This window comes from Capra hircus, chromosome 15 (assembly GCF_001704415.2).
Source record: "Capra hircus breed San Clemente chromosome 15, ASM170441v1, whole genome shotgun sequence".
Taxonomy (NCBI): Eukaryota; Metazoa; Chordata; class Mammalia; order Artiodactyla; family Bovidae; genus Capra; species Capra hircus.
The window spans coordinates 27,279,528-27,344,153 of record NC_030822.1 but is presented as its reverse complement, the minus strand read 5'-3'; the positions used below and the strand labels follow the sequence as shown (position 1 = coordinate 27,344,153).

Sequence of the window (64,626 nt, the reverse complement as noted above, 5' to 3'; positions counted from 1 at the left end):
GGTCCAGCAGGAGCTGGGTGGGAGTCTGGGTGTCCGGAGCACAAACACAGCCCTTGGGTAGGGGGCTGGGGGCGTGCATGTACCACGGAACACCAGTGTACCACGCTCGTGACCACTGTGGGGTGGTGACCAGCCCTTGTCCCTTGACCCCTCAGCACCTCCCTGGGCCCTGGTGAGGGTGAGGAGGGAGCCGGCCCCTTCTCCCACACAACCTGCAGCAGGAGAGCACTTGGAGTGGGGGCGTTTCATGCTGTGTCCTGAGATACTCACTTACCCCCGGCTCTAGATCCTGAGCCTTGTGGTCCCAAAGAGGGAGCAGGAGAAGCTTCTGTGTTTCTGGCTCTTCTCAGCAAGTGCCTTTCCCTCTTCAAGGTAGGCAGAGGAGAGGAACCGTTGTACAGATGAGAACACGGGCCCAGGAGTTTGCAGAGACGGGCACTGGCTTGCTACATGACCTGGGCAAGTCACTGACTCTCTGTGGGCTATTTTCTCATCTCACCCAAAGGGGAGGGGAGCAGTTAGATAAGAACCCTCTGGGGCTTTCTCTTCCCAGACAGCCACACCCCACCTGGCCTCCTTCTTCCACTGCCAAAGCCTTGGCTTACTCAAGCCTCAAAGCCACTTGTAATGTCCATGAGATAGAAAGAGACTCAGAGAGGTTACGTGACTCATCTCAGGCTGCATAGTATTCTGGGGACACCAGTGTCACTCTCCCTGCCTGCTTGCTTGACAGGCATCCCTGGCCAGGGAGGAGGGGGGTTCTGGACCAAGGCACTAGCAGGCTGCCTCTGTACAAGCTCCAAGTACAGAGACTGGGCTAGTGGAGGGCCAGATGGCAGCACTGGGGGACTGGGGTTTGGATCTATGGCTACCTAATAGTTTAGGGGGTTCTCTGACTGGGTCTATGAGCTCCTGCCTTCCTCCCACAGAAAATCCTTCCTGGTTCTGAACTAGCAGAATCCCCTCCCGGAATGGCTGCCTTCATTTACTCAAAGAAAACAAGACTGCCAGGCTCTCCATCCCTGGGCAAGAGGAGGGGCAGGTAGGCCAGGGAGAACCACTTGGCCACTGACCACTCTGTGCTCAGCCCTGGCCTCTGGGGAATTTGGGTGCAGCCCTGGGCCCTAGGCAGGCAGCACCCTCTCACGCTAGTCACCAGTGTCTACCAGCGAGCACTTGGTTGGGAGGAGCTCCGGTGTGTTAGTTGCTCAGTCGTGTCCAACTCTTTGCGACCCCACGAACTGTAGTCCGCCAGGCTCCACTGTCCTTGGGATTCTCCAGGCAAGAATACTGGAGTGGATTGCCATTGGGACTGGTCCCTACTCTATTGCTGCCCTCTCTGAGCCTGGGAGTGTCCTCCCTGATGTGGACCTATAGAGGCAGCTGGAGCAGGCACACCTGGAGAGCTCTGGGGTAGGTTTACCTGGGTTTGAGTCTTGCCAGCGACAGGTTAAAACAGATTAGGCTCCAGGTGTCAAATACTGACTCAAATCTCAGTATTACCGTTTACAAGCTATGTGGCTGTGGGCAAATCGCTTCACCCCTCTGAGCCTTTGTTTCCTCATCTGTGCAAGAGGGAGTAATAAAAGGGACAGACTCACTGGAGTGTTCTGAGGATTAAATGAGTTAACACGAAACACCTAGCCAGACTAATGGCACAAGGAAAGTAAACAATCCATGTTGATCACTGTCACCGCTGTGACTAGTCATTGACCCGTTTGGGCCATGGACTGTCTTTATAGGACGGGGCTTCTGATTTAGGTCTCATGGAGTTGCTGTGGCCAGCCTCTGGACGAGGTCCCTCGTCCATAGGAGCACAGCTCATATGTGTCAGCTCTTCTTTCCCTTCATTTCCTATCTGTGAGATGGCTAGAATAGGACCCTGACTTTTCCACTGTCTGAAAGGCCACAAGATGGGATGTGAAAGTGATAGAAATAAAAAATAACAATAATAAAAGAAGTCATAAAAGGCCCAGAATCCGGGCATCACTTTTCAGTCAGGGTCCAGAAAGGGACAGTGAACTGCCCAAGGTCATGCAGCAATGAGGGCTGGTTCAGAGTTGCAAAGTCAGTTCTTCTGACTCCAGCTTTTCCTCTGATAAGTCCTCAAGGGCTGAGCAGAGAAAAGTGCCTAGAAATATTTCTTGGATGAGTGTTGTATTAATAGTCTCAGGTGGGACCACAGAGGTCTTGAAATCTGCATATGATCCAGCAGGCTGGAGGGTGCCCTGGGGGTTTTGAGCATTTTAAGGATGCCAACTATTGACCCTGTGAGAAGAGCTCAATGCTGGGAGATGGAGGTGAGAGGGGCCCAAGGATCTGTCTGTTGAGGGAGTAGCTGTGCTGGCTGGAAGCTCTGAGGCAACCTGGGAACCATGATGTCTGGCCCAAATCCAAGGCTTGCAGGGTCCTTCCTGTTGTGTCTATCAACAACCTCTCTTGATCCCTCGCTAGGGAATGAAAGGCAGGGTGTGGCTGCTGTCAGGTTCAGAGACCCCCCCAGAGATCTGATAGCACAAAGGCCAGGTCTAGGTTAGATCTTGTGGCAGCAGGGCTGGTTCTGTGGACAAAGTCAAGGAATGCCCTTCACTGGTGACCCCAGGCTTATGCCCAGCTCCCCTCCCCTTGGGTAGCCCAGAACTGCATACAACAGGTACTCAGGGGCCCATGACTTGCCTGATGCTGACTTCTTCTGACTGGGCTCGTGAAGGGCAGAGAGGTGGCAGAGACACCAGATGCCTGTCTGCCATCCATCTGCAGGTCTGAGATGGTGATGAGGCAGAACCAGGCTGCCGAGGCCCGTGGCCGAGGAGGGAGAGAGAGCCAGGGCAGTGCCTCTCCCTCCAACCACCCCTCGGGGCTTCTCTGAGTATTAATCTGTCAAACTAGGGAGATTACAAGGGAGTAAAAGTCACAGACTGGAAACGCAGGCACGCGCCTGTTATTTCAGGTGAAGGAGGGGAGGGGGCAGGGGGCGGGGAGGGGAGGGGCGGCTGGCCCCTTGGAAGCTAAGCTGTCCACCAGCAGCCTTAGCCACCAGCCCTCTGCGGGATGTTCCTCTTCTCTCCCCTCCGGTGCGGCTCTTGAGGAGCCAATCTTAGGCCTTGGGGTAGCCAGAGGTGCCAGTAGCCCGGACAGGTCGTGCAGACTTCCCGGAGGCCTGGAGGGCTCCCCCAGACAGGAGAGCACTCCAGGCAAAGTGTGCTTGAGGCCAGCGGGTCAGCCCTTGGGTGGCCCCAGCACCTACAGACGCTGAGACTGTTCCCGACACATCCTCAATAGTCTGCCGCCCCGCACAGCAGGAGTGCTCCCTGCTCCTCACACCTCACACTCTCTTCGTGTGGGGGTGGGATGCGAAAGTGATAGGAATGAAAACTGAAATCATAGGAGACCCAGAATCTGGACATCACTTTGTGGGGAGGCAGGGTTCTTGCTCATATTTTCAAGAATCTTTTCAGAGCCTCCCCACCTGGGCCAGGTGCTGAGATCCAGAGGAGTAGGTGACCTCACTCTCGCCTAAGAGGTGCCCCCAAATCTGTGTTCAGACAGAGCCAGGAATGATCCCACGTGGGACCTGTACCTGGTGGGATTCCTCTCAGGTCCCCAGAGCTGGACAAAGGGCTTGTTAAGGGAATGAATGAACAACTGAGGCTAGGTCCACAGAACACCCTTCAATGGTGTTAAGGACCCTCCAACTGCAAACTCGTCTCTTGGGGTTTCAACCATCTGAGGTGGGAGTTAGAGACAGGAGTTCTCTCCTCCCATCCCCTCCTCTGCAGGTTTGCAGGGAACAGGGACGGGGATGAGCAGGGAAGGGCCAGAGTGCTGTTTTTCCAGGCCAGGCTGACTGCTCACTGGAGAAGGGCCTCTGGGGGAGGAGGGGGAGCCATAAGTGGTCCAGGCGGTGAGAAGATGCTCAAAACACAGATTCACCCAGATCCCTTTCACAGGGTATCAAGAAAATGAATGGCCCAGTCTCCGGGGATACCTGCCCAAAAGCCGGGTTCTTAGATCCAAAGAGAGCACAGATAACCAGGGCCCTGGGGAAATAGAACTGCTAGGCAGAGCCAAAGTCCAGGAGGGTGAGGTGGTCAAAAGCATGCCCACCTTTCTTCCTTCCCCTATCTCCCCTCCACATCTTTCCCTTCCTCCCTCTTCATTTTTCTGCTCAGTTGGTGTATTTATTCATAAAATGTTGTTAGGAGCCCAGAGGTTCATCTAGGATCAGACTTTGGTTTAAACCAACTAGAACTTAGAATCAAACTGATAATTCAGAATCTGAGCTCAAAATTCCAACATGGAGCCCAGACTTGGAGATGTTTGGCTGGCGGTTAGTCACCAACACTCACGATGTTTCTGAGACTTCAAATTCGTGCTTCCTTTTGGTAAAAATGCAATCTCAGGCTGTCTTTTAATATTATTTGAAATTAAAACTGGATTTAATTCTGTGACTAAATGTGAATGAGGGCAATGAGACTTAGCTGTGCCCTCATTTGACAGGGCCCTCCTGACCTCCCCACCTAATCACTGCTGCAGGGTTGGCAAGGAGGTGGAGACCTCTGGCTTCCCTTGCACAAGGTTTCTGGTGGTCCTTCTCGTGGGGGAGGGGATCTGCAGAGGGCAGCCATCCAGGCCACACCATCCTTGACCAGGTCAGCCTGTTGGACTCCTTGGTCTGACCAGTGCCTCTTCAAATGCAAGCTCTCCTCTGTGGGGTAAAACCCACTCACATTATCAGCCACATTTTGATATTTTCTGTGACTTTTTCTTTTTCTTTTTTGGAGCAAGAAGAGTAACTTGGAAGCTCAGAGAACTCCAGGTTTATAATCCCAAAGTTTCTCCCTAAGTGTGGCTACCTTCTCAAGGTCAGGTCTATAGTTCAGTTCAGTCACTCAGTCATGTCCGACTCTTTGCGACCCCATGAACCGAAGTGCGCCAGGTCTCCCTGTCCATCACCAGCTCCCGGAGTTTATCCAAACTCATGTCCATTGAGTCAGTGATGCCATCCAACCATCTCATCCTCTGTCGTCCCTTCTCCTCCCGCCTTCAATCTTTCCCAGAATCAGGGTCTTTGCAAATGAGTCAGCACTCTGAATCAGGTGGCCAAAGTATTAGAGTTTCAGCCTCAACATCAGTCCTTCCAATGAACACCCAGGACTGATCTCCTTTAGGATGGACTGGTTGGATCTCCTTGCAGTCCAAGGGACTCTCAAGAGTCTTCTCCAACACTACAGTTTAAAAACATCAATTCTTTGGCGCTCAGCTTTCTTTATAGTCTAACTCTCACATCCATACATGACTACTGGAGAAACCATAGCTTTGACTAGACAGATCTTTGTTGGCAAAGTAATGTCTCTGCTTTTTAATATGCTGTCGAGGTTGGTCATAACTTTCCTTCCAAGGAGAAAGCGTCTTTTAATTTCATGGCTACAGTCACCATCTGCAGTGATTTTGGAGCCCAGAAAAATAAAGTCTGACACTGTTTCCACTGTTTGACCAACTATTTGCCATGAAGTGATGGGACCAGATGTCATGATCTTAGTTTTCTAAATGTTGAGCTTTAATCTAACTTTTTCACTCTCCTCTTTCACTTTCTTCAAGAGGCTCAAGTCTAAGTACCCAAACATGGTGGGGAGGGGGAATCACCTGAGACTTTTGTTGAAATGCAGATTTCCAGACCCCACCCCTCGAATCAGACAAGACCCCTGTATTTTAACCAGGTCTTGACACCAAGTAGCATGTGTGTGTGCACATGTGTGTGTGTGCGCACACATGTGTGCTTACTCTGCAAAGGTCTTTCAGCTCAGGCATCCCCTCCCCTACGCACAGCCCCTTGGGCTTCTTGGGCACCTCACACAAGGCTGTTGTACCCATAGTCACAGCAACAACCGGCAGAACCGGAAGAAGGAGACGCACAGTACGCAGCTTACACGGCGTCACTACGTGAAACCCAGTCTTGATATTTCTTCCCCAAAGCAGGAGGAACAACAAAGGAAATGGTGTTACTTCTCAGGACTCCAGGGAGGTTGGGGGCAGTTCTGAGGTGGGACCTCCCATCAAGTTCTTGGGAGCTCTGGGAAGGTTTATTGACTGTGTGAATGAACGGGAAAATGGGGCCACCTCCCCAACATGTGGCCGTGTGGGCTCCAACTGGCAAGTCTGACTACTCTGACTGCGTGAGGGCCGGGGCCTCCTGAGCTAGCTCCCACCCACCTCAGGCTGGTGTGGCAAGAACACGACTGGAGGCCCAGCTGGGGGTCTCCTTCCCACCCGGCCTCCCCTGGTCAGGTTCACAGTGAAGAGAGGAGGTGAGACGTCCAGTCTGCCCTGGGAACCCCACGGGAGCCCAATTATTTACTGGAAACAGTGAGGGATGCATTCTTGGCGGCTTCAGTTCGTGCGAATCAGAGACACGTCTGAGCTCAAATCTGGTTTTGATCAGTTCCAACCAAATAGACGGCTTATTAAATCCGAGCTGGAGAGACCTCCTTTCTGGAACCCCCTTTCTAAGCCCTCCCTGTCCTACCTCAGGGCTGGAAGGCCTTTTGGAGAGCAGGGAGTCCAACACACCCATTTGACAGATGGGGAGATAGAGGCCTGGAGAAACTTCTGCAAGGTGCTTGCTGTGGATCTGCAACAGCCAAGCCAGGCCAGGGAGGGCTGTGGTTCTGGAACTCTCTAGGCTGAACAGATAAGCTCCAGAGACATTACCCTGGGGTTCAAGGGTCCCCTTCCCTGCTCTTGGCTTTCCGATATATCTCCTGCTCAATCTGAACACTTCCACTAGGTTTCCCTGGATCATCTCTCCTTTGTGGTTGAAGATGGGGGACAGAAGAGACCTCTGGGCTTCAGCGTCCTCACCTGCTGACATGGGGTCCCAGTTCAGTGATAAGAGCAAAGTCCTGGTGCTCAGTGGGTCCTGTTGACTGAACCACGATCTGCCTCCCCACGACTTCATCTTCAGACACCTCTCAGGGTGAGGCTGGTGAGGCCACCAGCCGGGGTCAGCGAGGTCAGCGGGCCTGGCGCAGCTGTCAGCCTCACCCACAAGGCCCTTTGATCCACTGCCAGCTCCAATGGCTGGAGCCTGGGCTGGCAGGCCCTGGGCAGAGATGGATGTGCCTGCCAGTCAGTCCTGCTGGGAAATACATGCCCAGTCACGCAGGTCCTGGAGCCTTGGCCCAACATGCGAAGCCCACCACCTCGGCCCCCAGTGTCTCCCTTGCTCAACCCCAGCCCTTTATCTCCCCGACCATCTCCAACCTTCACTCTCACTCTCTGCCCCTCCTGCCAAGCCAGAATCAAGTTCACAGCTGCTGGTTGGGTTCACTGTGGCTTTCATGGGTGGTCCCTCACTATATTCCCAGCACAACCAGGACGTGTGAGGCAGTGCCTTTGCGATGGTCCCTATCTTACAGGAGCCACTAAGGTTTGGCAAGGCAAAGTCATCAGCTGTCCTTGATAAGCAGGGATTGGAGGCCCAGTCTGTCTGCTTATGCTATGGGGCTTGACCAAGAGGATTCTAGAGGCTCAGAGAGTCCTAAAATCAGGGGGCTGGAAGGAGCCTGGGGAGGGGTGTGCATTTAATCCAAACTTCAGAGGAATTCACAATTCAGGGGGTCGCTAGCCCTCAGAATCTTAGAACAGGGAAATGCCTTCCCTAGAAGGACTCTCTGTGGTCACTGAGCCCACCCCCACAATCTCCTAGCACCCTCCGACCCCTGCTTGAACAGCCCCAGGGACGGAGAGCTCCCTCTCCAACTTGCGACAGCCCCTGCCCTCGCGGGGCAGCTCTCACTGGAAGAATGTCTTCACTCACAGAGTGGAGTACCCCACACCTCCCTGCTGCCCGTTACAGTCTGGAAACAGCGGGCAAGGCCCCCTGGGGCCTCTTCCTTCCAGGCCGGGAGCACAGGACAGGGATGGGTGTGGGGCAGACATCTGGGGCTGGGTAGGGAGCACAGAGGACCAGCTCAGGCCACGGGGGCTAGACAGCAATTCCAACCCCACCTGCCACTGATATGTGGCTCCCACTAAGTCCTGCTCCTCTCGGAGCCCCATTTCTTCATCTGGAAATGGAAGAGGGCAGCTGACGGGCTGACAGGCTCCTGACTCCTTCCATGCGGCCACCATGAGGGGCTGTGGGAACCCGGGGTGACCTTTGGCTGCCCTCCTCTCTCTGGGGGTCGTTGCACCAGCGGCTCCTCCCAAGCACTGATTAACAGCTGGGGTGCACCTGGCGGGCAGATGTCGGCTCCTCGTCACCCCCTGGATCCTGCAAGTGTGTGCACACCAGTGTGCATCTGAGGCATGCGTGCAGACGCCTGTGCATGTGCAGGTGGGTCTGTGTGCGTAGACACACGCAAGGGTGCACTGGGAGTGGGGGAAGTGCCAAGTGGTGGTGAGGGACGGGGCTGCGCCCAGCCCCCGTGGCCCCGAGGAGTACAGTTTGGAACAGGACCTCATCAGGGGCTGTGGGCTCAGCCCGCAGAGAGCCAGTCCTCCACAGAGAGGCTGACTCGGGAGGCGCAAGGCTGTGTTGGAAGGATGCAGGAGCGAGGGCACTTGCTGAGAGCAAAGGAAGCCTGGTGTCAGGGTTGGGCATGGGGGCATGGAGGGGTGCAGCCCAAGACTGGCCCTCGGTCCACGTTCTGCCTCCCAGAGTCTGGTTCGAGGACAAGAATAGGGGACCCGACTCCTACAAGAGTCAGCACAGACTGTTTCAATGACCCTGGAGGTTGAGGTTGAAATTCTCATTCCACAGAGGAAGAAGCCAACACCCAGAGAACCCAGCCAAGGTCTCTCTAGTGGGGCTCATTCCTAAACCAACGCTTCCCCACCTGGGGCTGGGAGGCAGAGTCTGCCCAGGCCTGGGCGGCTAGGTGGGGGGTGGAGCCGGAGGGGTACAGGCAGGGCGTTGCTACCCTGCAAACCAGCACCCCACCTTGGGGCGGACGTTTCCTAATAGACTCAGGCTGGGGGGAGGTCAGACCACGGGAGGGGATCTGGGAACGATTTGATAATTAGGCAAGAGGCCTCGACAAGCAGCCTCTGTGGGGTCCATTAGGGGGCCCTGGGGAGCCTGCGGTGAGGCTGGCCACCTGCCAGCCCTCCAGTGGCCCCTCACTGCCCTCCTGCCCAGCCCCTGCCAGTCCCCACCAGGCCCCTGCTGGGCCCACCCCCATTTCCTCCCCAGCACACTAACAGCTCTGACTCGTGAAGTGGGGCTTCAGCCTCAGTCACCTTGGACTGACTGCACCATGGTTCTGTGAGGCTGGTCTTCCCACGACCAGAGAGGGCAGCACTTTGTCCAAGGCCACACAACTGAGGCTATGAAGAGCCAGAGCTGGGCTCAGGCAGCTCCCTCCAAGGCACTGTGGTGGGAGGTCAGGGCCCCCCAGACTCTGAGCAAGCTATCTCTCCTAGAGATGGCAAGGCCCTGGGGAGATGAGAGGAGGCCCTGAGGAACAAGCCAGAGTTGGGGATCAGCTTCTCATTTCCTTCGATTCTGGAAGGGAAGAGGAATCGGGTGGGGACAGACATCATTCCCACGTTCCGAGACCTCTATAATCTTGGAAGGGCCTACACTGGGCCAGCGACCTACCTTGGTCTCATCATCCTGAGGGTGGAAAAGAGAAGCATGGGCTAAGTGATCCCACCTCCCAGCCCCCAGGGAGGCCCCTGGCTCATGGTAACCCCAGTGGTGATGACTGACAGGAGCTTCAGCAGCAGGTGATCATCCGGGCTTACCATCTGAGCTAGAATTATTGAATCATTGGGCTTTCCAGGTGGTAAAGAGTCCACCTGCCAATGCAGGAGATGCAGGTTTGATCTCTGGGTTGGGAAGATCCCCTGGAGGAGGAAACGGCAACCCACCCCAGTATTTTTGCTTGTAGGCTGGTGGGTTCCAGTCCATGGGGTCACGAAGAGCCAGACATGACTAAGCATGCACACGTGCACATATTGAATTGTCAATGATCGAAAAGGTAGGCCAAGTCCTTTGCTGAACCTTCAGTAGCGTATATACATATAAACCCTGTATTCCGAACAAGATTCTGCAGGTCAGAATACTGGAGTGGGTAGCATCTCCAACCCAGGGATCGAACCCAGGTCTCCTGCAGTGCAGGCGGATTCTTTACCAGCTGAGCCACCAGAGAAGCCCTACACTTACTTATGTCCTGACAAGATTAGTAACAAGGGTCCTATCTATCAACTGAGGTTCAGACAGGTTTAGAGACTCGCCCCATTTAATAGGTGGCAGAGTCAGAGTCAACAGGCCCCTCCGACCCCTGGATCCCAGATTTCCCACCCTCTTGCTTCATACTGCCTTCCACATGTGGCCTGACCCATGCCCACGGACCCCTCCCTCTGGAAGTGAGGTGTAAGGTAGGCAGGTGGCATCTGAGTAGGTAGGGTGACTTCCAAGTCCAAGGCACATGTGGAGAACAGTGTGGGGGGGGGGGGCGAAGTCAGCCGGGCCCACTGCCTTGGCCTTGAATAGAGGCTGATAAGTGAGTTTTACTTGGACACCAGCTGCTCCTTGAGGGCCTGGTGCCTTGCAGCTCAGAGCCCCATACTGGACAGGTGGTCCTGGAATCCTCAGGGTGTGTCAGACAGAGGCCACTTCTCCAGGGGGCCCTCTGGGAAGCCACGAAGCTTTCTCCAAAAAGTCCACCAGCCCACTTCTGAGCAAAACAGCTCTGGCTGGTTCTTGTGCTGGCGACTCACCAGTGGAGGCGAATGGGTGGGGGGCAGTCAGGGTGGGGGGCGTCTTCTCTCCGTCTGCCTGCCTCTGCTCCCATGCCAGCTCCAAAACAATTCCAGACGGGCACAACCCGGAGCTTTCAGCATGTTGGGCAGGGAGGGGGCAATGTGGTAGAGGGAGAAGAGGGCCCTAGTGGTGAGGCTGCCCCGCCTCCCTCTCCCCCAGAGCTTCTGGCCCCACATGCCCTCCAAACCCTCCAGTGGATTGGCTCAGGTCTTCGGACAGCAGGACTCCAGCGTTTCCAACCCTTCATCTGGTAGCCAGATCCTCCGGCCCTGTGGGGTCCTTCCCTTTCTCCTGAACCCCCTTCCTGGCCCAGGGCAAACAGGACTCCCCTGGTGTTGTGTGCCCGACATTTGGAGCCCTGGGCTGGGCAGCCAGCGTCCAGAGCCAAGAACCACAAGAGCAGGGGCCTGGGAAGCGCTCACCCACAGCGGAGCTGTTGAATCTGTCCTGCCCCCCTCGTCGGGTGTCAGAGTGATTTATGGGAGATGCCGGGAGGACAGGCACGGGGAGAACATGTCTCAGGGCATGGTCCGCCCCTCTCCTCGGCAGCCGCCATCCCACCACAGATTCAGCAGAAAGGGAAAGGGCCTCAACTGCCTTGTGACCTCAGGCAGATCCTTTCTTTACTCTGGGCCTCTGCTGCCTTTGAAATGGGACTGAAGACCTGACTCAAATCAGCAAGTTGCCAGGAGGATCGAGTGAGAAGTTGGATGTCAGGCTCCCAGCTCAGAGCCTGGACAGTGTAGGTCGCAGTGAGCCCTTACTCCCAAGCCTGCAGTGGCTCCCAGGCTCCCTCAGCCTGACTTCCTCTCTGGCCACCTCCTCCTCGCTCGCTCCACTCGGGCCGCACTGGCCCTGGGGCCCCTACTGAAACACTCACTCCCGTGAGAAAGGCACCTTCTTCCCTAACCTCCACCCTCATCATAAGGTCTTCCTGGAAAACCTAAATCAAATAGAATCTTTCCTCGCCACCAGTATCCACTGGCCCCTCCTCTTCAGGCTGTTTTATTCTCTCTCCTTAATATTTACCAGCCTCTGAGATATTTTATTTATTTATTCTTGGTTGCACTAGACCTTCGCTGCTGCCAGTGGGCTTTCTCTAGTGGTACCAGTGGCTCATGGGCTCCAGAGTGGTTGGCTGGGTAATTGCGGCACACGGGCTCAACTGCCCCGCAGCGCGTGGAATCTCCCAGGAGCAGGGGTGGGAGCTGTGTCTCCCTGCACTGGCGGATTCTTAACCACTGAACCACCAGGGAAGTCCCACCATCTGATTTTTTAAAAAGATTTACTTGTTGATTGTCTTTCTTCCCCAACTAGAATATTAGCTCCACAAGGTCAGAGGTTTTGTCTCTGGCTTACTGAAGAATCCTTGGAACAGTGGCTGAACAAACATGGATGAGTTGGGAGGAGGGGAGAAGGGTGACTGGGCTCTGGGAGAGGGAAGATGCAGGTTGGTAGAGCCAGGGAATCACCCTAGGGGAGCTGGGCCTAGGATGAGGGCTTGGTGTTTGCCAGATGGCATGGGAAGGCACTCTGGCATGTCAGTCAGTCAGTCAGTCAGTTCAGTCGCTCAGTCATGTCTGACTCTTTAGAACCCCAGGGACTGCAGCGCGCCACCACCATCTTGACGGCATTGGTTGTCCATCAGCAACTCCCGGAGCTCACTCAAACTCATATCCATCGAGTCTGTGATGCCATCCAACTATCTCATCCTCTGTCGTCCCCTTCTCCTCCTGCCTTCAATCTTGCCTAGTATCAGGGTCTTTTCCAATGAGTCAGTTCTTCAAATCAGGTGGCCAAATTATTGGAGTTTCAGCTTCAACATCAGTCCTTCCAAGAATATTCAGGACTGATCTCCTTTAGGATGGACTGGTTGGACCTCCTTGCTGTCCAAGGGACTCTCAAGAGTCTTCTCCAACACCACAGTTCAAAAGCATCAATTCTTCACACTCAGCTTTCTTTATAGTCCAACTTTCGCATCAATTCATGACTACTGGAAAAACTATAACTTTGGATGGATCTTTGCTGGCAAAGTAATGTCTCTGCTTTTTAATATGCTGTCTAGGTTGGTCATAGCTTTTCTTCCAAGGAACAAGAGTCTTTTAATTTCATGGCTGCAAGTCACCGTCTACAGTGATTTTGGAGCCCCCCAAAATAAAATCTCTCACTGTTTCCATTGTTTCCCTATCTATTTGCCATGAAGTGATGAGACTGGATGCCATGATCTTAGTTTTCTGAATGTTGAGGTATATGGCAACTTTTTCACTCTCCGCTTTCACTTTCAACAAGAGGTGCTTTAGTTCTTCTTCTCTTTCTGCCATAAAGGTAGTGTTATCTGTGTATCTGAGGTTATTCATATTTCTCCCAGCAATCTTGATTTCAGCTTGTGCTTCATCCAGCCCTGCATTTCACATGATGTACTCTACATATAAGTTAAATAAGCAGGGTGACAATATACAGCCTTGACGTACTCCTTTCCCGATTTGGAACTAGTCTGTTTTTCCATGTCCAGTTCTAACTGTTGCTTCTTGACCTGCATGCAGATTTCTCAGGAGGCAGGTCAGGTGGTCTGGTATTCCCATCTCTTGAAAAATTTTCCACAGTTTATTGTGATCCACACAGTCAAAGGCTTTGGCGTAGTCAACAAAGTAGAAATAGATGTTTTCCTGGAACTCTCTTGCTTTTTCTATCATCCAACGGATGTTAGTAATTTGATCTCTGGTTCCTCTGCCTTTTCTAAATTCAGCTTGAACATCTGGAAATTCATGGTGCACGTACTATTGAAGCCTGGCTTGGAGAATTTTGAGCATTACCTTGCTAGCGTGTGAGATGAGTGCAATTGTGCAGTGGTTTGAGCATTCTTTGGCATTGTCTTTCTTTGGGATTGGAATGAAAACTGATTTTTCCAGTCCTGTGGCCACTGCTGAGTTTTCCAAATTTGCTGGCATATTGAATGCAGCATTTTCACAGCATCATCTTTTAGGATTTGAAATAGCTCAACTGGAATTCTATCACCTCCACTAGCTTTGTTCATAGTGATACTTCCTAAGGCCCACTTGACTCTGGCCTGGGGCACAACCAAAGTATGCCTGGGGACAGGCACGAACATGAACACTGGAAATCCAGGAGGCCAGCTGGAGAGGAGATGAGAGCAGGCCAGGAGGAGGTACAGGGCAGGTGAGCCCAACAATGGGGAGCTGTGTATAGCAGGATTGAAAAATAACAGTGTATTCCCCACATAATTTTTTAAAGATAAGAGATAATTTAAAAGAAAGGATGCAATAGACGGCTTAGCTAAAATCCCTTAGACAGAGAAGGAAGTAAACTTATCAACCCCATAGTAACTTATATAATGATTATGATTAAGATGAGGTTTCACTCTGAACTTCCTGTTAACCACAGCAATCAAGGAAATAATAATTAGTTAAATACTTCCCATCACCTCAACATAAAAACACAGCGGTTCAGGAGTCACCAAATTCTAGGAGTAATGTATCCTGTGGCTGAACTGTCAGAGGAAAGAAGTGGAGGAGTCAAAGGAGCCCAAGAAAGTCAGGTGTCCTCACTGGTCCTGTGTTACCACATTTCAGCAATATTTGGGAAAACCGGGACTCAGAGACAAGATGTCATTGGCTGAGGTCATCCAGCTAGTAAGAGGAGCTGCTATGATTCAAACAATGAACTATGGGACTTTGAAGGCTGAGGGGAGGGGAAACCAGGGCTGAGGATGAGGGTAGGGAGTGGGGGTGATGGATTGCAGTCTGGAGGCAGGAGAAGGGCATCTAGGTAGGAGGCTTCTAGGCAGAGGCCATTTTGTTCCAGGGCAACAACAGCTGCTCCTAGGGGCTTCTGGAGCCATAGTTCAGCTGGGGCTGGAGGACTCCTAGCTGCAGATACTGAGTCCCTATCTGGGGGAGGAGAGAAGGATGGAAAATGGGGAGCATGACAAACACTTTTCTGGAACCAAGACCTGGGGGAGCCTAGCTTCTTCCCTGGAGGAGCTGATGGTGGGTGCCCTGGAGGTGCCTGTTCTCTGCTGGCAAGGAGAGTGCATGTAATTACTTCCTAAAATTTGGACCACTCCCCTCCTCTGCTCCAAAGCCCCCAGGCCTCCCCCACTGCCCTCAGGATCCACCTAGTATTCAGACAGAACAGTACCATGAGGCTTCCTCAGACCTGAGTGCAAACCTGGCTCTCCGCCTCCGCTCTGTGCCAGGCTGAGTAACTTACTATAGCTCCTTGGGATTCTTCAGCTCCTTTATCTGAAAATCAGGGATACCAATAGTAACTGCTGGGAAGTTTAAATAAAATGGTGTGTGGAAAGGGTTTGGCATATGCCTGGCAGAGGGCGAGTGCACCAAAAGCATTAACAACAGTTACTTTAACTACACTACCTTCCTCCTCAACCCACCATGCCCATGCCCAGCAGGAACAGTTTCATGATTGGACACTTCTAACCTCTCAGGGCTTCCCTTCTTGCCCCTCTCCTGTCACCCTGGACCACTTATGTGTTGGAAACTGACCCACTCATTGTCCAGGACTGCCCTGAGAGCCTCTCTGGGGAAGTCTTGGCTTGAGTTTGGGGGACATAAATAACCCAGACCTCACCCAGCCTGTGCCTAACCCACTGAGACAGAAAAGCCCAGGGGATCAAGGAAGGCTTCTTGGAGGAGGTAAGACTTTGGATGACTCTTAAAGGATATCTAACCATCCATCATCCATGGATGTATCCATGTATCCATCTGTCCAACCATCCACCAACCATCCATCCATGGAAGCATTAATTTTTCCACGTACCAATTTGTTCAGCCACCCACCTCCCCATCCATTTGCTTATCCTTCCATGATCAATCTAATAGCTCAGTCATCCATACCTTAAGTGATTTGGAAAAACTAAATACAAATTCTCCAGCCCAGCAACTCATCTTTGAGACCAGAGAAGATGACAGAAGTCATGTTGTTCAGGTCTCTGCCTCAAGAAGTGACCATTGAGAACCCAGAGGAGATGAGCTCCTCCCCAAATCTATCCTCTCTCCCTAGCTTGGCCCCTCCTATCTGTAGGGTGTCTGGGTGATCACAGAGCAGGGGAGAGGTTGGAGGAGAGTCGGACTCCAGGAGATGCAATCAGAGAGTCAGGCCAAGCTGTGTTCACCAGAGCAGGGTCAGCTGGGAAGGGGAGGGGGAACCTGATTACAGGGAGAAAGGGTCTGAGGTGTAACCTGCCCTGGGGAGCCGTAATCCTCATGGGAAAGGCTTGAATGCAGAGGGAAGCAGCTGTGAGGACAGGACCCTAGGCTTGAGGCTTCCCTCCCATACCCCATGGGATCACTCCAGGGAGGCAGAACCTCTTTATACAGCAGAAGGACCTGCTGTAACTCCAGGAATACTGGGGTGAAGAAAGCGGCCCTGTGCTGGGAGGACATCCTCTGCCCCCAGCACAGAGCAGACAGAAGAGACGTGGGCTGGGGAAGCAGACTGGCATTTGCTGGGCACGCTGGGCCAGGCCAGGTGTGCTGGGTCACAGAGGGGAAAAGGAGAGGAAACAGAGAAGTGGGAAGGCTGTTGCGCTTGGTTGACGCCGAGGATTCCTGGCAGGTCTTCGTGGCCCCAGTGATCTTGGAGAGGCCCCTGGTGAGCTTGCTCATCAGCTGGGGGTAGGGGTGGGGAGTGAAGCTCACCTCCTCCCAACCAGCCCAGTCTGGGGTGACTTGAACCCTCAGCAGGTTCAGCTGGCTGCCAGCATTTGTTTCTCCAGCCTCAACTTCCCATTCTGTAAAATCGGCCACAGGGAGCTGGAAGGAGGGTGGGAGGGGTGGTTAGGAGGCACCCTGGCTGTCCAGGGACCAAGCTGTGGTCCTCTTTCTTGGGGCCAGGGGCAAGTGGTCAGTACTGGAGCTCTGGAGTGAGAGGCCCTGCCACCTTGACCCAGCAGTCACTGAACTCAGGGGCTGCCTCTGCCCCACTCCCCCACACATGGGGAAACAGAGGCTAACGGGCAGGGGTTGTTCAGGGCCCACAGTGACGCAGGCGTGGTGGGGAAGCCTAGGGCCCGGTCCTCAACGATGATCTAAGTCGGCTGGGCTCAGTTTAGAAGAGGCAGCTGTGGTCCCTGTGGCCAAATTCCTTGCTGTCTGTTCATCTCAGTGTTCACCGAGGCCTCCCCGAATATTGAAACAGACCAGTGTGGGGAGGCGGATGTTGACACCAGCAGGACCACACAGGGTGATTAGTGCCATCCCAGGGGGAGCAGAAGGGCTATGGGTGCAAAACTGGGGCCCTCTCTGCCCAGAGAGGCCAAGGGGCCACTTTCCAGAGACAGAGGGTGTGGCCGGATCAAAGGAGTTTCCAGGCTGCCAAGGGACAGACAGGGAGGATGGCGTGGGCACAGGTCTGGAGATGTGAAAGGAGATGGCACGTATAAGAAGCATGGAGCTCGGGAAGTGCTGGGGAAGGAGCAGAGGGGGTGTGAGTGTCGAGAGGAGCAGGCGGGGAGGAGGGGCCAGAGAGGAGTGTCCAAAGCCACATCAGATGGACCTCCACTGCAGGCTGAGGAGCTAGGACTTACCCTGCAGGCAAAGGGGAGCCGTGGAGGGTGTTACACAGGAGAGTGAAGAGGCAGGCATGCGCACTAGAGCAATAGTGCTTAGTCTCTGGCATTGGAACCACCTGGAGAATCTGCTGAAAACACGGATTGCTGACCCCTTCTCCCCAGCGAGCTGATTCTGTGGAGCTGGGGTGGGGCCTGACAATTTGCATTTCTAATGCATGGGGTGGGGAAAGATGGGATTTCATGTTTACAGAGATGGGAGACCAGAGGGACTCAGGACTGGGGGGTGATGGGAGGAGGGTAAGACAGGCTTCCAGAGGACCCATGGGAACCCTGATCTGGGCTTCACACAGCAGTCAGCCTGGGGCTAGGGGCAGGGGCAGGGGTCTGGCTGTAGAGAAGGGGAGGAGCCTGGGGATGCAGCTGGTCTCTGCCCCGACCTGGAGGAGGCCTCCCTCCTGGGCGAAGCTGTCTGCACCACTGTCTCCCCAAACATGGGACCAGGACTCTGCCATCAGACCCAAATCTGAGTCCAGCTGCTCTCCGTGACCCTGGGTCACAGCCCTTTGAGCCCACTTTCCCCATTTAAAATGGCCATAATATTCCCCACCTTACAAAGCTGTTATGAGGTGCTGCAGGATATGAAACCCTGTGTGAACTGTATGTTGTAGATGTGTGAGTTGCTGTTATTATTATTGTTAGTATTATTACTAATCCTTCAAGCTAGGTTTCAACATTACATGAACCGAGAACTTCCAGATGTTCAAGCTGGGTTTAGAAAAGGCAGAGGAACCAGAGATCAAATTGCCAACATCTGCTGGATCATAGAGAAAACAAGGGAATTTCAGAAAAACATTTACCTCTGTTTCATTGACTATGCTAAAACCTTGGACTATGTGGATCATAACAAACTGTGGAAAAGTTAAAGAGATGAGAGTACTGGACCATCTTACCTGTCTCCTGAGAAACCTGTATGCGAGTCAGGAAGCAACAGTTAGAACAACAACTTATTACTGCTACTATTTCAGGGAGCTTCGCAGGAGAACATGATGCCTTGACCCAGAGGAATAATGAATGATGGCTTCATTCATTATTTATGAATGAACGATAAATATGAAGTCACATGAAAATGGTGACCTCATTCAATAACTTCAGGTTTGTAGGAAAAAATTTTGCTTGGGGCCTTAGGACATGGTGGGGAGTGGGGGTTCGTGTCCCTGTGTGACATGGTTCCTGGCCTGGGGCCTGAGGAAGGGCCTCTGGGCCAGGATCCGAGCTCTGTTCCCTTCCGCAGAGACTAAATATTTGGGCTTGTCCTTTCTGGGCCTGGCGGGACCCAGGATCCCCTCTGGTGTGGCCACTCTGGCTTCTGGGGCAGTGTAGAGAGAAGGGGGAGACTGCCTCTGGGGCAAGGCAGGCAGGGGGGCTGAGATTGATCACAGCAGGCTCTGCCTAGCTCAGGCACATTCAAAGGCCAGAGCAAGGCTGGAGAAGCAGCCTCCGACACAGTGGGACCTGGTGCAGCCAGGCCCTTCTGGGCCTCAGTCTTCTCATCTGTAGAGTGGGGGTGGGGGCAGGAGGTTGGACAGGTTGCCTTTCAAGGCTCCTCTGTCTCTCTAGTGACCAAAGCCTCCCTGAACACCTGTCCCCACCCCCCCACCCCCCCACACACAGCACCTACTGCTAAGCAGACCTCGGTGAGCAGCTGTGAAGGGAACCAAGGCCATCTCTCTGAGCAGACATGGGAAGACCCAGTGACAACACAGATGGAGTTCCTTTGCCAAGGACAGAGGGCCTCAGAGGGACTCCATTTACCAGGGTGGCATTCTGGATGGGCTAACAAGAAACCCCCAAATGCCACTTGTCCCCGCCCCTAAATCATAAAACCAGCCATTTATAAACACCTGCTCTGCCCAGAACTGTGGCCAGTGCTGAGCAGGAGGCCAGGTCTACTGTTCTCCAGGGAGGGGTGGCCCATTATGGGCCAGCTTCCAGGGTGGAATCGAGTCTGAACAGCCAGGCCTCAAATTTCAGCACCATGATCTTCACGGCGCATGTTTACAGGGCCACAGGCTGCCTGAGCCCTTGATCCCACCGACTTCTCGCAGCTTCCCTGACAGAGCGGAACTGTGATTGTCCCCGTTTTACTGATGGAGACAGTGAAGCACACAGGTGGCGCAGGTTACCCAGGAATGAGTGGTGGGGCTGAGCCTTGGCCTCGCTCTGAGGTCTCCTCCAAGGAAGCTGTTTCTGTGGCAATGATGGCGTGATGACCCCCAGGGCTCCATGCAAGGCGAGGCTGTCCGGACACGTGGGTGATGCAGCGCCGGGGCACAGGAGGCGCTTGGTGGGCTCTTTCCCACTGTAGGGCTCAGTCTAGCTTTCCATGTTCTAAGGCATGTGAGTCTGTGATGTTATCTGTAATGTGCTAAGTTGCTTCGGTCATGTCCGACTCTTTGTGATCCTATGGACTGTAGCCTGCCAGACTGCCCTGTCCATGGGGATTCTCCAGTCAAGAATACTGGAGTGGGTTGCCAGGCCCTCCTCCAGGGGATTTTACCAATCCCGGGGATAAAACTCACGTCTCTGACATCTCCTGCATTGGCAGGTGGGTTCTTTACTACTAGCGCCACCTGGGAAGCCTGTGAGTCTGTGAATCTGATTCTACAACACCATGCCTTCAGGTGGCACCTTCTCTAAGACTCCCAGAAGCCAGGTCCTAGAGCCCAGAGTTTGGGCCTGTGAGCCCCTTGACTTCCATCTCAAACTCTCCATGAGTCTGGTTTCTCAGGGCACTCGGAAGGATGACACCCCAGGCACACTCACACTGGGGCAGCCCCAGCACACAGTAGGCGCTCAGGAGATGTGAGCGTGAGTGAGAGGAGAAGAGCCTCTGGGAGCCAGAGCCCTTCAGGAACAGCCTCCTTGTCTATAGAGTAGGGTTAACCTGGAGGAGGATGGTCTGGCTGCCTCTCTGGGTGCCCACCAACACCAGGGGGCAGCGTCCTACCCCTCTGATGTGGGTCCCCCAGCCCATCAAGTCGTGTGCCCCTGCTCTGTCTCTGGGTCAGGCATGGTTTAGGTTCTGGGGAGGCAGTGGGAATAAGATGGCATCCCTAGAAGCCCCAGGTCCCCCTGGAGTGGGGGTACCCTGTGGAGAGCTGGGCTAGGGGACTTGATGGTGGGAAAGGGCCCTCCCAGAGGCCCACAGCTTCCTTGGGGAGAGACAGGGGGTGCCTAAGTACTCAGAGGGCTGCAGGGCTAAGGGTTTCATCAAGGAGCTGGGCAGACCCTCCCGGTCCTCAGATTGTCCCAGGGTCAAAGGAACAGTGCATGAGGGTGGAGCTGGGATTCACGCCTGTGTGGCCCTCCCTGCACCCTCCTGTAGGACGCCGCTCCCAGAGCTGGGCTATGCTATAAACCTCAAGGCCTCCGAGAGTATCCTGAAGGAAGAGCCCCGTCCTCTCATTTGTGCGGTGCTGGTCCCCTGCCTGGGTGTCCTCCAGTCTTCATGGCCACGGCTCCTCATCCTTGTAAGATCCAGCTGCAGGGCCAAGAGGCCTCCTCTGGGAGGGCTACGCTGACTTCCTCCCTGTCCCCTGGTCCCAGGTTCCTGGCCCGGTTTGCCCCCTCTCCCAGCCCACTCGTCATGAGTGGGGACTCTAGGGGCTGGAGCCATGTTGACCTCAGCTCTGATTCCCCAGAGCCTGGCAGTGACTAGCTCAGTGCAGTTGCTCCCTGGACATTTGTTGACTTACTGAGTGACTGAAGTCTGATTTGATAACAATCTACCAATGAATGACTCTTGCTATCTACCAAGTACGTGATGTCCATTATCTAGTTGGAGCTTCAGGACAGTCCAGAGACATGGGTGTTGTTATTTGTGCTGCTTTATAGATGAACAGAGACTCGGAAAGGTTAAGTAGCTTATCCCAGGCCACACAGCCAGAGAGGGCAGAGCCAGGAGTCAGTCAGAGCCAGCCGAGAGCAAAGCATGCTAACCACTCCATGCAGCCACCCTCCGGCCTCTCCCATGGCAGAGTCTGCTCTCTGAGGGACTCCCTCACCCCTGGCAGGTGAGCCAGAACAGGCTTTCCTGTGTCCCCAGCACTCAGGAGAGCACAGGGCAAGCCCAGGGAAGCTTCGGGGAAGGAAAGGTGGAGAGCATAATAGGGACCACTGGCCAAGCTCTGGCCAGAGGGTCCAGCCACCATTGGCATGGTGCTCAATGCTTTACCCAGGTCAGGAGAGACATGGGTTCACCTCCATTTTTAAGTGAGGAAGTGGAGCCTTGGGGTCTGAAGCTTGTTCAGGATCATTCAGCTTATAAGGGGCAGTGGCAGAGAGAAAACCCTGGCTCTGATTCTAATGGGCCATGGCCCTACCTGCTACACAATGGGGCTTCCCCGCGGAGTTTGTGCATTTCACGTATGCTCTGCAGAGGGTGGTGGGGTGTCCCTGGTGTGTTGGGGTGGATGTGTGGAGGTAAGCTCTGTGTGTGTGCAGGAGGTAGTGGGTGTCTGTTTTCTTTTGCTTCAGAAATGGAGACCCAGCCTGGGCTTTGCTGGGAAAGAGTGTGGAGGGCAGTCATCCATGCTCCATTTCTGAAGATCTAGGTCCCATCCCTGGGTGGCAACCATGGGTCTGTTTGTGGGGATAGGAGCCATCAGGGACAGTAGGAGGAACAGCAACCCCCAGGAGGGCAATGGCCTCCAAACTTACACCTGAGAAGTAGGGGTCTGCTGGTGGATGTCACCTGAAGCACGGAGAATAAGCCCATCACAGACAAGTAGGAAAACCACCCAGACAAGGAATCTGTCCCAGAAGGTGGTCAAATGGTACCCAGGCTTCCTGTCCTTTCCCCCAGAAATGTCCATGGAGATGCTGAATAAAACCAGGGTCTGCTGCAAGCAGGATTCCTGTCCCCCCACCACCTCTGGGGTCAGAGGTGAGGACATCTCTTGGGGGAGGAGAAATGGGGTAAGGAGAGGAGGAATGATGTAACACTAGAAAAACTTCAGTGATGCTCCCATTTCAGATGGAGGAAAGCAAATCCCATCCAGTTTGGGGTTCTTCAGATTCTAGACATGCTAGACATTTGGTGTCCTCTAAACTCCCAGGACCATGGAATGTCCTGGATGGAAGCTGAGAATCCAAGAAAAGTGAAGCAGAATCTTGAGTCAGAGGCTCCTTCATGGGTAGCCTCACAGGCTGCTGTCCCAGCGCATCTCAGCCAGTTTCCCACCCCCAAGGGACAGCTCGCTGGTACAGTATGGATACAAAAACGGTGGAGACATAAAATAAATACTTGGGTTTAACTGCAGCCATGCCCTTGTCCAGGAACAGCAGGGGCGGGGCTCTCACAAGCCCCGTCTCCACTTCCAGTCTGGCTGGCGGTGTTTGGGTCAGTTGTGTGATCTGCTCCCTCTCCCCCTACTCCACCCCTGCCCCAGCCCTTCAGCACCCAAAGGAGCCCAGCAGGTGAAGCAATGCGCACCAAGGGTCCCATAAGGAGAGTCTTCAGCAGCCACAGGTCTGGGAGCCAAGCGGATATTGATTTGGTCTACAAGAGCAAAGGGACCCATTAAACGTACAGCTGTTAAGATGGCTCTGCCTGAAGCCAGCCATCTCTGAGGGGGGGCGGGAATCTGGCAGGCAGGTGGTGGACAAACCAGCTGGCAGCTAGCGCCCTGGCGGGGTGGTCTTAGATACCTGATTTCGACGTTCCGACCTGAGGCCTGTGCTGCCCTGGTGCCCATGGGTCCCTGAGCTCCATCCACATCCCCTTTCTGGCCTCCTCTGAGTAAACACTGCAGGCTCTCCCCTTCACTTCCTTCTCCATCTGCTAAAATTCTATTCACCTTCCAGACTTTGTGCAAACGGTACCTCCTCCAAGAAGTCTTCCAGACTTCCCACTCCTTACTCTGTCACCCTCTTAGGAGCGGGCTTAACCTTCCCACCATACCCATAGCCCTCAGGACTCTGCCGTCTTCTGACTTCAGCCATCTCTGCTACACTAACTGGGAGTTGGGAGTTGTCCCCCAGAATAGGGACACGTGAGCTTCACCCTCCTTGCTCCCACACACAGGTGGTTCCTGCAAGTCCAGGGACCCAGGTGATGGTGATGAGCTCTACAGTCAGGGGAGGACAGGGCAGAAGTGTTGGCTGAGCTACAGCCTGATGGCCATGGGGAGAGGTCCCCTGACTTCTGCACCTGACTACAGCCCCCAGTCCCTGCGACAGATGTCAAGAACTGCTTAGGCGTCCATCCTTGGGATGGCCTTCACAGACTTGAAGCCACGCAGTCTAGGGCTCGAATCCCTGCTCTCCCACTTGTGCCTCTGTAACCATGGGCCATCGCTTCTCTCTCTTTGCACTTCAGTTTCTTCATCAATAATAAAAAAGAGATACTAGACACAACCCCTCAGAATGATTTGAGAATTAAATGAGACAATCGCTGCAGAGAAGAGGGCCAAGTGGCTGCCTGGAGTCACACAGCAAGAGAGCAGGAAAGATGCTGGGTTTACAGTTTTCCAGCCCCCAACTCCCCCTGCCCCATCCAGTCCCTCGCAGGTCTGGGGTCCCCGACTGGGGCCTGCATCCTGCTGGAGGCCTGGTCTGTGTAATCTGGCAGCTGGTCTCCATGACCTAAGGAAAAATAGACCGTCAGCCTGCTCAGGCTGGGGCCAGTCCCCTCTTCGTTGTTCCGCTGGCCTGACCTGGCCTCCCCAGGGGACCTTATCTGCCCATTCTCTCCTTTCCCACCGAGCTAATCTCTCCCTCTTTTCAAGAGTTCCTGTTTCCTCTCTGCCGCCTCCTTGTCTCTCTCCCCCGGCCCTGTCTCTCCCATGTCTCCAGCCGGCCTCCCACACTTGGCTCAGGAGCCTCCTCAAAGTGGCTGGTCCTAGTATGCCTGGGGACTTGCCATCTCGAGGCCTTGCCCAGTCTGGGACTGCTGCCCCCGAGGGAAGAAGGGAGATGGAGTGTGGGCCGGTTCAGGAATCCTGCTGGTAACAAGCATTCTGACATCCACAGAAAGATCCATACCTGGGCCTTTTAAATTCTCTGAATTGGCTCCTGGCCCAAAAGGCTGCAACAGGACTTCCAGTGCAGTGGTTTGAGGATATTTATTCTGAAAGTCCAGGGTACCCAGATCTTATGGTTCCAGATCTCAGAACACAGTGAGATTGGGAGACACCAGAGCTCTGAGTTTATGGCCTTCCCACAGGCGAAAGCCCCACTCCTACCTCCCCGGAATGGGGACTCAGCTTAAGTGTGTGCTTAGAACCCTGATCTGGTCGGGGAAGAGCAGTCCAGGGAGCAGCTCTCCACGGTCCCTGTGTTCCCCAGCCCCTGACTAGCAGAAAGGCTTCACAGCAGACCTGGCACTGGCCAGCAGCAGGCCCGCTGAGTCAGGGGACCCGCTGAATCGCCTGTCCTGAGCCGGAAGTAGCCTGTCTTCCACCCTGCTCTCCCCATGTCTGGGAGTGAGGACGTGTGAGAAGGGGTTCGGTATCAGACACACCTGGGCTCCCTGCATGGCTATGAACTTACTGTGTGATCTGGGCCACGTGGCCTCCCCTCTCAGATCCTCACTTTTCTCACCTGTCAGAGGGAGATACCACCACCCACCGGGGCCTGTTGTGAAGATGGCTCTGGACAACACGTGTGTAATAAGACACATCAGGTGCATAATAACAGGTAGTATTTGCATTACTACGACTGCCCTTTCTGAGTCATTGTGGGTCCTTGGTCTGGTTTCTCCATCTGCTCATCCTGGTTAAGGTCCAAAGGACACCCCCAAATCCAACATTTCCAAGGCATGTACTCAGCCTCTGGGATGCCTTTGCTGAAGCCTGGGGCCTCCACGGATGCATTGGACTGGTCTCAGCCCAGGCGGAGGCCCTAGATGGGAGGAGGAGGCAGGCAGAGACGCCGCACAGACCTCTCTACAACACCATGGCTCAGTGCAAAGTGGGAGGAGAACACAGACGCTGTGGGAACCCAGAGGAGGCCACTGGCCCAGGCTGAGGGTGGTCAGGGAAGACTCCTGGGGGAGAGCACCATTTACATGGGCTTTGGAGAAAAAGTGGGCTGACCACTGTAAGCATGAGTGCGATGGCTGCTTTAAAGATCCAAAGGGTTGTGTAGGGACTTCCCTGGTGGTCCAGTGATTAAGACTTCACCTTCCAATGCAGGCGCCACGGGTTTGATCCCTTGTCATGTAAGATCCCACTTGTCTCATGGCCAAAATACCAAAACATTCAAAATAAAACAGAAGCAATATTATAACAGATGCAATGAAGACTAGTCCATATAAAAAAATCTTAAAAAAACAGAGTCAAAGGGTTGTATGGAGCTTGAGGGCATTAGGGAAGGCTTTATAGAGATGGCTCCAAAGGCTCAGTGGAATTCCAACAGGGAAGTGACATTCCAGGCCTTCTGTGAAAGAGCGGCAGATGCCCAGAGGGAGGCTGGACAGAGAGATGCCTGAGGAGTTGTACGAAATGTGGCTGGAAGAGTCACTTGGGCCCTGGGGAGGGCCTTGTATGCCGGGCCAGGGAATTGGTTTTGCAGGCCACGGGAGCCAGTGTGGAACAGGGGCAGCCCTGGACGGGGGAGAGCACACACCCCAGGTGCTTGTTCAACAGAGGCTGAGTTTTCTGCACAGATGCTGGTGGGAGGTCCACACTAGGATGCCCCACCACCAGCCCCCGGCCCCGTATCAGCTCTGTGACCACAGGAAAGGTCCTTCCCATCTTGGAATTTCCTCATCTGCAAAACAGATTGAGAGCCCAGAAGACTAATCTGCAGGTTCCCTCCAGACTCTGACTCCAGGACTCTGGCCACACAGCCTTCCCTCTTCCCACCCTGTGTCTCTGCAGGGTCTGGGGAGTGGAGAGCTTTCCCCTCAGTCTTTGCGTCTCTTCCAAGTGCACCAAAATTCAGTTTATAATGTTCTTTTACATTCTTTGTCTGGTGCAGTCACCCACAGCCACAGCAGATATAGGATATTGATAATTACTTCCATCGGTGGGGAACGACTGTGACCCCCGGATACTCAGTACTCATTCATCAGTGCTACCCACATCCCAGGAAGTGAGGCTGAAGCTTGGAGCGCAATACTGCTGAGGGCCCTGAGACCCTCACCCCTGCAAGCCCCCATCTTCACTTGACAACAGCTAAGATCCCCGGGATTCTCCATCTCCCTGGCTGTTACCTCTTGCTCTCTTTGCCTCTTTCCCTCTTCATCTCCCTGACCTCCAAAGCACAAGTGTCCCAGGCCCAAGCCTTGATTCGCTTCGCTTTTCTATTCTGCCTTTTAGTGACAGTGACCAAATGGGCATCTCACCCCTGGGCTCTCCTTGGAACCCCAGGCTCGATTATCTCCTATCTACCCAAGTGGTATTTCCACCTGGACCCAACCAACATCACAGTCCACCAAGTCTGAACCCTAGTCCTCTCTCCACCCCATCCCAGCATGCTTCCAAGCACTCAGCCAAAACACTTGTAGTCCTTCTCCGTCCTCCCCACCCTTATGCCCCACAACCATGAAAAGGACAAATCTTGATGGCTCCACCTTCAAACCAGAACAAGACTCCAGTCACAGCCACTGCAGCCATGCCTACTGGTCCAGGCATGAAGTTGGGGGCCTTTCCCAACCACCACCTTGATCTCTACCACCAGCTTTACAGATGGGAAAACTGAGGCTAGGGAGGGAAAAGCCTTCCCCGTGGTCACACAGAAACCCTGCCAGGGCTAGCTGGAGCCTGGGTCTGCCCCCACCTCCTGAGGCCTGTGTTCCCAGCGCCTGGATGGGGTTTCTCTTGAAGCCACTTAGCAGGTCTGATGCCACTGCAAGGCTATGTACACCCGCATGTGTGCCCCTGAGGAACAAAGAGTCTGCCAGCTGGGTTTGGGTTTCAAGACATCTGTCGTCGCCCTTGACCTGGAGATCCTAAAAGGAGATTGTGGCCAGAACCGGATGGGGGGCGGGGCCCACGGGGGGGAAACATCAATAAGATGCCACCTTGCCTAGAAACCGGAGAGTTCGCTCCACCAGCCCCGGAATCCTCTGAGTTCACTTGAGGAGGCCAGAAACTGCAGGGGAGGGCTGGGGTTCTCAGCATTTATTTCAAACAGCTGTTTAAAGAGCTTGTTTAAAATATAGATCATCATATATATATATATTTATATATATAAAATATATAAAGAGGAATTGAAGCCAGCCACCCCAAAGAAAAAGCTATGTTTTATAAATATTTCCGTAGCTCCCACATCCCAGAGGAAGAACAACAAAACAAAAAAACATTTACAACCCAAGCTAGTGGTTCCATGTGGTGGGCCCAGTAGGCTCAGACCCTGGGGTGGGCTGGGGGTCTCGAGGGCTACGCCTACAGAACATTCTGTTGAGGACAGACTGACCTCCCACTTCCCAGGAAGCTGGTGTCTCTGGCTACGGAAGATCGAGTCCATGCCAGTCTTGCCAAATCCACGCCCCTGGCTCCTCAGACCCGCCTGGAAGGCAGCAAGTGGGCACTCTGGGGCCTCGGGCTGCCAGGTTATTTTTAATCTTGTCGGTCTCCTTTGATGCCCTGGCTTTCCCTCCCTGATGGCCCAGCCTTCTGTTCCTGGCAGCTTCCAAGTGGAGGCAAAGCACAAGCCTCCTTCCACGCTCGGCATCTGGAATTCAGAAGCCAAAATCCATGGGGTGTCTCCGGCCCCCCGGCTGGGCTCCAAGGGTCCCCGAGGAGCCGCATGGCCTCACTTGCAGACGTAGCGCTCCACGGTGCGCTCACACCTGCGGCAGGTGACGTAACAGCACCAGTGGTACTTGCAGTGGCAGCGCTCGACCACGCGGTCTGTGTAAGGGTTGTAGCCGCGTCCACAGCACATGAGGTCACAGCTGTCGCTGCCATGTGATGTCTTGTTGCACTGCCTGGAGGGGGATGGGGAGGTCAGTGAGCACCCCCATCACTCACCAGTCACCCCCACTCCCAGCCAGGCAGCCCCAGTCTCCTCCGACCATGGCTGCTGCCTCAGTCCCCCTTGGATAGTGTCTTGGTCTTTGGGGAATTCAAGATAAATTCTTTTTCCCAGGGTCCTTCTCATTTTCCCCTATATTTCTAATAGGTGTTTATTAAAGTGAGGGGGTGTTTTGTTTCCTTTGTCTCTTTTCCTATACCTTCTACTTCTAAATACTTGAAAATGTCTCAAACAATTGGTCAATAATCCTATCTTCATATTTAATCCTTATTTATTTTCTAACAAATACAAAGATCATTTTTACTTTTCGAATCTTAGGAGAAATTTGGAAACAAATGGCATCAGACGTGAGGCACAGGGAGCTTCTGGCACTCTCTGCTTGGGGACAGAGGGTCTATCAATCATTTGCCCCCTTTGAATTAGGTGCTTCCCTCCAGGATTTTATCTTATTGGAGGCAGGGAGGGTCTTTGGGTCAGTGGAATTGCTATGCCCACTTTATAGGTGGAAACAGGCTCAGCAAAGGGCAGAGGCCTGCTCAAGGTCTTACAAGGGTTTGCTTATTCATTCTCCCCACCTAAGAGGCAGAGAACCCATGGGCTGGAAGTGATTCAGGAAGAAATGAATCACTCATGTGGACAAAGAAGACACTGAAGGTCACTAGAAACCCCAAATATCCTTGCCATCGGTTCTTCCGTCTAGTGAGGAAATGTCTGTGCAGGTCAGCATTTAGGCTTCACTGGGATGCTGTCATGGGAAGCAGCGGGGTGCCCACAGCCACATGGACCAAGGAATCCCAGAGTATCCTAGGTGAGTAAGCCCTAGAGATGACCAAACCCAAGCCTCATATGTCATGATGGGGAAACTGAGACACAGAATGGGCAAAGGACTTGCCCAGCATCACACAGGGTGAGCACCAGGTCTGTGAGAGTTCAGGAAGGCTTCCTGGAGGGGGAGGGGTCATTCAGGCCATTGCATGAAAGATAAATAGGAATCTCAGATAGAAGCGAGGGCATAGGGTGGTGAGGGCATGGAGAACAAACACCTGACCTAATGTAAGGGGGCAGTGACAGACAGATGAAGCAGCAAGGCTGGAGGCAGGGGGGCCAGGGAGGAGACTGGTCAGCAGTTGAGTAGAAGGCGGCGAGGCCTGAGCCGGAAAGGAGCCATGGAGAGGAAAGGAGAGATCTCCTGGAGGGAGAGCCGGGAGGAAATGGTGACTTGCATGTGGGGACCGTATGCAGTTCCAGGCAGGACGGAGGAGACAGGAAGCAACAGCAGAGCAACATAAGCCCCAGAGCCAGCAGACCTGGGTTCAAACCCCAGCTCTGCTGCTCACTGGCTGTGTGACTTCAGGCAAGTCACTTAACCTTTCTGGGCTTTTTTTTAGTCATTCAACACCATTAGTCCCTCTCAGTCTTATCCTGAAAGTCTCTAGACCAAGGAAGGGTGGTGGAAAGGGTTTCATTTTATTTCTGGGTCCCTGACATGCAATTTTTGAAATCTGCCCTCCAGCTTCAGACCTATGCTGGTGCCTGTGATGGGGAGCTGAGGAGGCTGGGGCCTGGGGATAGAGCAGGTTTCAGAGTCTGGAATAGGGACTGCTGAGGGGCCTCAGTTCACCAGGCTGGATTTGAGGAGGGCATCTTATCTGGCTAGGGGGCCCCGCTATGTGTACCACCTACGCACCTGCCTTTTACAGCTAGCAAAGCTCATTTCCATCCAACCCCCTGAGTCCCTAAATTCCCAGCCTAGTAAAGTTCACATTTCCCCTCCTCCAGGAAGCCTTCCTTGCTGTCCAGGCTGAGTCAGGGCCCCTCTGGGCTCCCCGGTTTCCCTCTGTCACAATCTGAGCACTTGATGTCCCTCCCCAGCCAGCCAGAGCCTCATATAATGGATGTAAAAAGTGCCTGTGGTTGTGAGCCACCGGAGTGGTTTGTTACTGCAGAAAAAGCTGACCCATACAGCTGTCTGCCAAGGCCCATCCTTAGAGGAATGGCTGAGGGCTGAGCATGGCGGGAAACGGGGTGGTGGGGGGTGAGGGGGGGGTGAGGGGAGGATAGCATTCTGAGAAAGCAAAGGTGGCTGCTGGTGCTGTGGGAGGGGGCCTCCTCATCAACAGTGTGGGAGCAAGTCCTTGGGGCAGAGTCACGACAGCTGGGAAGGAAGAGGCCTGGCAGCCTCAGGCAGGGGGTCGGGGGAGCCAGTCATTCACAAACCCTTCCCAGGGCACTGATCATGCTGGGAGTGGGATTCGAATCACAGCCCCAGGGGCTGTGGGATTCGAATCACACCAACCTTCCAGGTGTGTGGCATTGTCCCCAAGGCACAGAAGACAACCTTGAGCTTCAGGTCCCCCTGCTAGAAAGCTGTGGCATCAGGATGGGAGGTGTCCTTCCTGAGATACACACAGGCACAGCCACCCCAGGCTCCAGGGAGAACCCCTCTTTGCTCTGGTGTCCTCAGTGGGCTTCCCCCAGGTCCTGTGGGTTCTAGAATCCTACCCGCCCCCCCATCCTCATCACACCCACCCCGGGTCCTCAGCCTAGACTCTTGCTCCTTCCTGTCTCTCTGGCCTGACCTGGTTCCATCTTCACACTGCCTGACCTCCTCAATCTGGCCTCCAGATGGGCGCCTGGGCCTCCTCTTACAGCCTGCTGCCCTGGCCCATGAGGAGGGAGCCCCCCAAAGCAGCCCCCCTCTCCTAGAGACAGGAACGTGGGCTGAGGAGGAAGCAAAAGCTGGCCAGGCACCAACTATGTGCCAGACACGTTCTCAGACACCCTCACTCTGGTTCAATATTCTTTTAACCCCGAAGAACACTCGTCTTGTGGAATGCTATTAGGGGCTCCTTAATAAAAGAGTTCCACAGCCAAACACCTCTGGGAAACAGAGGCTTAGACAGATCCTTTACTGCGGGATTCCTCAGAGCCTTTAATATGTTCTCGTGCCTTGCAAAGAGAGTTTCCCAGTGTATTTGATTGCACAACTATTTCTTTATAGCATTTCAGGATTGGATTCCTCCTGAACCATCTCAGGAAAGAGCTGCCCCTCTGAATCCTCACCAGCCCCTCCAGCCCACCAGACCCAGGAGGTCTGTTGTCCCCAGTGGCTCCCTCCCTCTCTCCAGTCCTGCATCAGCTTCAGCCTCTAGGATAGGCCTTGCTATAGGGATCCCAGCCCTGGCTCTGAAATGGAGGGTTGAGGGGGAGGCGGGGGAGAGGCTAGAAGAGAGAGCTAGGGTTTGGGAGGGGTGGATGTAGGTGGGGACGTGGGAGCACCCTCTCTCCACAAAATGCAGGCTGGCCTCACTCTCCTGCTGCCCCTTTGGAGCGTGCCTGCCCTGGTCCTGTCTCCATGCTCTGCAGGCTTTGGATGTGGCCAAAGGGGCTGCCTGCTGCCTCCCCCGCCCCATGGCTCAGTTCATTGTCCAACCAGCAGGTTGTCTGATACGATCCTTCACGTATTCATTTGACAGACATCTACTGAGGACCTATTTTATGTCAGGCAGCCTCTTTCCTAGCCCTTGTCTCCCACACAGTCATTGTCTCCTCCCAACTGTCTCCGTCACTAGGGGGCAGGTGAGGTAGGGACCTCTCAGGAGCCTCCCTTCCCAAGGAGCCTCTGCCTGGGTGAGGTGCACAACAGCCTCTCCCAGGAGCTCTGCCAGGGGTCCCTGAGACCCCACACCTCTGCTCGGCATTCGACCAGGCAGGAACTCCATTCCCCAAATGCCAACTGAAGCCCAACCGACCATGTGTGCCCGGGCCTGAGCTGGGAAGGGGCATGCCCCACATGACTGACCTTTCCTGCCAGGGTGGCAGCAGGCCCTTACCTGTCCTGCGTCCCGTGCGAGCCCACCTTCTCATTCTTCATGCAGAAGTCAGGAGAGCTCTGCAGATAGACGAGCTCCGAGTCCTTCACAGGCCGGATGTCCAGGTCCTTGGGCACCAAGTGCTTACGGGTACCCATGGGTCGGTGCACCACCTTGGTGGCCGACAGGTAGCGGGTCTTGAGGTCGGCGGCCACATCCCGAAGCTCCTGCAGCCCCTTCCAGCAGGTGCGGATGGAGCAGGAGCCAGAAACCCCATGGCACTTACACTTCATTTCCAGAGAGGCGCGCAGAGCCTGCGGACAGGGGAGGGCGTTGGGCTGGGTGGTGGGGCTCCTTCCCTTGCCTGCCCTGGGCCCTGGCCCCACCCCTCCGCCTGCCATTGTTCTCAGGGAGTCACCGCCTGCTCCAGGCCGCAAGGGACAGGGACAGGGCATTTTGCTCTAAAGCTGCAGGGTAGATCCTTAGCTCCTTCTCCAACCCTGGGGGGCAGCTGGGAGAGGCAGGGAGAGTGTCTTTCGCAGGAGTAACGGTGCCATTCACACACCTACTGTACCTAGTGCTCTCCACTTCAGATGGTTTCGTCAGCACAGAAGTCGTTCACGGGCAACACCATTAATTTCCCCATTTAAAAAAGAGAAAATGAAGGCTCAGAGAGGCTGAGTCTCCCGCCCAAGGCTACACAGTTAGGAGATCTTGGGCTGGGAGTTGAACCCAGTTCTGAGGGCAATTCCGAAAGCCATGGCTTTTCACATTCTCTGCTTTTCCTCTCTTACAAAATGTTTGCTGAAAAAAAGGGAGTGGGAGAAGAAAAGGAAGGGAGGGAGAGGAGAAGCAGCAGCAGCAAGAGGTGGGTGCTCGGGGCTGGTCTTCCCCGCGGCTGCCTGTTGCCGCATCATCACTCAGCACCTGTCTTCATGTGCGCTGAGCAGGTGTGTAATCGCTACCTTATAGAGTCGTTGAAAGGATTCAACAAGATGACATGTATGAAAGCGTCTTGTGAACTACTCAAGTTAAATCAATATTTGGTTTTGAAAAATCAGTCTAAGTAAGAATTATGGTGGGCAGAGTTGGGCTCGGGGCCGGGGGAGACTCTAGCCGTGGCTTTGGAAATGACTCTGTGCGACTGACTTCCGCAGGCCTCAGTTTCTCCCTGTGTACCTGAGGGGTGTGAGTGAGACGCCTTCTGCACGTCTTCCAGTTCTGAAGTCTAAGCCCCGCCCCCTTGCACTCAGGACTGGGATCCCTCTGCCCTCCCGCCTGCCCTGTGGGCTCCACTGCAAGGGTTAGGGGTCTCCCGGACCTGTCGGTGCATCAAAAGTACGAGGAAACTGAGGCACACGGAGGGAGCCTTGCTGCAATCCCATGGGGAGTTAGTGAGGAAGCTGGTCAAGGTCCCAGGGTTCCCTACCCCTCACAGTGCCGGGAAGTGGGGAGTGAGGGAGTCCACTTGGGTCTAGAGGCTGGAACTGTCTCGGCAAAGCCTGTGGAGAGCACACAATGAGGTGAACCTGACTTCAGGACACGCTGGGCTTCCCAAGGGCACGAGGTCCTTCTAAGTCATCCAGGAGAGTAAACCACACTCAGCTCCTCAGCTCAGAGGGCAGGAAGGGCCAGGCTTCCCGAGGTCTCGGTGCCAGGGCAGGGTGTGCTGTCATTGACCCTCCTGGGCCCCTGCGAATGGTCCCAGGGAGGCCAGCTCCAAGGTATCAGGGCCCGGGGACAGGCGTGAGGCGCCCCCAAAGCTGAGGACCCTGAGTGGACTGCACTGCGGGATGGGATGGCTGCCAGTGTAGCGGGAGCATGGCAGCATGAGGCTGGGGCCTGGCCGTGGGCAGGAGTGGGGCTGGGTTCTTGGGCAGGAGGATGGCGAATGGCTTCCAGTGGGTTTCCAAGGGTTGTGGGGAGCAGGCCCACAGGGTTCGGAGGCAGAAGTTCTTGGTCCCTAGCCAGACTCTGCTACAGACCACAGGGTGACTTGACCTGTTTCCCCAACTGTCCAAAGATGGCCTGGACGTCCTAGAATCCTTACATAAGGGAGACGAGAGAGAAAGGAAGGTGAGGACGTGGAAACCTCTAGACTTGGAATCCCATAGACCTGGGCTCCATCGCACTGTGCGTCCTTGGCCAAGCCACCTAAGCTCTTTCTGCCTCACTTGGGGCCTCTGCACAATGGGCCCAAGGGGGCTGCAGGGAGGAGGTGGTGAGATTCATCCCCAGCTGACACTCCGCCCCTCCGGGATCAGCTCCCTGTCTGTAAGGAGGGGTAATGGTACCTCTTCACAGTGTGGTTTCATGAACCATGGAAGTGAAAGCTAATCAAGCACCCACCACGGTGTCTGGCACCCAAATGAGTATCAAGTTTGTTAAAAAGGTCCGTTCATTCACTTATGCATTCATTCCAACCTTCTGTACAATGAGGTGAGGAATTAAAGCAACACAGATCATGACATACATGGAGGGGAAATCATGTTTTGGAGACTAGAGAGGGTTTTTGAAATGGGAGAGGGTTCCCATTAGATCCAAGGAGATGACCCTTAGCTCTCTACAGCCCGCGGCCCGCTCCATGCTTCCTCTCATGCCCGGCCTTGGCCCAGAGCCCCAGAGGAGGAGTCTGAGGAAATGTGACAATGAGGACTAGAGAGCACCCAGCCATCCCATTTTATAGATGGGAACAACTGAGGGCAGAGAGGAGGTGACTCGCCCAGTGTCACACAGTGAGTTTAGAGCTCCTGACTCCCAGCTTAGCGCTCCTTCTGCTCCACCAACGTTCTCCAACCCAAACCCCGGTGGACCCCCTGGAGGAGAAGCCAGGCAAGCCCCAAGCAGCTGGAGAGGGAAGAGTCAGGGGAGGCCAGGAACACATCAGTGTGGGGGTATCAGGGCCCGTCCCCACCCCCTCCCCCTCCACTGGGGCACACCGGGTGGCCCTTTCCAGGCCAACTGGCACAAGCACAACCATCTGGGGTGGGTGGGCGGGTGGGTGGTTACCTGTCTCCCCACTTCACTGTTGTGTAGACGCATCAGTTTATTGGCTTGGGATCCTGTTTTTTTCACCTTCATAGGAGCATCGGAAAACTTGGCCCCCATGAGGAGCCCGTAGCTGAGGTTGTCCGCACATCCTCCCCAGCGGTTCCCGGGCCCGGGTGGCTCACCTGGGACGGGGCCGCAGGAGCAGCCGGGCAGGTCGCCGGAGGTGCAGGCCCGGGCGATGGCGTGGCTGATGGCGGCCGCCGACAGCGCATACACGAAGGCTGACTCCCGGGTCCCTGTGGGGAGGAGCAGGGTCAACCAGGGCGGGTGACCCAAGCATAGGACCATGCCCAGGGCTGAGGTCCCCACCTGCCTCTGGGGCCAGATGGGGTCAGGGGTGGTGAGTGGATGGAGCAGGTGGAGGGTGGCACTAGGGCCATTCGACTGTCACCCCTCCGTCCTCCCCAAAATAGACTAGCTGACAGGCACACTCACTCTGAAGCCCGAAAAGCCAGCAACCCCACAGGCACACCCTCACACACTCAGCACACTGCATGCCCCACACCCAGCGTCAGGGACTGCTTTCAGGCACTGAGGGCCCCGTCCCTGAGCTCCTCAAACAGCCTGCTGCAGGATGAAAGGTATCCCCTAAAAAGATACGGTCAAGTCCTGACCCCTGGTACCTGTGAACGTGACCTTATTTAGAAATGGGGTCTTTGCAGGTGTAACTGAGCTGAGGTCATTAGACGGATCAGAGTGGGCCTAGATACAACAACGGGGGTCCTTGGAGGAAGAGGGAATCTTGGACATAGAGAGGGCAGAGGCCACGTGACCGAGACAAAGCTGGAAGAGATGCAGCTACAAGCCAAGGGGCACACGGACTACGGCAGTCCCCGGAAGCGAAGGCGGGCCAGGAGCATGCGGACCGCGGCAGTCCCCGGAAGCGAAGGCGGGCCAGGAGCATGCGGACCGCGGCAGTCCCCGGAAGCGAAGGTGAGGTGGGGATGAGTCTTCCCCCTTGCGCCTTCAGAGGAAGTCCTGCTGACACCCTGACTCTGACTTCGGATTTCCACCCTCCAGATGAAGATGATTCTCCCCTTGTGAGAAGCCCCCAGAACGTGGGGCTTTGTTACAGCAACTTTAGCAGCTAAGATGGAGCCAAGGTGCCTTGGCTGTGGGGTCCTGGCCTCAGGTCCAAGCAAATTACTGCCCTTCTCAAGCCTTGGTGTCCTTAACTGTAGAGTGGGAATGATATACCTACCTCACGGGCCTGCTCTGGAGTTGAGATAATTCAGGAAGAAGGGAGGCTTTCTTTGTAAAGTGCTGCACACACACGGCCTGTCACTGTGCAGGGGACAGAACTGATCCCCTGCCTTTCAAAAGCCTCCTTATGATACACAGGAACCCCTACCCAAATCCATCCCAAATGCCCCCTCCTCCAGAAAGTCTTCTCCACAGATGCTCTTTAATCTCTGTATCTCTCTGGGCCTCTCACAGCACTTTGAGTCGGGTTGGTCTAGAATTACCGTGCGGCACACCTGTCTGCCCTAAGGGTGGGCTCAGTCGCACTCTCGTTATAGACTCCCCATCCCGCCCACCGGCCTCCCTGCATCATTCATTCCTTTGTCCAGGTATGAGGGGTATGCGTGCATTTGTACTGCCAGCCAGGCTCCCCTGCACTCCCCGTATGTTCATCCATTCATCAATTCATGCCCAAACATCCATGGCCATGATTAATTCACCCACCCACCCATCCGTGGATCCATCCATCATCCAGTTATTCACTCATCCACCCATCACGCTTCCATCCATCCATCCATGAACACAGCCACCTATCTAAACACACATATATTTATGCCTGAATTCATCCACCTCTACCCACACGCATTCCGCAGGCTCTAGCAGGCCCCGCCGACCCCCTACCTCTCTCCAGGTCGAGCAGATAGTTGGGGGCGAGCTCGATGGAGGAGCAGTTCCAGCGCATGTCAGCGAAGGCCCGGCGGCAGGCCTTCATGACCTCGCGGGCGGCGTGCACGATGGTGTGCATGAGCTCCAGGTTGCTACGGCACAGCTGTACCTGTGCAGACACCAGGCCCTCCAGCTGCTTGCAGTGCTGCGTCTGGTTCAGCGCCAGGGCCGCCGGGGTCTTGGACAGGGCCCTGCACGTGGCCAGAAAGCAGCACCAGTGAAAAGGGAGTCAGGCCGGAGAGGGACCCTCCACCCACTGTATGGCCCCAGCCTCTTCTCAGTGGGTCTGGAGCCTTTACTGGAAGGAGCTGGCAAAGCAGGAGGCCAAGCACTGCTGTCCCCAGTAGGGTAATGGCGCTCCCTTCCACCCTTGTGTGACCTTGGGCACATCCCTGTCCTTTTCTGGGCCTGAGGCCCTCATTCATAACATAGGATTGTGACCCCACCCCCTGCCACCCTACCTAAGCTTTATTATAATTAGACTAACAGTTTTCTAGTTCACAAAGCATTCACAGCCATTGCCTTATTTAGTCCTCACACAGCTGTGGGTTATTATTTTTTATGCAACATCCACTCAATACTGAGCCAGACACTATGCTAGGTGCTAGCTTATAGTCATCGGCATAATATGCATTCTTAATTGAGCACTTACTAGATGCACAGTGTGAGTTAGGAGCTTCTCATTTTGGCTTCATTTAATTATTAAATCGATGTATCAGGTTGTAAAAATCCCTCATACATGCAAGGGATTTACGAAAAGATTAAAGCCATTCAATTTTGTGATAAATGGGATTTAGCCATTAACTTGGGCTTCCCTGGTGGCTCAGATAGTAAAGAATCCACCTGCAATGCAGGAGTTCTGGGTTCAATCCCTGGGTTGGGAAGATTCCCCTGGAGAAGGGCATGGCAACCCACTCTAGTATTCTTGCCTGTAGAATCCCCATGGACAGAGGAGCCTGGCAGGCTACAGTCCATGGCGTCGCAAAGAGCTGGACGCGACTGAGTGATTACGCACACAGCCATTAACTTGCTGTGTGACTTTAGATAAATCACTGTCCTCCCTGGGTCTCAGTGTCTGTACCTGTACACTGTATTCCCCAGAGCAGGCTCCAGTGAGACACTCTGAAAAAGCGGATCCATGGTCAAGCACTTTTTAGGGATGTGATATACTATATCCCCTCTTGAAGAATAATAATGCATATTTCCATTTTAAAGGCCCTGAGAAGTCCTGCAGCAAAGCAACAGGCTTTGTTTGTAACTTCCAAGTCTGCTGAGCACAAAACCCTTTATTTGAGGAGTCCCAACCTCATCCATGCTTTGGGAATGCTGGCCTAGGAGGTTCTCTATGAACCCTGATGATGCTATAGAACCTCTGAGCTTCCCAGATCTCGTCTCTGGGCACTGAAATTCTAAGACTTTAGGACCAGGGGACCATCCTGGATTCGCCTTCTTCCCAGGCCTTCTCTCAGGAGGAGATTGCATCAGGCTGCACCTCCTCTAAGTGGAGGCTAGAGGGACCCCACAGTCTTAGAGTTCCACATAGACCTAGTCCCTACCCTAGGGCCAGCTGGTCCTCAGAAATCTAGCAGAGATCTTGGAGGGACAAGGGGAAAGCAGGGGCCAGCCTTAAGGCCTGCGTGCTGTGTGTCCCACTTGCTGGGACCATGGCAGACCTCATCCAGGGTCAGGGCTGAGACCTGGCAAGGCCTGGATTCCTGAGCTCCTGGCCTGAGATCCCAAGGGAGGCAGCTCAGTGCCAAAGAACAGCACAGGCCTAGGCAGACTCTTGGCCCTGTCACCCCCACCTCCGTCACCCGCACTCCCCCGTGACCTTGAGCAAGGCAAGTAACCTCTCCCCTCCCACTACTGTCTGGGGGATTAAGTCCATGAGTGTCACATGCTCTGTCCAGGGCTGACACACCATGGGCAGTGCCCTGTGATGAAATCTACTACATTACTGCATTGGTGGCCTCTTCCTACTTACTTAGTGGCACTTACTTAGTCAAGGTCAAGGGCTCCCCTCTGACTTCACGGCCCCTCAGGTGGCAAGCATACCATCACCCCAGTGCTCTCCAGCCTCTTGTCCTTTCCCCCCCACATATTGAAATATCCACTATACCAGACTCCTAGCTTCTCTGACAGGGACTACCCTGACACCATGCCTATGCCCAGGCTTTTCCTGGTGCCAGGAATGCCCTTCCCCTGTTCCTGTACCTAAATGAAAAAATGAACTTGATCTGCTTGTGGGAGAAATATTTACTAAGCACCAACTCTTCCCAGACTCATTTGGTAATGAAGGACATAGATCCATTCCTCAAGGAGCCCCTCAACGGACAGCTGCACAGACCTGTCACCAGTTATAAGGCAACCTAGATGTTCCAGCTCACGGACTAGCCCAGGCGAGAGCTCAGGCTTTGGGCAACAGCTGTGTGACCTGGGTAAGTTACTCAACCTCTTTGGGCCTCATGCCATCTGTTATAAGAAAATGATAAATTCTATTTCCAAGGATTATGGTTAAGATTTAAATGTGATAATGGCTGGAAAGCATTTGGAGTATTCATATATGGAGCTCCTCACTTGTAGCCACTTAAATCTTGGACCAGAGGGAGTCAGAAGACCTGGGTTGGGACTCAAGCTCTGGCCTCTACATGCTGTGCAATCTTGGGTAAACTGCTGCCACTGTCTGAGCATCAGCCACATAATGGGGATTCCTGGAGGCCTTGCAGGGGCCAAGTGAAATGATATGTGCTTATGGGTACTAATAGGTTAGTTGGCTTCCTCTTGCCTCTCTCTGACATGCCCCTACAACTCCAAAATATAGAAATCTTCCCAGAGGCCTGGGAAGCAGAGCCAGGACAAGTGAGCACAGCCTGGGGGCCACACTGGGGTGGCACAACCCAGCCTGAGATTGACTGTGGGTGACTTGGGCTTCTCCTTCACTGCCATCCCTGGCCCACCCTTCCCCCTCCCCACAAGGCATGAGCCGAGAAAGCTGGTGTAGCTGGTGCAGACCTCAGGCCTGATTGCTTGATCCTGCCAATGCCGGGATACCTGGAGAACCTGCTGCCTGAATTCCTGCAGCCCGTAATGGGTGAGGGGGGACCACACAGGGGCAGTATAACTCCCCAGCCCAGCCTGTTTCTTGGTTGTTGAAACCTCTCTGCCTCCATCCAGCAAACACTGCCCATGCATATGGACCCACTGTCCCAGACGGACACAGCAGTTCCCAGTTTACAGAGCCTCTCATTTCATCCCATTCTCACAATGTCTCGGGGGGCCTGGGAGAATATTACCCACTTTAATCAGAGGAGGACACTGAAGCAGTCCAACGCCTGGGCGCTCGGCCTCCTCCGGATGCCACCTTCCTGGATGCCCACTCTACTGGGCTGGGGTCCGTCCACACTCAGCCTGCCCTAAGCCCCCTCTGCCCATCACCCTTGCCCAGCTTCCATCCTTCCCCTCTGAGCCAGTTTTCTGTTTCTCAACAGGAACGATTACAGGAGAGATATGAGAAAGCACCCAGCACGGTACTGGGCATACAGCAGGCACGCATGCAGGGTGGCTGTCTTCCAGGTCCTTTCCCTGGGCGCCTGCTCAGAAAGTGGATAGCATAAGCTCAGACTTTTCCTGGGGAGCTCAGTTCAGGTAACTCCTGAGCACCGGGCACTGCGGCTCTTGGGAGGGGTTCTCTGGACTCCTGGGGTCTGGATCAGCCACTCTGGGTCAATCTGTCCATCTGAAGTCATCAAGCATCCACCTCCCCAGCTGGTGGTGAGAGAAGTTCTATGAGGGGGATCCAGCGTGGACAGTGAGGCTCAGCCTTCCCAGGAGGGCAGAGGACAAACGGGAACCATCCTGGAGGTGCTGGGTGGGCACGGGGCTGCGGAGAGCGCAGCTGGGACAGAGCGGCCAGCTGCGGCATGCTGGGAGAGGCCAGCTCACGGGAGCGTGCAGAGCGGGAGATCAGGAGGCGGGAGGCAGCGGATTCCACTCCAGAGGAGGGCGATGCGGTCATCTGGTAATTAGTGGTAATGACCGTTTCTAACTAAGGCCCCCTTGGGGAGGTAATCAAGGATTAGGGTGGGAGGCGGGGGAGTTACCCGTCTGGACATCTCGTCCGGCTTGCCTCACTGCAGCAGACCCCTAATTGAAAACATTTTGGTTTATCTGGGGGAAGGTACATGGGGGAGAAGGTAGAAGAGAGGACATGAGGGGACAGAGAGTTCACAGGCGAGGCCTATGCCACAGGGGCCGTGGGGACGGCTGAGGTCTCCTCATTCAGGAGCTGGGGCTCTCCTGGCAATGGTGGGGTGGTGGTGAGGGGTGCAGAGACCTGGGTTTCAGCTCCAGCTCAGCTGCAACTTTGGGCAAGTCACCGTCCCTCTCCAAGCCTCAGTGTTCCCCCTCCATTGTGCAAGTGGGGACACTGAGGCCCAGAGAAGGGTAGAGCTTGCCCAGACCTGTACACAAGCAGCCAATCAGAGAATCAGAAGCAGAGCCAGGCTAGAACTCCTAGATCACAGGCTAGGGCTCTTTCACTCCACTGTAGAGATGAGGAAACTGAGGCTCAGAAAGGCTCGTGATTTGCCTGAGGTCCGGCTCACAGCTAGTGAACTGTCAGAGCTCAGGCTGGGACTCAGGTCTCCTGACTCGGGTCCAGCACTTCTCCCAGCCTCTCCGCGGCAGCTGTGTCCCTCTGAGTCTCTTAGGACTCTTCCTTGAGAGGCCTGACCCAGAATGAGCAGCAGGCTCACTGGAGCCACTCCACCCACCCTGGGGCTGCCTCCAGAGGCTCAGAGAAGGCTGGAACCATCCTTTCTGCCCCCACGACAGCCAGAGAAGGTTCTCCCCACACTCTCTGGTCTGAGTCTCCCACCATTTGGCTTGGGTAGGAGGGATCCCCCCAGGTGTTTCCACCCCCTCTCCCTTACCCCCACTCCACAGGAAGTTCAGGCTGAGTCCCCGGTCCCCATAGGTGGGCATTCTGGGTCATTCAGCCACGTCTGCTTTCAGTTCCCATGTCAAATTCCCCTCTCCTCTTCAGCTTACTTTCCAAAGCCCAAGGCAGCAGGGTCCCCTGGCACATCCTCAGGACCCCCAGCTTTTCATCCCCACTGTGCACTTCTCTATTCCTAACTTTCCTGTGGTTCCCTGAGACCGAGAGGAAACACAGCCAGGCAGCTTAAGTCCAAATCCTGCCCCTGCTGCCTACTAGCTGTGACACCCTGTTCATTAAAGGCCCGCTGAGCCTCTACTTCCTCTTCTGTTTAATGAGGGAGATGGCCGAACCACTTCACATGGTGGTTGGGAGACAGATGAAACAGCATACATCAAGAACGTAGAACAGTGCCTGGCATATTCCAAGGCCATATATATATATACACATATGACCTTGCCATATCGTCTGCAAAGCCATATATACACACACACAGATACACATACACATATTGTTATTCTTAAACTCCAGTCTTTCTCCTGCTTCCTCCTATATCTTCAGCTCCAGCAATTTAACCACTATCAAAGAGGTTTGGCTTCATGGAGCCTGTCTGCCTGGCTTCTGATCCCACATCCACCATTAATTAACTAGCTGTGTGACCTTAGGCCGGTTACTTAACCTCTCTGTACCTTAGTTTCCTCATTTGTAAAATGGTAGCGATAAGAATGTCACCTACTTCACAAGAGTATTATCAAAGTTAAATGTCTAAAGCTCTGGGGATTTACTAGTAAGCTCCTGTAATTCCTGGCTTCTCTGTTTCCCCACACGCACAGTCCTGTCCCTGCGGTTCCTTCTGCCTAGGACGCCTGCTTTGCATTCCATCCATGGCCATTGAAATCCCATCTATCCTTTGAAGCCTGGCTCAAAGTCACCTCCCTTCCGTGGGACTAACCACTCTTTCTCTGGGCTCCCATGCTCCCTCTTCCAGGACACAGCCCAAAGTCCACTTTGTATCGTTATATGTCTATTTCCCTCAAGAGGCTGGAAGTGCTTTTAAGGCAGACACCGAGGTATACTCATTTTTTTGTGGCAGCCTAACCTATACAGTGGGGATAGCATGGATGTTGGGCTTAACTAGCCATCTACTGCAGACCCTACCAAGCCACATGCCAGCTTGGAGGCCCGTACAAGTCACACATTTTTCAGAGGGAATGACAGCAATGTCCCCCACAACATGTTAGTGGCAAGCCCAGTTCTTGGCCTCTGATGCTGCTTGTGCCCTTTAACAATGCCTTTCCCTCTCTGAACCTCAGTTTCCTTATCTATACAATGTTAGTGGTGGGCGAGAAGGACTTGGGCTCCCTGATCAGAGGTTCTTACCAACTGGGGCAGTGCCAGGTACGAGCAGAAGGAGGAAAGTGGCTGATTTCTCATAAAACTAATCAGGAGCAGCTGAGAAAAGTTGGTTCCCCCCCCACACACACACCTCCCCACACACACTGGGAAGCCGCTGAGCCCAGGCTTCTCCTTGCAAACAAGAAATGCAAAAAGATGGCATTCCCCTCTCCAGAGGAAAATTAATCGATAACTCAGCCCCAGAAGAGGCAGGGCTGGTGACCTCAAGACTGTTTGCTGGTGGCCCAGCCACTATCACCCTGTCTTCCAGCTAATCCACGAACCTTCCTCACAGTCCCTCCCCAGCTTCCATAATCTGTCCCCTGCCTGTCTTATCTGCGTGGCTCCCCGCCCCCGACCTGGAACTCTATATAGAGTGTGTCCTGTCCTGGACTTTCCAACCACCCTGGGAGTTCCTCCACCCAAAAGGGCCCTTCTCTCACTGCCCCGACCCGCCAAACTTCCAGAGATTTCTCAGGTCCCTCCTAGGAGAACTACCCCGGAAAAATCAACCTAGGGTCCCAGTACGTGCCCCCCACCAGGTGGGCTCCTCTCCTCTCAGTCCCACAGCACTGCACTGGTCTCTTCTGGAGCACTTGGGAGTTATTTACAGCCTGGGCTTATCTCTTCCAGACCAGAGGGCAGCTTCTCCAGGAAGTGGCTGGGTTTTACTCCTCTCTGCCTGCCCTCACTGCTTACAGTCCTGCACAGAGCAGGCACTCCCTTCTGCTGGATGGAAGAGAGTTTCTCTCCCACCTACCCTTCCATTAATAATTTCTGTCTAAAGGACTGTCTTTCACATGTGCAGAGCATCTGACAGTTAAGGAGGTTCTTTCATGAGCCCCTTCTCATCTGACCTGAGTGAGACAGAGGCTCTTTCCCTCCTTTGACAAAGGAGCGCGCTGAGACTCCCAGAAGCTGAGAGACACTTTCCCAAGGTCACGCAGGAGGGGCAGTCTGGACTGTTTGAGGACCTCCAGCTAGGGTCAGGAGACTGACAAGGCACGTAATATTCAGCAGGCCTTGTGTGCAGAGCACAGACCCCTAAGACTGAGCACCTCGACCAGGCTCTTTCCATCTGTCCTGGTGGAGGTCTTGCGTAACTCTCAGCTGCACAGGACAGCAATTCCGTCGCCTTCCACACCCTGCCTCGCTCCTCCCGCAGGTAAGGACAATATTTTACAGAGGAGGAAAAGGAGGCTTAAGAAGGGTGACTCGCCCACAGCCCCTAGGCTACTTCTGCTCCCCGGTCTTGGGTACGCTGGCCCGATCCAGGGGGCCCCTTAACGCTCTCCGCCTCCCCCGCCCTCGGGGGCCCATCTGCGTAGACGCGGATCCCCTACTTACAGCCACTTGATGCCATAGCACACGCCGGTCTGGAGCGCCAGGGCGAAGAGCAGCGCCTGGCAGACCTGCGGCCGCGCCCTCATCCTCGCGCGGCGGGCGCGCAGGGGGGTCTCACCCTGGGGAAGCCGCGCCAAAGTCCAGCCGCGCTCCCGGCCGCCGTCGCTAGTCCTGCGCGCAGGCCGCCTGCAGTCGGGGAGAGCGGAGGCTGCGGGTTAAGGCGGCGCGTGGGGCGGGGGCCACGGGCGTGGGGGTGGGGGCGGGGGCGTTTTATTCAAATTACAAAGGAGGGGTTGGGGCCCGGGGAGGCCGGGCGCGCGGCGGGCGTCGCCTCCAGCCCAACATAGTCCCGGACGCTGCCGGCGTCTGGCTCAAATTAGGTGCCGCGGGAGCGCGGCCGAGGGCGTGTCCACCTAGAGCCGCCCGCGGCGAGAAGAGAAAGGGGCGTCAGGATCAAAGACTCAGGAGAGACCAGGCGGAGAGACAGCGAGAGGGAGAGAGAACCTCAGAGAGCGAAGCTGAGAGAAGCTGAGCAGAGGGACAGGCACACAGCCCTAGAGAGCGACGGAAGGTGTCGAGGGCAGAGGCTGAAGGCGGGCAATGGGAAGAGCAGATTCTGCGCCCAGGATCTGGGTTCTCATCGCCGCAATATTGTTAGTTATTGCCGGCTTGGGCATTCTCCTTCCCCGCTGGGGCTCGGTTTACCCCCTCTGTAAACTGGGACCACAGTTGTTATTCAAACAGTGATTATGACACAATTCACCTTTTAAAAAGAATATAACGCGATCGATATTTTTTTTCCTTCCCAGCAACCCTGAGAGATGGTACTATCACTGCCCCTATCTCACAGATGAGAAAACTGAGGCCTGGAGATGTGAAATTGGATTGGTCAGCCAACGAGCGGCAGTCTTCTACGCTCACGTCTACCCGGTGTCGGGTGAGATCGTGGACCGTGAGAAGACAAGGAAACGGGGGCTTGTTCTGGGGCATCAGTTTCTTGGGCTGTGACAGGTAGGATGAGAAAGGGGATGGCAAAAGTCTTTGTGCAGTGAGGGCTACTCAGGGTCCTGAGATTCCTAGTTCCTCCAGCGATGCCCCCTTGGTGGGTCGGATGGTGCCCAGGCCGGATCGGAGGCGGGGCGGCCTCGCCTTGGCTAAGCCGGGAAGCTCACGGGGCCGGCAGGATGCCGCCTCTGGCCGCCAGGCGGCGTCCTGGGGCCGCGGAGTATCCTTACTCCGCCCGCAGGCCACAGAGTCGCTTTCTCCGCCTTTTCTCTAAGTCTTCTTCCCCCGCCCCCCTTCTTCATTCTCACCTCATGAACTCCCTTCCCAGCTTCTCCCAAATTTACCAACACCTGGCGTTAGTCCGGAGACAAACAGTCCCAGCCCCTCCTCCCTGGGGAGGAGCAGACAAAGGGGTTTCTTCCTAAAGGGTTTGGGGAGTTGGAAAAAGGAGGCGCCTTAGTGGGGGGGCGCTTGACCCAAAAGGAGGTGTTCTCATCTGACTGTCTGACCTTGGACCTTCCACCACCCCAGCCTCGGCTTCCCAGTCTATAAAAACAAGGGCCTGGACTTCACGCATCTCCTGAGGTCTTTCCAGTCTCCAGGAGTCTGCAGGTATTTTGAGCCCCCTCTCCCTAAGTTCCCAGTATTACATCCATCTGTGTAGTGTGTGCGTGCACGTGTGCGCCTTAAGAGCACACACACGCACAGACACATATTTTAAATCCCACTGTTTCCTGGGACCTTGTGGCATGACCCAGAGCAAGGCAGGGAGAAACCTCTGAATTACATTTTGTTTCTCCTCCGCAGAGTTCTCCCAAGCTAGAGGCGCTCGCTCTAAGGCACTGGGGGCGGGGAAGCAGGAGTGGTGTTTCAGCTGGGGTCTTAAGTCTAACTGAGCCCCCTCTTCCCACACGCTCCTGAGAACGAGAAAAATATCGACTGGATATGCCGGGAGCGGCGGAGGGGGGGAGATCGAAAACTCTGGTCACTGTCCCTCCTCGCCCCCACCCCCTTCCAAAGTGTGGGCTCCCCTCTAAGGCGCCCAGCATTCCAGGGTAGGGAGAAGGAAGGGCTGCACGCGGAGAGAGGAGAGCGCGGACTCACCGCAGGGGATCCGTGTCCAGCCCAACGCGCGCAGAGAGAGAACGGGGCCGCGCGGGTGCGCACCGGGACCCAGGCCTCCAAGCTATCCCTGGCTGTTTCGGAGCGGCCCCGGTGGTCCTGGGCTTCTCCCTTCGCTGCCCTGGCACGTCGCTGGGGGAGGCGGCTCCCGGTCTGGGCCTCTGGGTCCTGGCAGATTATTCCTGTCCACTGTCAGAGAGTCTAGGACAGCCGCGAGGGCCGCTGGGTCACCCTCAGCCTGCGCCTGGAGGGTCAGGGAGCACGCTCCTCCCGGAGCCCTCGGCCCGCCAGGGGGCGCTAAACCCGGGTTCGAGGAGGGCTAGGCAGCAGCCTCCTGTGCCCTGGGACCTTGGGCAAGTCCCCTTCTCTTCCTGGGCCCCGGTATCCCACTCCGGGCATGGGGTGAAGAGGAAACTAAGTGCCCTCTCAGATCTGGTCGTTCTATAAGACCCTCCACTTTGCCGCGGTCCGCCCCGGACTGCCCGACTTCTTGCTTCAGGCCCGGCTCGGAACCTCCCTTGGGATCAGGCGTGTAGTGGACCCGCATCAAAGCACAGTGTCTCTGGAGAGAGAAGCGGTCCCGTCCTCCTCCCGCTGGGGAGAAGGCTCAAGCTTCCCGGCTTGCAGCGGGCGAGAGCTGAAACCTCCCTGGCTGTGCACACCGTGGGCACCGCAAGCGTAGCCGCAGGCCCGCTCCAACAGGTGGGTTATAAGGCTTGGGCTCTGTAAGGCCCTGGAAACCCCTCTGCCTGCGAGGCTGCCCCGCTAAGCCAGAGTCGACGGGCGCACACCAAACACCAGCGCCGGCCCGGGAACCCGCACCCGGCGCTAGCGCTGTGTCCACGCCGCGAAGGTCGCCTCGGGCCCGGCCCGAAGCCAGGGGGTGCGCAGCTTACAGAGCCGACCCAGAGAGCCGGTGACGCCGAGCGACTGCTTCAAGGTTACCTGCAACGCCAAGCAAGGCGAGGCCCTCAACACGGCTTTGACTCTGGCCGCGAGTCTTGCTAGATGTGCCTGCTGGGCTGCGGAAGATGCGCCGGGTGACCCGCGAAACGGGTTAGTTTGGAATTGGGAAGGGTGGGGTGGGGGAACTCGGGGTTCCTCCCACTACCCCCTCTAAGCCAGACCTCGAGCGCCTAAGGACCGTGAGGGTCTTGGAGGTACCTAAGCTCGGGGACCTGGGAGGTGTGGGGCCCGTGCGCCAGCTCAGCCAGATGTTCGCGGCTGTTCCAGAGGTGCCTCGGGGCCGGGACTGGGCTTTCTTCCTCCCTATCTGCCCTAGCCTGGAGCTCAGGTCTGTAAACAAACTCTCGATTCTCCCCCTTCCCCCCACCCCCACCCTGCCGCTTCTGGAAGCAGGTCCCAAAGCAAGCCGTCCGCCCCCGCCGCCAATTTAGTAGGCGCTGCGGTCGTTGTCTGCCTTTCGCCACCTTCTCCCGCCCCACCACACACACCCTCTGCCGCTGGATCCAGGTCCCCCACCCCCGGGATGGCGCGGGCATGACCTCATCCGTGGGCTGACTCGGAGGGAGAGGGTCGAATGGGGCGGGGGGGAGAAGCGGGACTGGGAGGCTCGAGGCGGGCCGCGGGGTCTGTACAGCCTACCTCTACCTCTCATCCGCTTAGAGCCCGCGCCCCGAGGCCCCAGCGGTTGCTCTCAGCGAAGGGACTGCCTGGGAGAGCCACGGAACAGACTTACGGAGGAGGACTGGCTTTGCTTACCCGGGAGCGGGTGCCCAACGAGGTCCCCCACACCCGCCCCGGCTCTGGCAGGTCCCGGCTGAGAGCCCACCCTCTGCCGGCGGCCACGGCTCACCTCCTGGGGCGCTCGCCTGGCCGGGGGGCCGGGGAGCGGCGAGCGCGGCCCCTGGAGGACCCGAGCGCTCTCCCGGCTGGGCAGGCGGCGGGGGCGTCCTCTTCGCGAGCTGCCTGGAAAGGACGCCCGGGATCCTGGCGAGCCGCGGCCGGCTGGGGTCCCTCGGGGACTGGAGGGCGCTCGGCTCCCCAGGCCCGCGCTCGCTGACTCGCCCGAGTTCTGCTCCTCGCCCGAGTTCTGCTCCTCACCCGGCACGGTCTCCGGGCGCGGGCAGCCCGAACTGGTTTATAAGGAGCCGGCAGCTGCTTTGATCCGCCCACGTCAGCGCGCAGAAACCCCACCGGGTGGCTCGGGCCGCGAGCGCGGGGGGCGGGGGCGGGGTCCCCGCGGATGCCACGGACCCGCGGCGCCAGCGGCACGAGAGGACGTCGCACCCTGTGAGCTACAAAGAGACTTACTAATTATAACTCTAACTGGTGGTGTGTACTGAGCGTGCGGGCTGTGAGCCTACTGCGTGCCCGGGGCGCTTGGGGCCCAGGTAGGGCTGATTTCTAAACCTGACAGCAAGCCCCGTTTGGATCCTCCACCCTGTCTCGTTGGGCAGAAGAGGAAGCCACCGCTCAGAGGGAAGTCAGACTTAGGTCTGAGTGCGGAGCCCGGGTGTCAGTAGGAGTTGGTGTTGAAGCTCCATTACTATAAGCGTCGTGGGTCAGGAGAGCTGCCGTGGCAGCCCAGGACCAGCTTCTCCAGCTCACCTCTCCAGACCTCCTCTGCTCCAGTTCTGGGAACTCTCAGCAAAGAAAAGAGGTGCGAGGGCTGTGCGCTGCATGCGAGGCGGCTGTAAACCTTAGGCAACAAGAAGGCAGATGTCCCATCTATGGGATGAGTGCTGGGGAGTCTGCCTGGTCCCGGGGAGACCACCAGCCAAGGACTGGGTTTCAGAAGCTAAAGCAGACTATGGTGCTTCTTGTGCACTGTAGACCTAGCCTGGGGCTGGGGCTATGTTTCAGGGGCAACTTCCCTGGGACTGGTTGAGTACCCACACCTTCCACCCCCACCTTGGCTCTTCCTGGCTGATACTACTCCACTCCCATTTCTAACTGCTGGGTCAGGTGCTTTGGATTTCTTGACTTCTGTCTCCCCCCATCCCTTCCACCCCAGGAGCCTCAAGTCCAAGGATAACCTAGTTCATTAGCAGAAGGAGAAACAGATTTGGTGAAAAAAGACTTCTTTCAGGTCCCCAAAACACCTGGTTACTCTTTCCCCTGTTCTTTGCAGCCACCTGTGAAGTGGCTCCCATAGGCTGTCCTAACCTGGCTACAGGTCCCTGCATATACAACACATTCATCTGAGCCCACAGAACCCCCCACATGTTCTCAGCCATGCAAGTATCTCTGCATGTAAGCAGGCAGTCTCCCTTGCACACAGGGCTAGACTTAACCCCCAAATGGTCACAAACACCCTCAGGAGGTAGTTGGACAAACCACATGCCCCCACACACTCAGCAGCACATGTAAGTTAAACGGCCATACACGTCTTCAAGATGAGGCTGAACAGGCAGACTGTCCGCATCCAGTTTATGCACAAGCACACGTTTCCATGCACACAGTGAGGACACACACAGCTGCCAAGTGGGCAACACCAGTATACATATACTCCTACTTACAGGCAGAGGAATGTCCTTGTGAACACGTGCTGGGACAACCCCCATCTCTTCTTCCAGAGCATTGAGGTCAATCCCATTCCAAATGCCACGGGAAGGTAGTGGGGTTTTAGGTGGGGGGTGTGGGAAGGGGCCGTGGGAGACACTACTGCTCCACCTCAGAGGCTTCTAGCAGGGGGTCAAAAGTGTGTCCTGAGCTCTCCCATTCCAAGACACTCTGGCCACCACAGTCAGAGCCATTCCAGGTGACTTCCGTTCAATTGGGATGCATCGTCCTCTGAGTCTAGCCCTTTGCTCACTTCAGCTGCCTCCTAATATTTGCACAAGCAGTCTTTCAGCTAGAAATCTTCTGGCTCCCAGCTAGAGTGGATATAGAAAGCAATTTGAAGTCACATAGACTTGGGTTCCAGTGTTGATTGTGCCCAATTTTATTTTTAGCTGTGTAATCTTGAGCAAGTTGCTTAAATTCCCTGAGCCTTAGTTTCTTCATCTATAAAATGGGAAGAATACAGTCCCATCAGATCTGTATTCTCCAAGGTGACGATTAGTACCCCTCTCATAAATGCAGAAGCTGAGGCTCAATACGGAGGTTCTGGCAAGCGTTGGAGCTAATATTTGAACCCAGATCTCAAGGGCTCAGAGTGCACCATAGCTAGTGGCCCCCACTGAAACCAATAGGAGGAGGATAGTGACTTTGTATTCTCCGGAGAGGAGTTGACAGAGGCGAGGAGAAGGTCCCAAGTCTCCTGAAGCCCAGCCTTGAGCCCTGTAGGGCCCTCCAGCTACTCAGCCCTGTATTGTGACTCACAATCCAGACATCAGCTAGGACTGGAACCTCTGCCCTGGACAGGGCGGAAAAGGGGAGAGTAGGGGAGAGGCTGAGGCAGGGGTGGCAAAACCTTGGCTTGAGGGTCAAGGAGACTTGGACAAGAGGCTGCTCCTTCCTGTACCCCAGTCTCCCCACTTGCACAAAGCTGGTACACTTTACCACCTCAGACATTCTGGGGTTCTCTGAGATACTTGGGAGAAGAATTTTTTTCATCTTTAAAATCAGCTGAACTTCCCCCTCCTCTTTCCTCCTATCTCCTGTCAGGAGCCTCCTCAAGGATCAGTGTGGGTCAGGCCTGTGCTGGTGGCCTGGGCTGCTAGCTCCCTTCAGATGGGAGGAGGCGCTGAGGTGGGCAGGGTAGGCATGCTCTTGGCTACTACTGCTGTGGATGTTAATATAGTTTCTTTCTCCTCAGTTACCCTTGGTGATTCTGGGTATCTGATCATCCAGATGTGCCGGGGGCTTCCTGTCAGTAGGCTTCTCAGCCCTTGCCTGCCATTGTTCTGGGTTATATACCTTTCCACCTCCCACCCCTGCATACACTGCACCCAGGGGGCACCCAGGAAGGGACACAGTTCCATTTTCCATGCTACCTCTACTGACCCCTCCACCCACCTCACCTTCCCAGCCTTGGGTCTGAGGCCTTGGTGGAGCTGGGTAGGGGCAAGTTGGCTACTTCCAGGTGACCTGGTAATAGTCCTTAGCCCTGTCAGTGCTTGACTGTGTGACAACAGATAATTATTTTTCCCTCTCTGAGCCCATCACCTCATCTGTAAGTGAGGGGGTTGAACTAGATAGACTCCAAGGGCTTTTTCAACTCTAGAACCCACATCTTGGTTCTCCTTACATGATTGTTTTAGGATGAACTGTGAGCAAGGTAGAAACAATGATACCAGAGGGTGCTGTTTTCAGCAATAGGGTGTTTTTCAGAATGGCCTGCCTGGGAAGGCAGGTGAACAGTGGGGCCGAGCAGAATAGCCTAGCCCAGAGGTCCCCTGCTCCAGGGGTCTGCAAGCCCTGTGAGGCCAGATCCTCCAGGCAAGAGGGAGGGGGATCAAATAGCAGCAGACATATCATCAGACACCTGGCCTGACTCTGCTCCTGCGCTCACCCAGGGTGTGACCCTGGATAAGTCGCTCAACCTCTGTGATCCTTGATTTCATCATCACCAAAATGGGAAACCATGAAACCACTCCTTCCCGAGGTTCCTGGGAGATAACATCGTGCACCTACTGTGTGCCAGGCAGTTCTGTTCTTGTGGGTGAGGCAGGCACTGCTCTGAGGCTGAGCAGACTGAGCCCCGGGTCCATCTGATCATTTATATCATTTATGCCAGGTCTGCAATCCCAGGCCTGTGCCCCACTGATCTTCTGCCCAGTGCCGGGAAGGGGGACATTCTCCTCCTTCTCAGTCACCTAGAGGGAGGGGCTGTTCTTTTATCAGGCTCAGGGAGCAGGCTTGGGGCTGGTTGGGTTGAGGCAGGAGGTTTCTATCCTGGGTGCAGGTAGCACCACTCCACAGGTCACGTCTACTGAGGGCGTTACTTCTGAAAAGCCACTTTCAACTCTCCATTGTTTAACTGGGGTGGTGGCTGCTCAGGAGACAACATTTGGGTTTCTGGCCTCTTTCAGCTTCTTTTCAACTCCAGCCAAGCCACAGTGCTGCCCCCAGAATGAGAGGAATGGGAAGCAGCAGGCACCAGGGTTGGCAGTGCCTTCTCCAGTTGGGTTTCCCCGTCTCTGGTATGAATACCAGTCAGTGTTTCTGCCACATGGGTCTCACCCTGCATACCCACAGGGCCAGAGATCCGCCACACTCAGTGTCTCCATTGCACACAGGGAGGAACTGAGGCTGAGAGATGTGATGTCTCGCATCACTAGGTCACTGGTGCAGGAGACTAGAGGAACCTGGTCTCCCAACACCCAGCCCGTAAGCCATGCACTGCCGCTGGTCTGAACTCTTCCTGGATGTGCCAGCAAGGGAGGTTTTGAGTGCACCAATTCCTCTCATCCTAGGACACACGGTCCCCTTTGAAATATGACTCCATGCAGAGGTGAAGGCTGTGTCCCCACCCTTGATCTGGGCTGGCCTCGTGACTTGCTGATCTCCTTGAGTCAGTGTGGCATGTGACAAAGTGACACTGCACATGCTCTGGAGCCCAGGCTTCAGGGTCTCTGCAGCTTCTGCTCTCAGCCCCATGGAGCCCAGCCTAGCCTCCCCCAGAAGCCCAGGCTGGGATCTAAATTCAGGGAGAGGCCCTGACACCGCGTGGAGATGGCCCAGCCAGCCCAGCAGAACCCAGGCCTGGCTGACCCACCCACCAAGGGCAGCCTCACCAAGGAGCCCACAGTGAGCTGGGCAGATCTGCCCTGTCAGCCTGCAGAATCAGGAGAATCAATCAATCGATCATTCTTTCTGGCTACTGAATTTTGACATAGTTTGTTATGTAGCAAGAGATAACCTGAAGCAGCCAGGCTTATATAGTGAAAAGATGGCAATTATGTATTTGTCTCAGGTGATATAGAATCTCAGAGTTGGGCCACTCACCCTCTTAGACCCCTGAAGTTCTGGCTACCAGAGCCCCTGTAAATGTCTCCACTGCTCCAGGAGCAGCATCGGTCAGCCACTGGCTCCGTCTCGGCCATGCTGCATCCCGGGTGCTCCATCAGGGTCAGTGAACAGTGGTTCTTCCAAAATTGCTGCAGGAATGAGTGAATTCCTCACCCAGCCTCTGCTGGCATATCCCCGGGGTAGGGAGCTCACTCCCTCCAGGGCAGTCTCTTCTGTGATGAGATGACTGTGCCTGGGAGAAGGTCCTCCTTCATCTAGGGCAGAGATCCATGACTCCCCGCTTGGCCCCAGCTCTCTTTGCAGGTCCCCTTTTCTATGTGGTCTTTTCACAGTGGTCCCTGGAGTTTGCAAAGCAGCACCAGCTCCCTTAATAGCAAGTATTTTCATGTACATAGAACCTTGTAATCTTGAGGGAAGTGTTTCCACCAAGGCCTGAAACAAGTGTGGGTTTTAGGGGTTTCAATACCAACCCCCATCTCTGGCCTTGGAAAAGATAACTTCCTGTCTCTGAGCCTCAGTTTTCTCATCTGGAAAATCGGAATAGTGAAATTTACCACCTAGGGTTGCTGTGGGGCTTAAAGAGATGATATATGTAAAATGTTCTGTACGTAATTGGTCCTTGATAAAGGTTAGTTCCTTTTCTGCCAGGTACATAAACAGTTCCAGATGGAGAGCTCATTTGTACTTAGCATTCATGTCTATATAAATAATGTGCAGGTGGGGGAGGAATTGTCAGGTGGCCAGGGGGTGAGGGAGTCCCTTCCCAGCAGCAGGAACAGCTTAAGCAGAGACCAAGAGGGAGAAGTCTGCTTTCCCTTATCCTGCAGGAGAGGGTAAGCGGGGGGCTGTTTGCTGCTGGCATCAAGGGGGGCAGGAGGGAGAATGACTGGGGAGGAGATAGGCCCATGCCAGGGAGGGCCCTGAGCACTGAACCGAAGAGACTGGGCTTTGCCAAGGTGGGGCCTGGAGGAGGTCTGGAGCTGATCTGGGGGTGGATCTGGAAGGGAGGGGAGAGGAAAGAGAGTTCCTGGGAGCGGAGAGGGGAAAGCTGGGGTGAGAAGTGACTTAGGCCCATCGTGGGGAGGAAAAGCCTGGCCACTTAGCGCGGGCACACCCGTCATGAGACGCAGGGCCCTTCACCCTCCAGCCCAGCACCTCTACTCTTGCACCTTCGGGGCCACCAGGCTTTGTTGGAAAGAGCAGTTTTTCTGCCTTTTTGGTCTAGGAACAGACTGATGAAGACCAGAGGAGGAGACCTGAGCCAGATCTGCAGCCAGAGGAATGCAGGGCAGACCAGAGCAGAGACTAACCTTACCCATTTTTCTAGCAGGGACTCAGAAGTCCCTTTCAAGAGCTGGGCTTTACAGTTTTTTCAGCTCTAACACAGTTATGGGTCCTGTGAGACTTATAACTGCTTTGGGATGGGAGGAAAGAAGGCTGGGCAGAGATGATTAAACCTATTTTTAAGGTGGGGAAACCTAGGTAGAGAGGGGAAATGACTTGCCCAAGATCACACAGCAAATGTCTGGCAGAGCTGGGCTGGAACCCAGACCTCCTGCCTCTCATTGCTTCCTAGCCTCTTTCCACAGCACAGAGGGACCAGCTGGGCAAGACGTTCTCACTTACCTGCTCTGGGTGAAGAGTGAGGGGAGCCAGTGAGAGGTTGACAGCCATCAGCAGACAACACTTAACCCAAACTGACAATTTAATTGTGAAAATGTGAACGAGGTACAGTTATGTGTAAGGAAATCCAGACGGTCTGGACCCCTGGGGAGCCTCAGCCAGCACCCCAGTTGCCTGGGAAACGGAGAGGGTTGGGGATGATGTCACTAGATTTGAAGCTAAGGCATGGGGGATGGGCTACCCAGCCACCTCTCTGGGACCAGATGGGGCTGTGAGCCTGGCCACAGGCTGGTGTCCTCACAGTTAACTCCTTCCCTTACAGATGGGGCAAAAGGGAGCACTGGAGCACGGTGGTGACTTGCCCAAGGTGACACAGGGAGTCAGTGACCGTGTCCATTCATCCAGCAGGCTGCAGGCATCTTGAACACAGGGGATCAGAGTCAACTGTGAGTCCCTGTGCCTTGCACTGGGCTTTGCACAGAGCAGACCTCAACTTTGCAGTGAAGGCTGCTTGATCCCTTCATAAAAAGGGGATGTAGACCACTCCAGGAGGTGACACTCATTGAGTTCATAGTAGCCTTAGGTGAGGAAGAACCCTGAGCAGTCACCCAGGGCTGTGCTATCTGAATCAGGGGACACTGAGCTGAGAAAGGGCAGGTCAACAGGCCAAGGTCACCAGCAGGTTGGGGCAGCACTAGGCTGACCCCAAGTCATACGCCACATGGGCAGTCCTTACCCAAGGAGAAGTGGTCCCTCTCACACCACCCCCTCAGCTCTGGGCCAGGGATCTGGATCTTGGGAAGCCCCCATTGTCTGAAGCTTTTTCTCAGAATCCCCAGCATCAGACCAGAGGCTAAAGATCAAGCCACCCAAATCATCAATAACAATGTAATAACTGGCCTTAGCCCTCACTGTGTGCCAGGCTCTGGGCAATCACTCTATGATTCTTATCTCAGATATTTATGATTCTCTGGGCTGGGGATTACTGGTCTCCCTTTGTAGTTCAGAAAGCAGAGGCTGGGGGTGGGGGGTGGGAGGAGTGTCATTTGCCTACCTGGATGCAGCCAGAAAGTGGCAAGCTGAGACTCACACCCCACACCACTCTGCACCTAAACCCATGCCTGCCTTTTAGCTCAGTTCTTAGATTATCCCACAGTGGCCCCTGGGGAGAGGGAGGCTGAGTTTTTGCCTGCCCAGCCTCCCTCCCACTTGTGACGATAAAAGCACCCCTCCCCATCCATCCCCAAATATCTGGGGTTCTGGGACTGCTGGTCACAGAGTTCAGTACTCTACTAGATGGCCTGATCTTTTGAAGATTTTCATTTTCCCATCCACCTAATGCGACCCAACTGGACCACATAGAGCTGTTACCCCCAGCTAGCATCATAGGTTCTGGGAGAACAGTTTGCTCACGTCTGGAATGCAAGTTCTAAAGGTGTGATCCTCAGAGTTTCCAGAAGCCAGCAGCCCTATTCCCTGCCATGTGAGCAAGATAAGGAAAAGGAAGGAGGCAGAGAAGAAACAGGCAGGGGGTGGGGAGGTCATCCGAGTCCCCAGCACACCCTTGTCCCTCCCAGTTGTGTGGGCCAGTGAACCCATGTGCCTTAGGCTCGTTGGGTTCGGCTCTCTATCTAGAGGCTTGCATCTGGAGCCATCCTGACTGTCACCTCTGCACTGTGCCCCAGAGTCGTGTGCTGCTGTTAGAGGAGGCACAGGATGAAGAAAGTTTCTTGTCCTCCAGGAACTAACAATCTGGGCAGGGGAACGTGGGATGGATATAGTTCTGGGTTCTATCTCTGTTCTGTCTCAGATTTGCAGTGTGATCCTTTCCCTTTCTGGGCTATAAGTTTCCCATCTTTAACATGGGGCCAAGGAGTGGATGCTGGGTTCAGTGTCCTGCAAGATCCCCTACAGATCTACACAACTATTTTTTTTTTTAAGAAAAAAATTGAGGTATAATTCACATAACATGCATTCACTCTTAAAGTGCATGTTGTTGTTCAGTCACTAAGTCATGTCTGACACTGTGACCCCATGATCTGCAGCACTGACCTTCACCATCTCCCAGAGTTTGTTCAGACTCGTATCCACTGAGTTGATGATGCCATCCAGTTCAGTGGTTTGTAGTATATTCACAAATTTGTGCAACCATTGCCACTTTCTAATTTCAGAGCATTTCCATCACCCCCAAAAGAAATCCCATACCTCTTAGTCCTCATTCTACCTACCGCCTCAGCCCCTCAGTCATAAGTCGGTCAGTCATGTCCGACTTTGCAATCCCATGGGCTGTAACCTACCAGGCTCCTCCGTCCATGAGATTCTCCAGGCAAGAATACTGGAGTGGGTTGCCATTTCCTTCTCCAGGGGATCTTCCCAACCCAGGGATTGAACCCGGGTCTCCCGCATTGTAGGCAGACGCTTTACTGTCTGAACCACCAGGGAAGTTGACAGCTGCTAATTTCCTATGGATTTTTGGACATTTAAAGTTCATTTTCAAGTTCATCCCTGTGGTAGCATGTATCAGTACTTCATTTCTTCTTATAACAGGATAGTATTCCACTGTATGCATATACTCCAGTCTGCTTATCCATTCATCCATTAATGGGTTGATTCCACTTTTCGGCTATTGTAAATAATGCTGCTCTGCATATCCATGTATAAGATTTGTATGAAATAGATGCTCAGTTTGTGCATGTGTGTGTCTGTGTGTAGGAGAGGGATTGCTGGATTGTATGGTAACTCTATAGGACTTTTGTGGAACTGCCAAACAGTTTTCCACAGTGGCTGCTCCATTTTACAATTCTTCCAGCAGAAATGTGTGAAGTCCCAACTTCTCCACATCCTTGCCAGCACTCGTTTTCTATCGCTTTTATTTTTGGCTATCCTAGTGGGTGTGAAGTAGTACCTCATTGTGACTTGACTTGCCCCAATGACTAATGATATTGAGCATCTTTTAAAAAAATTTTTTTTTAATTTTTTATCGGGGCAGCTCCGATTAACAGTGTTGTGATAATTTCAGGTGAACAGCGAAGGGACTCAACCATACATATGCATGTATCCGTGATATTGAGCATCTCTTTATGTGCTTACCGGCCATACTGGCCATTTGTGTACCTGCTTTGGAAAAATGTTTATCCACATCTTTTGCCCCTTTAAAAAAGTTGGGTTATCTTTTTGTTGTTGTTGTTGAGTTGTAGGAGTTTTTAATATATATTGGATTCTACATCTTTAACAAATATAGCATTTGTAAACATTTGCTCTTGTTATGTGAATTGTCTTTTCATTTTCTTGATAGTGTCGTTTAAAGTACAAAGTTCGTCATTTTTATGAAACGCATTTCCTCTATTTTTTTCCCTTTGGTTGCTGGTGCTTTTAGTGTCATAGCTAAGAAATCATTGTCTTATCCAAGGTCACAAAGATTTACATTTGTGTGTTCTTCTAAGAGTTTGCTGGGTTTAACTCTCACATTTAGATCCTTGATCCATTTTGAGTTAATCTTTAAGTACTATCAGGTGAAGGTGCAACTTCATGCTTTTGTGTGTGGCTATCCAGTTATCCCAGCATTACTTATTAAAAAGACTATTCTTTCTCTGTTGAATTGTCTTGGCTCCCTTGTCAAAAACTCAAATGACCATAAATGTATGGGTTTACTTACACAGTTACCTTTAAAGTGACATCTAGGAATTAGGTTACAATAGCCTCCACGTAGTCACAGGTATGTGACAGGTAGTGCGGCTAAGGAACAAGTGGGAAATGTGGACTCTTGCAGACCTGGTTTACTTCCAGATCCACTGGAACCCCAGGCAAGCTATTTTGTCTTTAAATAGTACAATGTACTATGGGCTTCCTAGCGGGGGGTGTGTGTGTGTGTATGAAATCGCTTTAGGCATGTCCAGCTCTTTGCGACCCTATGGACTGTAGCCCACTCAACAGGCTCCTCTGTCCCTGGGGATTCTCTAGGTAAGAGTGCTAGAGTGGGTTGCCATGCCCTCCTCCAGGCGATCTTGACACAGGGATCAAACCTGTGTCTCTTAAGTCTCCTGCATTGGCAGGCGGGTTCTTTACCAAAGTGGTAAAGAACCCGCCTGCCAATGCAGGAGGGATGTAAGAGATTCAGGTTCCATGCTTGTGTCAGGAATATCCCCTGGAGGAGAGCATGGCAACCCACTCCAGTATTCTTGCCTGGAGAAGCCCATGGACAGAGGAGCCTGGCATGCTACTGTCCACTGCATTGCAAGAGTCGGACACAACTGAAGCAACTTGGCATGCACACACAATGTATTACACTGTACCATTCTTGTAAAAAATACCAACATCTGGATGCTCCTGAGCCTTGGTTTCCTTCTCTGTCATGTTTCTGCCCCAAAGCTGGTGTAAGTCCCTACATAAGAAGCAGGGCGTGGAAGGGTATTGCAGGTGGGGTTAGGGGCATAAGCAATGGTGTGGAAGCTGAAGAGTGCAGGGTGTGATGTGGGGAATGGTGAGAAGTCTGTAGGTCTTGGTGGGGGCAGGGGTAGCACATTGAAAGATGGCCTCTCTCTCTCTCTTTTTTTATACTTTATTTATTTTAGGTTGTACTGGGCCTTCATTGCTGCACGTGGGCTTTGCTTTCTCTAGTTGCGGTGAGCAGGGTCTTGTTGCAGAGTCCAGGCTGGAGGCAGACAGGCTTCAGTAGTTGCAGCTCACGGGCTCTAGAGTCTGGGCTCAGTAGGTGAGGCACACGCTCACAGCAGGCAGTCGCAGCATGTGAGATCTTCCCCTGCCAGCAATCAAACCGGTGTCCTTTGTACTGCAAGGCAGATTCTTAACCACTGGGCTACCAGGGCAGTCCCTGCCTCTTTTTCAGCTGGTGAAAACCCAAAGTCTGATGCCTGCATTACAGCATAGCTCAGAAGACCCCTCCCACATCCCCCTAGGGAGCCCCATGGCAAGAGGCCCAGCCTTGACACCCAGCCACACCTCCCAGCCACACCTCCCAGCCACATGGGTAGCAGTGAGCAGGCTGCCCAGCTCTTGAGGTTCTCAGCTCCATTCCAGTCTGGGTTTGGTGGGGCTGTACTGGGAGTGCAAGGTGACTGGGGTCCAGTGGATGCACTTTGGTTCCCTAGATCTGTGGTTAAGTGAACAAAATAAGCAGAAGGTCAGGAAGGAGAACTTGCAAAAGGGAAGTAAGAGGCAACTACCATTTGCTGAGCACCGACTACTTCCAGGACGGACTGTGGACCTCATCTCAGATCACAGCCACTCAGAGAAGCAGGGATCAGGAGGAGCGTGTCTACTTCATGGAACCCAAAACTGGCTCAGAAAATGATGCCTTTTCCCAAGATCACACAGCCAGCGGGTGACAGAACTAGACATCATGTCCTATTCTGCTTGTTCTGGAGCACAGGCTTTTCTTGAAATGCCAGGCTACCCTGGAGAAGAGAGAGGAAAAGAGAAGGAAGGCAAAATAGAGAGAGGCCCAGCAGAAGAAAGAGTCACACTGAGAGGAAACTAAAGAGAGGCAAAAATAAAAACCAAGAGTGGAAAGAGCGTGAGGCCACAACTGAGCCTGGAGTGGGTCCTCGGGGAGCCGCCGAGGTCGGGAATGGGCGGAAACCGGCTCATGGAACCTGGATCCAAGAACCCTGCTTGGCCTGAGACCTGGTGGCAAAGCTCTCACCTCAAAATCCTGAAGAGGGGGGAGGCTGGCATGGGGGCAGCAGGGTCTGCCTGGGAGGAGGGCAGCAGGGCCGGATAGCCAGGGGCTGCCAAGCAGGGCCCTTCACACACCGTCCAGCTCAAATAACCACCGTGGCCACGGGGGCTGGCAGGCCCTTGCTCCCGACGTGCAGAGCAGCAGGCCCGGGAGGCCAGGAGGTAGGAGCAATGACCAGGCCTTCCTGGAACACTGGTTGTTTCTTAGGAAAAACTCCTAATGTGACCTGTTAATAGGGTGGCTTCACAGTTTATTGTTCAAACTGGGACATTCTGAAGTGAGCACAGACAGATAAGTGTGGCCTCTGACCTCTAAGGCCCCACAAGGTCGGGCCTGGCCCTTTCCTGCTGCAGCTGCTCCCTCCCCAGGCTCTCTACGCCCCCTCCTCGGGTCTTCCTCTGCAGACACTCTGGAGCGGGCCTCACCTTGCCTGGAGCACCCTGTCCTGTGCTCTCCTTCGTTGCTCCTGTTCGCCCCCAGAACCCAGCTCAAGCCACGCCAGTGCCCTTGGTGAGCCACTCAGTACCTTCTGTGCTTTTCCTTCATGGCTCCAATCACAATCACAATAATCAAAGAAATTCGTAATTAACGAGTTTGATTGTTTTAAAGTCTGTTTTCCTTCCTAAGGGCAGGGCTGGGTCTGACTTGCCCACGGTTGTATCCTAAACACCCAGCGAAAAGCATAACTGAAGCCAGTGGATAAATGAAGAAATCAACCCCCTGGGCCCTCGAATGGCCAGAGCTGTGTGTCTCTCTTGTATTTTGGGGTTATTCCCTATACTAGGAAAGGAAGGAGCTAATCCTTCTTGGGCACCTTGTGCACTTCTGACTTCTTCCCCAGGCTCTAAGGCCCCATGGGGAGAAATTTGCCCCCTTCTTATCTAGTCCATCCGGTCACAAAGAGGTGGACATGACTGAGAGACTTTCACTTATCTCTTCCCCAGTCTCTATCCTAGTTTAGGACCTGAACAAAGGACTCAAGTTGGATTTTCAGATGAGTCACGACAACATAAATATCACTAGAGTGGATCACAGAAAATCATGAGATGATATGCAAATGCTGAGTCCAGGCCCGTGGATACCACGGGCACAAAAAATGCTAGTGTCTCTTCTTTAAGAGGTCATCTTGTCCAACAAATCTTTTTTAGAGTTTTTTTGTGGTTGGGTTTTTGTTTGTTTTTTAGTGTACCATTCAGATTTTAGTATATTCACAAAGTTGTACAACCATCACTACTACCTAATTCCACAATATTTTCATTACTCTAAAAAGAAACTCCATACCCAGTAGCATCATGCCTCCCTTTCCCTTCTTCTCAGCCCCTGGCAACCACCAGCCATCTTATTTTAAAGACAGGGAAACAGGCCCAGACAGGACAGTGCCTTATCTAATGCCACACTGCCAGCCAGCAGCAGAGCCGGGACCAGAGGCCAGGCCTCCTGACACCCTGTCTGCTTCGTGTCTGAGCTCTCTCTGGAGGCTTCCAGTGATCTCTGGTGACTGGCATGAAAGGGCTGTTTAGCAAAGGCCCATTAGGTTGAGGCTAACAGGTAAGATGAGACTGGACCATCTGGAGTTATGCCCAAAGCCTGCCTGTGCCTGGAATAGATCTGAGGGCTTTTGAGGGGCAGAGGACATACCTAGACATCATCTCTGACTGGCACCCTGCTTCCTGCAACAGCCAGTGTCCTTTCATAGCTGGGGGTGTCTTCCCCCAATCGACCACATGGCCTCTTCTGTGGGCAGAGTAGGCTCAGAGTGGGCATGAGGAAGCGGAGGCCAGACTTCCCAGGTTTCCCATTGTTTTTAGGACCCCAGAAAGCTGAGTCAGCCTATGAACCCAGCGTGTACATCTTCCTACAGTAATTTAGCAGTTTTCACATTCCATGCCTTAGCCAAAGTGGAAAATGAAAGAAAGGGAAAAAAAGGCAGTGCTATGTTTTAAAATGGCCTTAGCTCTGTGAGTTCTAACATGGGAAACTGCTGTCCGTGATGTCATGGGCCCCGAGGCCCTCTGGGCATTGTTACTGACACTTTATGTGGTAGGCTGGGCCCCAGATTCACATATTCCTCTTGCCAGAGCTGTGAGCCTGCGGGTCCATCTACAAGCCTGGGCCAGACCCTCTGAGCCAGGATGGAGCCAGGCACTGGGCAGACAGGGGGCACCCACTGGTAAGAGCCCAGTTCAGCTCCTTGCTCTGTCATCCAGAAGCCTCTGAGGTCCTCCCCTCATGGGATCTGCAGCTGCCCTGAGACACAGAGGGTCAGCACTCTGCTCTGTGTCTGTCCATGGGGCAGCAGAGTGGTGTGGTGCCCTGCTCCCGGTCCCATAGCTGGGGAGTGCTGGCCTTGCCCATCACTAGGGGAGCCCCTGCCCCCTGACTCTGAATGCTCTGAGGAGAGTCCATGGTCCTTGCCCACGGGCAGCCAACAGACTGAGACAGGCTGTGGGGAAAGCCCTTGGTCAAGTCCAAGTCTTCATTTTACGGTGTGCAAGAAACTGAGAGGGCAGGGACTGGCCCAAGGTCACAGAGACAATCCACAGGCCAGGCAGGGCTGGATGCAGGCTCTGGACTCCTGGCAGGGAGTCTGACTCTATCTGCACTTAAGCAGTTCCGTTTGGGCGGAAGCTCTGCTGTTCCGGAAGAGACGCCAGGCCTTTCCAGAATCCGGTCTGAATCAGGATCTGCTGTCAAGGCTTAGTCCTCAGGGAACCTCTGCTGGCAAAGGAAGGTGAGGTATTGATTATGGCTGGGGCTGGGGGAGTGTGGCTGAGGCCCGGAGGTAGGGAGAGAAGGGATGGGAAAGGGCGGTGGAAGTTTCTCCGAGAGACAAACTGAAGGCACATTTACTTTTGCTTGTGCTTACCTGTATTTTCTAATTTTTCTGCAGTGCTAAAGTTCATTTTTCCTATTTAAAAGTAATAAACTATTTATTGGGCATGGTCTGGAAATCCAGGGTTGTCTCAGTGCTGACTGGCTGTGTGAACTTGGGCAGGCCCTCACCTCTCTCTGGGGCTGTCTTGGAAATGCCGGTAAATGAGGTTGCCCCATGAAAAGTAAATGAATCCAAAGGCTCCCTGGCTCAGGACACAGCTCTTTGGCCGGAACATCAGGGCTGTTCATCTGTCCAAAGGAAGAACGCAGCAACCCAGAAGTGAAGTATCTAGAGAAAATCCAAGTTTCAGAGACGCCCACTTGTGCTGTGCACCCATTCAGCACGGTCCAGAAGGTAGGCATTGTCTGAGGGCCTTGCCCATCCCAGTCTCCGCAGAGGGCCTCTTTGCTAAGGGTGGAGACAGGTGGCCAGGCCTAGCAAGGTCTGAGTGATCTGCCCTCTGCCCCGGCCCTCCTCGCCCAGGTTCCACGCCCACCAGGCAACGGCTCTCCCACACCCGGCTCCCTCCCAGGAGGGAAGGAAACTGCGGCAGCAACAAGAGCACTCCTGTCAGGAGAAACAGCGATGGCCTGATGTCAGTCACAACAGCGCCGGGAGGCGGCGGCGATCGTGAGTGATCTTGAGTGACATCTTGAGAGCCAGCTGTCCGACCT

General features: G+C 54.3%; 1 protein-coding gene across 2 annotated transcripts; it reads right to left on the bottom strand.

Annotated features, from left to right (window-relative positions):
* On the bottom strand, window positions 27,434–48,970 carry WNT11 (Wnt family member 11). 2 transcript variants are annotated; one of them, XM_018059327.1, is made up of 7 exons: window positions 48,694–48,970; window positions 44,754–44,936; window positions 37,031–37,266; window positions 35,126–35,403; window positions 32,138–32,430; window positions 28,087–28,257; window positions 27,455–28,001 (listed from the first exon to the last, which is right to left on the bottom strand). In XM_018059327.1, the coding sequence occupies exons 2-7, from the start codon at window positions 44,834–44,836 to the stop codon at window positions 27,887–27,889; spliced, it is 1,176 nt and encodes a 391-aa protein (XP_017914816.1). In that variant the 5' UTR covers window positions 44,837–44,936; window positions 48,694–48,970; the 3' UTR covers window positions 27,455–27,886. The 2 variants fall into 2 exon arrangements, with proteins under 2 accessions (XP_017914817.1, XP_017914816.1); XM_018059328.1 differs by lacking the exon at window positions 48,694–48,970 and adding an exon at window positions 46,860–48,338 and having other exon boundaries at window positions 27,434–28,257.

Excerpts from the sequence above, each read along its gene's own strand:
- WNT11 (XM_018059327.1), bottom strand. The coding sequence starts at position 44,836 with ATGAGGGCGCGGCCGCAGGTCTGCCAGGCGCTGCTCTTCGCCCTGGCG. Across the intron at positions 32,431-35,125 it reads ACAGTGAAGTGGGGAGACAG|GCTCTGCGCGCCTCTCTGGA; the intron begins GTAACCACCCAC and ends CCCTGTCCGCAG. Across the intron at positions 28,258-32,137 it reads TCGCACGGGACGCAGGACAG|GCAGTGCAACAAGACATCAC; the intron begins GTAAGGGCCTGC and ends ATCCCCCTCCAG.